The sequence below is a fragment of the Hyperoodon ampullatus genome, assembly GCF_949752795.1.
Source record: "Hyperoodon ampullatus genome assembly, chromosome: 14".
NCBI lineage: Eukaryota > Metazoa > Chordata > Mammalia > Artiodactyla > Ziphiidae > Hyperoodon > Hyperoodon ampullatus.
Window position 1 is genome coordinate 21026228 of NC_136927.1, and position 56339 is coordinate 21082566.

At 47.6% G+C, this 56339-nt stretch overlaps 1 protein-coding gene across 1 annotated transcript; it reads left to right on the forward strand.

The window, feature by feature from the left end:
- Nucleotides 1-17247: 17247 nt before the first annotated feature.
- BFSP1 (beaded filament structural protein 1) lies at nucleotides 17248-55475 on the forward strand (the record flags this gene model as incomplete). The annotated part of the gene is made up of 8 exons (XM_079718341.1): nucleotides 17248-17621; nucleotides 22775-22835; nucleotides 34986-35081; nucleotides 37477-37569; nucleotides 41112-41219; nucleotides 49744-49964; nucleotides 52509-52594; nucleotides 54346-55475. The coding sequence occupies 8 exons, from the start codon at nucleotides 17248-17250 to the stop codon at nucleotides 55473-55475; spliced, it is 2169 nt and encodes a 722-aa protein (XP_079574467.1).
- Between the last annotated feature and the right edge of the window lie 864 nt (nucleotides 55476-56339).

Below are 56339 nucleotides of genomic sequence, written 5' to 3' on the forward strand. Positions count from 1 at the left end.
CTAATTCAAGGATGTGAATTTGAAGAGGATCCCTTCAAGAGGCTAAGAAGGAGTAAAGAAATGGAAAACCCGGAAGCAAGTGGAATCTTGGAGCTAAGAAAAATGCTTCAAGAAAGGGCATGTGTGACATGGAAGCAACCTAAGTGTCCATCGACGGATGAATGAATAAAGAAGATGTGGTACATACATACAATGGAATATTACTCAGCCATAAAAAAGAATGAAATAATGCCCTTTGCAGCTACATGGGTGGACCTAGAGTAAGTCAGATGGAGAAAGACAAAAATCATTTGATATTGCTTATATGTGGAATCTAAAAAAAGGCTACAAATGAACTTATCTACAGATGTAGAAAACAAACTTCTGGTTACCAGGGGGTTAAGGGGAGGAAGGGGTAAATTGGGAGATCAGGATTGACACAAACACACCACTATATATAAAATCAATCACTAATAATGACCTACTGTATAGCACAGGGAACTCTACTCAATACTCTGTAATGGGCTATATGGGAAAAGAATCTAAAAAAGAGTGAATATATGTATACATATAACTGAATCACTTTGCTGTATACCTGAAACTAACACAACATTGTAAATCAACTATACTCCAAAAAAATTTTTAAAGAAAAAAAGAAAGAAAGGGCATGGGGTAAACAGACTCAAATGTTGATGAGGAGACCCGGGAAGGGAAAAGGGGTGTTGGACTAGGAACTCCAGGTGGAAGTTCAGAGTGTCTTTTGATGATTCCTGTTTTCTCTGTAAAGCAGCAGGCATGACCATCCATGGTGGTTAATTTTATGGGTCATCATGGCTTGGCTGCAGTGCCCAGTGTCTTGGTCAAACACTCCTTGAGGAGTTGATTGCTCTCCCTAATGTGAATGGACTGTGTCCAATCAACTAAAGGCTGTAACATCAAAACTGAGGTTTCCTGGAGAGGGATTTCGCCTCAAGGCTGTAACAGTAGAAATCCTGCCTGAATTGCCAGCGTGCTGACCTGCCCTGATGGATTTCAGACTCGAAGCTGCAAATCAACTCTTACCTGAATGCCAGCCTGCTCTACGGATTTCAGGCTTACCAGCCCCAACAGTGGCATAAGCCAGTTCCTCACTCTCAATTCATCTCTCTCTCTCTCTCTCTCCCGCTCTCACTCTCAATATATATATAATATTAGTTCTGTTTCTCTGGAAAGCCCAAACTGATACAGCATCCATTGAGAACATGTTCAGACATTTGTCCAATTATTTTCTTAGGCTGAATTCCTGTAAGTAAAGTTGCTAGGTCGAAATTCCTGAGCTCTCCAAAGAAATATGCAGTATGTTGTCAGTTTGCCTTCTAGAAATGTTACATTCCTAGGAATAGTGTATGGCTGTCCAGGTCCTGGACCCACATCAATGGTAGGTAGGTACTTAATAATCTTTTTAACCTTCACCAATTAGCTGGGAGGTACCACTTTCTCATTTTATATTTGCAGTATTTGATGAATAATGAGCTTGAACATCTTTTCATGTTTTTTGACCATGCAACTTCCTCCTTAACATTTCATATCAAACTCTATAATTATTTGCTTTAGAAACCTGGGCTGCTTATATACGGCTTTTTCTTTTCATTTGAAAATATCGCACATGGTCAGACTCTGTAACAGATAAAATTCTCAGCTGCTTTTGTTGTTTGTCCACTTTTCTATCGGATATTTGTCCTTTTGGATTGATTTGTGATCTTTATGTAGTACTTCGTCTTTTATCCAATATGCAAGCTTTCCCTCCATTTTTGGTTAACATCTAACATTGTTTGGGGGTTGTTGTTGCTGTTAGGTTTTTTTGTTTTGGGGGCTTTTTTTTGTAGCACAAAAAAGTCTATATAATATGTGGTCAAATCATTCAATCTTTTTCTCTGAGGCAGTTATTTATTTTGGAAATGTTGGCCATATATACGGACTTTCCTCTTTTCACATGAAAAAGACACAAATGATCAGATTATGTAACAGATAAATTTCTCAATTTAGGAATGGAGTTTATAGGTGTTAATTACCACTTTAGTATCTGAACCTCTGACTGGATGCATGGGAAAGTCTTAATACGTTATTTTTCCTAAAACCTTGAGTGGTTTCAGTTACTGGGGAGGCATGTTATTGCAGCTGTTAAAACTTTGTGATTTTTGGAAAAAGAGGGATTTTTTTCCTTTTGCTTGAAAACTTAGCTATTGCACAGCACTATGAAAAACATTAGATACATTTCTAGCTTCAGGTGGTAGGTACTGAGGAAGAAGTAAGTGATTCAAAGCAGAATTAGGGTTTAAACTCCATATATTATTCCCAGTGCTGTGTTGATTTGAGGGAAACTTACAAATTTTTTTGTTACATAATTTATTTCTTCTCTTAGCACCTCCATTAAAACCAGCATAGAATGAATACAGTTTTTTTGTTTTGTTTTGTTGCATTATTATCGCTGTAGGGTTGACCTGTTAAATATGTAGAGGAACTTCAGCTCATGTAATGATCAGAAAACAACAATGCAGGTTCTAGAAGCTCTACCAGTGCCCCTCCAGTGTCCCCTGAACACGTTCCTCTAACCCTGAAAGCTGCCCTCGGACCCGCCTTCAAACAGAGATGGACAGGGAGTTGGTGGATAAGAACCCAGCTTCCTCACCCCAGGTGGGATGTCTCTGTGGGGCATCCTGCTCTGTCTCCAAGAGGCCCCAGATGCAGTGAGCCCCAGTTGCCCATGATTCACTGCCTTCCCTTCCCGCCCCACATCTCCACCCATCTACTGCTATCTTGGATCCTCTCCCAAATACACTGCAGTCATCCCTCAGTATACACGGGATATTTGCTCCAGGACCCCTCCCCAAGTGCTCAAGTCCCTTCTATAAAATGGTGTGGTGTTTTCATGTAAGCTACGCACATCCTCCCTTACACTTTCAATCATCCCCAGATTACTTATAATACCTGTGTGTAAATGCTGTGTAATAGTGGTAAATACAATGTAAGTTGTTGCCTGAGCGTGGGCAAATTCAAGTTTTGCTTTTTGGAACTTTCTGGAATTTTTTTCCTTTTTTTTTTTTGGCCACACTGTGAGGCTTATGCGATCTTAGTTCCCAGACCAGGGATCAAACTTGCACCCTCAGCAGTGAAAACATGGAGTCCTAACCACTGGACTGCCAGGGAATCCCCCCGAATTTTCTTCTCCCAAATATTTTTTAAAATTATTATTATTTTTTTTAATAAATTTATTTTGGCTGTGTTGGGTCTTTGTTGCGGTGCGTGGGCTTCTCATTCCGGTGGCTTCTCTTGTTGTGGAGCAGGGGCTCTAGGCACGTGGGCTTCAATATGGCACATGGGCTTCAGTAGTTGCAGCACGTGGGCTCGGTAGTTGCAGTACACGGGCTTAGTTGCTCTGCGGCATGTCGGATCTTCCTGGACCAGGGCTTGAACCCATGTCCCCTGCATTGGCAGGCAGATTCTTAACCACTCTGCCACCAGGGAAGCCTTTTTAATTTTTTAATAAATTTATTTATTAAAAAAATTTTTTTAATTATTATTATTAAAAAAAATATTTATTTCTTTACTTGGCTGTGCTGGGTCTTAGCTGCAGCACACAGGATCTTCGTTGAAGAGTGTGGGCTCTTAGTTGCAGCATGTGGGCTCTTAGCTGTGGCATGCAGGATCTAGCTCCCTGACCAGGGATCAAACCAGGGCTGCCTGCATTGGGAGCACACAGCCTTACCACCGGACCACCAGGGAAGTCCCCCCAATTTTTTCCCCCCAATATTTTTAATCTGCGGTTGATGGAGCCCATGGATGCAGAGCGCCAATGATACTTGTAATTGATCCCTTGCCTCAGGGTCTGCTTCTGGGGACTCCAAGTCAACACAAGTGCTTAAAGTAAGTCAGGCTACAGGCAAAAAATAATGACTGATATTTATTAAGCACTGACCATTGTAAGCACATAATTTAACCCTAACAACATGTTTTGGGAACTAATATCATCCCTAGCTTATAGATGAAGCATGTGAGGCTGAGAGAGATCATCTCTTTGCTGAGATCACATAGCTAATGGGTCATGAAGGATTTAAACCTGGACTATTTAACTCAAGCATCCATGTTTTAATCTATATGTCCTATGATATGACACAGTGTATCAAGTTACTTCAAATAACTTCACTGGTACATATTCAATCAGCTTTGGGAGGGCATTTTGCTGATAGCTGAGCTGATATAATTTTTTGGTTTTTTTTAACAAACTATCAGCAATAATGTTGCCTAATTTGGATTGTCTGCACTCATCCAACTGAAATCCGAGTCACTGCAAGCAGCTTTTCTTTTTTCCAACCACATCAAGAAGTGTTCTCCTGGTTCTTCTAAAACATGTCTGTTTTTGCAGCTAACCACTGTTCCTGCTGTTTTTGTCAAAACTAGCTGCCGAGCTAACTATTTGTTGTATGATAAAGGTCTCCATTTATGCCCTAATAACCAACTGAATGGATCCAGGATTTTAGCTGGTTGTGTGAGGCGTGTTCATTACTGGTTTGAAAGACAACATTTCATGGGCTTTAGATGACCTTTATTTGAACTGAGTATTCTTCCAGTCCCTGATGTTATTAACTTTTTTTCTGTTTCAAGGCAAAATATTATGCTCTCCCCCTAGTCCCACTGCTGGTCTTCAGAAAGAGTAAAACAAATGTTTTGTGTTTTCTACAAAATGTTATCAAATTGTTTTCCAAGTTAGGTCATTGCAGCTGCAAAACTCTTGTTTGTAGAAAACTTAGCCAAAAACAACAGAGCCAATGGTCAGCTATTATTTCAGGGGGAAAAATAAATCTTGAGATCAGCTAGGGATTGCTATCTCCCTTTCCACTAAAATAAAGACCAATTCCTCCAGCTGGGTCTCAACTATTGTTGAGATAAATCTCTTTCTTCCTTTACAGAGCTACACTTTAATTTCCTGGCTGACTTCCCCAGTTTTTGAAATGGCTCCATAACATTTTGGGAGCTATGTTAACTTTATAAGGCAACTTATCATAAATTAATTTTCAGAAACTTCTTGAGCCAACTGGACATCAAAACAAGCCATTTTCTCAGGCTATATACCCTGATTCTAGTCTAATTTTTTTTTTTAAGCTGAGCATTTAAATTTAGGGTACCATTTTACATAACATACTTGGGAAGCCTGATTCTCTTCTTTGAGTTTGCAGAGTCTGAAGAAAAGACATCAAAAGTTTCTCTCCATCAACATCTGCCACTGGAGAGATGGATCTATATTATTTCACAGGTAATGCGATGGCAGTAGATGTTGAACACCTGACTTTCAAGGGGCAAATGTCCTGAACTGTGTTTATGGTGTTTGTCAATTCCTGTGGTGTAAATATTCCCACCTGGCTGATTTCAAGCTACCAGTGCGGTGTCAACCAGCTCCCCAAATTCCTGAAAATTTAACAGCTGGGTCTTATGAGGTCCTAAGAGGCAGCTGCAGAACAGCACTGCAAGTGACTCAGCAAACTAGTGCCCCAAATGCAGCCTTGGGAACATCGGCTTGTTAGCTCTGAGATGCCCTAGAATTGTTCTTAGCATCACACGGACATCACGTAGAAATCCTGGCAAAGCAGCATCTTCAGATCCAGTGTGTGTTACCCCCAAACTCAGGTTGCCTTGAAAAAATAATGTGGACTTCCCTGGTGGTGCAGTGGTTAGGAATCTGCCTGCTAAAGCAGGGGACACGGGTTTGAACCCTGGCCCGGGAAGATGCCACATGCCATTGAGCAACTAAGCCCATGCACCACAACTACTGAACCCGTGTACCACAACTACTGAAACCCACGTGCCTAGAGCCCATGCTCCACAACAAGAGGAGCCACCACAATGAGAAGACCGCGCACCTCAACAAAGAGTAGCCCCTGCTCGCTGCAACTAGAGAAAGCCTGCGCACAGCAGCCAAAAATAAATAAATAAATTTATTTTTTTAAAATTGTATATCCATGAAGGACAAGACATAAGTCTCTGGGTGTTACTTCAAGCTCTGGGCAACATCCCTCTACTCGAAGCAGCTAGATCATATCATTAAGGGTGGCCCCCTTGCCTTCCAGCTGTAGCTGCTACTTGTGACATACTTCAGGAAGCTGAGAAATATACCCCGGGGCAACTTACCGCTGTGTGTGTCCCTCACTATTTCCTTTCTTTACTGGAACAAAAAAGGGGGCTATTGGCTGACCTCTGGGAGAATGGGAAAGTACCAAGCCATTCTCTTGGACAATCCCAACGTAAGACTCCAGGTCACTTCAGCCCTCAATCCAGCCACATTGCTCCCGACTGAAGCCACACAATCCTCAGAGCACGACTGCCTGAACATCATGGACCCAGTGTGCTCTAGCAGACCAAGGCTTGGCCAGCCAGATTTGGAAGTGTTCACTGATGGGGAGCAGCTTCACGGACCAGGTAGGCGATGCTCTGGGTATGCAGTAATAACCCCAGAGAAGACTGCTGAGAGGAGAGCCTTGCCCCCGGGGAGCTCAGCCCAAAAGGCAGAAATCTTTGCTCTGACAAGAACTCTCTTTATTGCTGAAGGAATGTGGGTGAGTATATACACAGACTCCCGCTCTGCATTCTCCATGGTGCACGCTCATGGGGCAATCTGGAAAGAGAGGGGCCTCCTTACCTCAAATAATAAGGACATAAAACACACTTCTGAAATCCTGTCGCTGTTAGAAGCAGTTCAGAAGCCCTCACGAGAGGCCGTAATGCACCGCCCAGGCCACCAAAGAGGCGAAACTCAAAGGAAACCAATTAGCGGACCAAGCTGCAAAGAAGGCGATTATCAAGCCGTGAGAGGGTCACTTCTTCCTCAGCTCCATCTGTCAAAATACCCGCCGGTGTATTCAGAAGAGGACAAAGAAAGGGCTAAGGAGTGGGGATCCACCCTTGATCACACCTCGCCCGGCTGGAAATATAGTGCATGAAGAATTGTTTTGATCCCGAGGCTTGGACCCCGTCCTGAGGCTCATTCATAATAGTACCCATTACGGGAGAGATGCCACCTTACAATGGGTTCAGAAGTATAACATGGGGCCTAACCTACAGAGGGACATCCAACAAGTCACTCAGAACTGCATGATTTGTGCTAAAAGTAATGCAAAGACTGCTGCTAGACACAGCACCCCCCATGGCAACTCAGTACTGTATACAGGAACCTGCCCCACGGAGAACCTACTGGCAGGTAGATGAGCTGCAGGAAACTTCAGATACTTGTTAGTGTCTGTGGACACTTTTTCAGGATGGGTGGGAGCATGTTCCACCCAGACAATAAAAACCTCTGAAGTAGTGAAAGCTCTCCTTAAGGTAATTAGCCCCCGATTTGCATGGCCCAGCACCCTTCAAAGTGACCATGGGCCTGCTTTTCTCTGCACTATAACCTGACAGGTATCTAAAGCTCTGCATGTTGATTGGAAACTACATTCATCCTGGAGACCACAATCAACAGGAAAAACTGAGAAAATGAATCATACATTTAAAAAGAACATTGCTGGGAATTTCCTGGCAGTTCAGTGGATAACACTCCACGCTTCCACTGCAGCAGGCACGGGTTCCATCCCTGGTCGGGGAACTAAGATCCCGCGAGCCATGTGGTGCAGCCAAAAAAAAAAAAACCAGTAAAAAGATCATTGCTGGGCTTTCCCAGTGGTGCAGTGGTTGAGAGTCCACCTGCCGATGCAGGGGACACGGGTTCGTGCCCCGGTCTGGGAAGATCCCGCATGCCGCGGAGCGGCTGGGTCTGTGAGTCATGGCCTCTGAGCCTGCGTGTCCAGAGCCTGTGCTCCGCAACGGGAGAGGCCACAACAATGAGAGGCCCGCGTACCGCAAAAAAAAAAAAAAAAGAACATTGCTAAAATATGTCAAGAGACTAATTTAACTTGGGATAAAACCTTGCCAGTTGCCCTGCGACGGATCAGAGTGGCTCCCAGAGGCAAGCTTAAATTAAGCCCTTTTGAAATATTGTATGCTAGGCCATTCCAGGTGTCTGCCTGTGTGGGAGAATCTGTAGGACGTCTTAAAGGACCTGGCAGTTGCCAATCATGTTAAGACTCTAGCCGTATACTAACTTCTGTTCAAAAGTTTCCTTCCAGTAGGTCTGCCTACTCAACTGAGGTGCTCCTGCATCCCTTCTAGCACAGAGATGAGTTCTCCTCAAAACCTGGAGAGAACAAGGACCCAAACATCAACTTGCGGCTAAGCGGACAGGACCGTATGAGGTCCTGCTAAACACTCCCTCCTCTGTTAGGTTAGCCAGGATGTAAGGCCATGGATTCACCAGACCTGAGGAAAATTCGCTCCTCCAGAAACTGGACAGAAGAAAGAAAAGGGGACTTGGTTTTGTGAGCCATTAGAATATCTTAAGTTGCTGTTTCAAGCCAAGTCTCCTACCAGATAAGTAATGATGACTTTTGGTCTTCTCTTTTGTTTCACTACACTGGAGACAGCCACTCATTGGAAAGGACCAAGGCGGGGGAAATAATCCCCCTTTCTGAAATGTTTGGCAGGATATAAAGATAGCACAGAGCAGAGCATCCTGGGTATCCTTATACCAAGTGCTGGAATTTATGTTTATGTTCAAGTGCTTGTCTGAGTGTTGTGAAAGGGCCATAAAAAGGGGAGCCATGGTTGCCCAAACCTGGCAATACTTCCTGACCCAAGTTGATCAGTTCCATTCCACAATCACCCCCACATCACGCCCGTTCAGCAGAGCGGTTGTCACCCCTTTTCCTGCAAAATGGTGGAATGGACATTGACAGTGGGGAATTGTACCAGAGAGGAACAAACCTGACTCCATATTGAATCTATTCCTTTAGCTCTAACATTTGTGCTTTGTTGCCAGGGCTTAGTCATGCAGGCTTTGCACCTTTTGTAAAAGAATGTTGCCTATAGCCTGAAATACACAGGAGAGCCCATTCTCAAGGCTCTGACCTTTAAAGGTATTAACAGTTTTCCATTCATATTAGAATTTTATTTTATTTATTTATTTATTTTTTTAAGAATTTTAAAAGTTGCAGAAAAGAAAATAATTGTCTTGTTGGAGGTTTATAGGAACATTGTGACCAGACCTATCTGGACAGCTGCAAGAACAAATGATTCCGGCACCAAGAAGTGGGCAACAACCAGCCACATCCCCTCCCCATTTAGTATAAAAGCCTGAACTCAAACTGGCGTAGATGGTTCTTTGGAACATGAGGCAACCATCTTCTCTGGCTGCTGGCTTTCTGAATAAAGTCGCTATTCCTTGCCCTAACAGCTCATCTGTCAATTTATTGGCTGTTGTGCGGCAAGCAGTATGTGCTTGGACTCAGTAACACTATATGCCTTCCAAACAATGGCAATCTTCTGCAAACCAGATAATTAGAACTTTCATTAGAAAACTTTATGTGGAATTTAGGTCTGAGAGTTGAAAGTTAGGGCGTAAAATGTATAGTCTTAGTATCCCTGAGTGCAGAATCTGAAAATAGATGATAAAATAGCTTGGGATATCAGCTGTCCCAATTTCAGGTCAAAGCTGAGAAGTTGGTAAACTTCAGAAGATAGAACATCTTCTCTTGTGACATAGTTCAATTAGTTCCTCTTGATAGCAATAAGGAAGTAGATAAGGACCCATAAAAACAGTGGGTATACCAGATGTAGGTTTAAATCTGTGACTGTGTAGTTCTATTAGAAATGCTTTCATGGATGTTTGTGCCTAATTCCTTGCAATCCATTTCCTACTGGTAAAAACTGGGGTCTGGAACATCTTCCTTTTAGGCAAAATGAGCATGCTAGTTGGCCAACTGTGGCTCGATGATACATCAAACCACTTGACAATCTATTTCCAAAAGAAAAGTGGGTGGTTCAGATGTAGGCTGACCCAACTTGAGCATGGTAGTAGGTCTGTTTAATGATATCTTAAAGAGAAGCACAGAGCAGAAATATGAATAGCATGGCTAGAGTGAAAGCCACAAGAAATTATAACTGTGAGAGAGACTTCTCCAAACTTGGTCCTGAGGATGGCGCCTGCTGGGATCATGACTCATTGCTGCATCCCTGAGGTCACAGGCATGGCCACTTTTCATGCATAACCAGAGCAAGGATGAATGAGTAGGTATGACCTTGTCTCAACGACATTCCAAGGCTGTGCCCCATCGTCTGGTGCTCAGGGGAGGTGAGTCCAGATACATCTCAAAACCCCTTCATCACTAGTGTGTTAAACTCCTGCCTTGGTCATCAGTGAAATCCTGGTTGCCGAGACCATGATACCATCTGGTGAATCAAAGGAGCATTTTTGCATTTTCTTGCTATCATTAAGAAGCATCTACTCTCAGCAAAAATTTTCCAGAGGTGTTTGGGATTTTGGAGGGTAGCTTTTTCTTTTGTTATAATTTCAAACTTACAGAAAAGTTTCAGGAATAGTATAGGGTACTCCCATTATACCCTTTACCTAAATCCACCAATTATTTGCAATTTTCTCTACTTGCTTTATTATTCCATGTTTTATTTATTATTCACATTGATTTATATGTGTGCCTATTACATATGCATATATATTATTTATTTTCTGAACCACTGCAAGTAAGTTGGATATTGTGTCTAATCATCCCTTAAACCATCATGTGTTTCCTGAGAACAAGGTCATCTTCTCATATGCAATTGAACAATTATCAAAATTAGACATTTTAACACATAATATTGCTATCTATTCAAATTTCATCAATCATCACAATAATGTTCCAGGATAGCTTTTTTTGTTTGTTTTTTCTGGTCTAGAATCCTGTTCAGGATCATGCACTGCATTTAGTTGTTATGCCTTTTGTTGGTCCCATCAGTCAAAAACCACAAGGAATACGTCTGTCATCAAATTTGATATTTGCTTCAGTTACTGTATTGGGCCCTGAGAAAAGCAAGTGGATACTCAGTGCCCTCCTGGCTTTGATAGTGAGTGAATCTATGGCTTCACTTTCCAGAAGGCCTTCAGCGTCCACAGCGTGTGTGCAGTTGGAGAGAGAGCCTTGCTTTTGAGTGTGTTTCTTCCTTTGTGTCGCATCACTTACAGAGCAGCCAAGCCTGCTTTAGAGCTGATGGGGAGGCCAGTCTAAGGGAGCTGGCATTGGGGGTGGTCAGAGGTTTGCCCTTTCACTCTGGGGTTGCTGGCCACCTTACTCAACACGAGCCTTTCCAGAGTGACTCGCCTTTTGAGTTGATCCAGTTTGGTGGCAAGGCTTCAAGCTGTGCATCTGTGCACCCAGCTGCCCCCTCTGCCATCTGCAGTGGCCCTGGGGCCAGGAGGCACTCTTGGGGCAGCGTGGCCCTCTTGTGGCAGACATGTGTATGTCCTGGGAAAGGACGGACCCTAATAGGAGACCGTGCAGGATCAGAATGCTTGTGGCAGTCTACTAGATTGCTAGGGCTGCCACAACAAAGTTCCACAGACTGGGTGGCTCAAGCGATAGAAGTCTATTTTCTCACAATTCTGGAGGCTAGAAGTCCGAGATCAAGGTGTCATCAGGGTGGTTTATTCTGAGGCCTCTCTCCTTGGCTTGTAGACGGCTGTCTTTTCCTTGTGTCTTCGTGTGGTTTTCCCTTCTGCTCCCATCTGTGTCCTAATCTCCTCTTCTTATAAGGACACCAGTCATATTTCATTAGGACCAAACCACATGACTTCATTTTATCTTAGTTACCTCTTCAAAGGCCCTGTCTCCAAAATACAGCCACATTCTGAGGAACTGGGGGGTGAGGGCTGCAACATATGAATTTTAGAGGACACAATTCAGCCCATAATGAGCAGCCAGATGGTAGTGATTCCTGAGCTCAATTCCATCTTTTCAGAAAGCGGGTTAACTGGATTGTTCAAGGCCTCACAGCTAGTAGACGGCAGGGACCCCTCCACTACCCTTTATGTCTATAAAAAGCCCAGAGCAACTCAGAATGTATCTGAACTGAAAGGGAAGGCTTAAACCTCTAGAGTATGAAATTGACTAAAAGGCAAGCCATCTATGCCTATTTTTTCAGTGGACAAAAATTTTAAAGTGTCATGTATTGAAACAACTTGAAATGGAAATAAAAAGATGTGATGAACATAAAACCTGGCATATTACACTAATTTCTAATTATATGTATGTTGTTATATGGCTATAATCACTGTGCATCTGGTTTTTTGTTTTATCTGCTCCCCTTCATGTTTATTATAAACTCTTTCACTTATGTCATCACATATTCCACATGATTAAAATTGGTCAATGGTTATAGACCATTTTCTCCTATTGTTTTTGCACAGTTGACTAAACCATTTCCCCTCTGTCCCTCTCCCTCTCTTTGCTTTTATGTAGCTAGTTGGCTATAAGGTAAAGCAAGTAATAATTCTTAGATGTCTACACTGCAAAGTGCTTAATGTATAAGGTGATCACACTTTTCACAAATGTTTTTGAAAATAATCTCAAACTATGTAAGAATAGTACAAACAACACCCGCATACCTTTTACCCAGATTCACCTATGGTTATTATTATGCCCCATTTTCCTTCTCTTCCTCTTTCCATACATTTTAATGTTTATGTTTTTTTTTTTTTTTTTTTTTTTTTTTTGCGGTACACGGGCCTCTCACCGCTGTGGCCTCTCTCGTTGTGGAGCACAGGCTCCGGACGTGCAGGCTCAGCGGCCATGGCTCACGGGCCCAGCCGCTCCGCGGCATGTGGGATCTTCCCGGACCGGGGCACGAACCCGTGTCCCCTGCATCGGCAGGTGGACTCTCAACCACTGCGCCACCAGGGAAGCCCCAATGTTTATGTTTATGTATATATTTATGCATGTAATTTTAAAAAATCATTTGAGTGTAAGTTACATACATCATGCATTTTACCCCTAAATAGTTCAGAGGATATTTTCTTTTCTTTTTCTTTTTAAATATTTATTTATTTATTTGGCTGCATCAGGTCTTAGTTGCGGCACGCAGGATCTTTTGTTGCGGCACGCGGGCTTCTCTCTAGTTGTGGCACATGGGCTCCAGAGCGCGCAGGCTCAGTAGTTGTGGTGCGCGGGACTTAGCTGCCCTGCGGCACGTGGGATCTTAGTTTCCCGACCAGGGATCGAACCTGAGTCCCCTGGATTGGAAGGTAGATTCTTAACTACTGGATCACCAGGGAAGTCCCCAGAGGCTATTTTCTAAGAATAAAGATATTATTTTACTTAGCAGTGGCGTAGGCATAAACTTCAGTAAATTTAACATTGATACAGGTGTAATCTATTGTCCATCTTCCGATTTTGCCAAAGGATCTAGCGATGATCTTACAGCATCTTTTCTCCTCCAGCACAGGATCCAGTCTAGGATCAGTACTGCATCTGGATGTCACATCTTTAATCTGGAGTCTTTCCACATCTCTCTTTGTCTTTTATGATATTAACATTTTAAAGAACATTGTTCCCATCTATTTTTATTAATAATGTTCCTTATTTTGGGTTTGTCTGGATGTTTCCTTATATGGTTAGATTCAGGCTATGCATCCAGGGCCAGGATGAGATGTTTGTTGTGTCCTTCTCAGACAAACCACAATACTCTTGAGACTGGGTGCCACCTACACTTACACTGAGATAAAGGGTGTAAACGTGGATGGTCTCAGGTAAACTAGGAGGTATGGTGACCCTCGTTCTGTAAGTGATTATCCCCCTTCTACCAGTGCCCATACTGGGACCAGAAGGACTTGCTGGCCCACCTCCCACTGTCTGCAGCTGCCTCTCTTTCCCATCGGCTTCAACTGGCCATCATTCTACCCTTGGCTGTGCCTGGCAACTTGGTCTTGTTCAATTTCACTGGAGAATAACTTCCAGTCTCCTGTCATGATGGGGGTTGGGTGGTTGCCTGGCTGTGCAGGGTCGGGTAGGAGATCTGAAATTCTAACTGCTCCTGTGCAGACTCTCAGGCAACCCTCTTGTGTTTCAGCTCTACTGTAACAGAGAACAAACCTGACTCCATATTGAATCTATTCCTTTAGCTCTAACCTTTGTGCTCTCTTGCCAGGGCTTAGTCATGCAGGCTCCGCACCTTTTGTAAAAGAATGTTGCCTATAGCCTGAAATACACAGGAGAACCTATTCTCAAGGCTCTGACCTTTAAAGGTATAACACTTTTCCATTCATATAGAGATAAAAAGTTGCAGGTGGAGAATAATACTTCTTGAAGGTTTATAGGAGCATTGTGACCAGACCTACCTGGACAGCTGCAAGAACAGATTCCTGCACCAAGAGGATTGCAACAACCAGCCACCCTCCCTCCCCTTTTAGTATAAAAGAAGCCTGGGGCTTCCCTGGTGGCGCAGTGGTTGAGAGGCCGCCTGCCGATGCAGGGGACACGGGTTCGTGCCCCGGTCCAGGAAGATCCCACATGCCGCAGAGCGGCTGGGCCCGTGAGCCACGGCCGCTGAGCCTGCGCGTCCGCAGCCTGTGCTCTGCAACGGGAGAGGCCACAACAGTGAGAGGCCCGCGTAATGCAAAAAAAAAAAACAAAACAAAACAAAAAAAAAGAAGCCTGAATTCTAACTCGGGAAGATGGTTCTTTGGGACACGAGTCCACCATCTTCTCGGGCTGCTGGCTTTCTGAATAAAGTCGCTATTCATTCCCCCAATAACTCTCCTCTCCATTTATTGGCCTGTCGTGTGGCGAGCAGTACGAGCTTGGACTCGGTAATGCTACCCTTCACCTCCATCTTCTGCCATATCTGGTACATCCAATTCCTAAGATTTCTGAGGTTCTCTTGCATGAACCAGCTGTTTTCCTCTCCCATACCCCCGAGACACTTAGGTTTCTTAGCTTTCTCCACTGTGCTAAGTCAGTCTCCTGAAAATTTGTTGACATATCTTGTCCACTGTATTCTTTTCTTCCTTATTTTTGTGGAGTTTTAATCTAAAAACATTCTTTGCTGCCAGTTTTGGTGGGGCTTGGGGGAGGGAGTAGAGATCATGCCCATGTTCAATCCACTACCACTAACGGGAGGCCTTCGAACTTACCCTTGTGGGACCATTCTTGCCATGCCCGTCTCGATTTAGCCTCACCACGTTTGGGGAGCACAGGGCTCACACCTCGTTCATGCTGTTCTGCCTGGAATTCCAACTTCCCTACCTGCCCACACACCGCTCACTGCTGCTACCTTGATACAACCACAGAGTTTTATTACCATCTCTATTTTAGAACTTCTCCCAGATTTCCTTGTGTCTTCATTCATTGAGTAGGAATTTGTCTCCTGCCCCTTAAAGGTAGGGACTTGACCTTGTTCAATATTTAACTCTTCCAGAGGATGCTTTGTGAGTAGATATTTTCTAAGTGTTTGTTCCACTGGATTAAAAGGAAATAATATTTTTTCTTTTGTTATGTTCCTGGAAGTTTATATTTTTCTCAAACGGGATTTCTATGAGTGGTAGACTGGGTTGCTGGTCCCAATGCTTCACTCCATTGTGACAGAGTTCCACACCCACACCCTCGCCATGGCCTTCGGTGAGCCATGCCTCTTCCCTGCCTCTTGACTGAGGCAGTGGCTGTGGGCTTTGCTTTGACTAATGGGATGTTAGCGGATGCGATGCCAACAAGGGCTTGGGACAATCTTGTGTGCCTGGGCTTGCTCTCGTCCTTCTGTCACTGCTAGCTCTAGGAGGATGACAGACATTTGGAGCAGAGCTGCACCAGCTGATCAGAAGACCTGCAGCTTGCAGGAGAGCTAGCCAGCTGAGCTGCAGACCTGGGACAGAGTGATAAAAGACTTCTTGTCTGCTACTTAGTTTGGCGGCCATTTTGTTCTGTAGCAATAGCTGACTGATACGTGATGTCAGAGGGAATGAATGATTTTTTAAAATAACTTATTCTTGTCCTACGTTGGTTTTGCTCTCTAGGAAGCCTGAAACCAATTTACCATGCAATCAGCATGGTATATGTGTGCCATACCATAGAAAATACTCATTGGTGCTCCTTGATTTGATCATAAAATCTATTTTTAAATGGCTTAAGACAGCAAAATAGAATAATAACCACACCACCAGCACAACTTTGGCCCTTACATAGATTCATTCCAGACTGAATCCATTATTATAGTCCTTTTGGAGAAAAAAATAAATTCTGAGAAACCAAAAAAGTTCTGTGTAATTTTCTTGATCTTTGATAACTATGGCGTTAATTTGTAGTATACTATGTGCAATCCATAGAGTTAATTATATGGCACTGCTAATCCTTATTTTTATGAAAACAGGCTTTTGATAATGATTTTTAAAACTGGAGATAGGACAAAATATTTATATTTAGGAACATTCTCATCAGATGCTATTCATTTCTTTTAACACCCACAATTTACTTTTAAGTTTGTCAAAGCCTAGCTTTGTTATTTCCATAATACAAATTCAAAGGAAACATAGTGGCAAAAAAAAATTCCTTCACATTATGTAATTGAGAATTGGCCAATTTATCAAATCTTTAAGAATTTTTTCTTTGGTTCAAATAATCTATTATGCCAATGTCCTGATGGAGCTCTGCTTGTATCTCCTAGTCTGGAAAGGTTTTCAGAATCCATGAGAGTCAGGATAATATAATAAGGACAACTTTTCTGAGTTATTGTACAAAGAAGAGATTGGTTACAAACATGCACAAGTATCAGTAAGAACTTACTTGCAATACACCGCACAATTTACCCAGAGGTGCCATTTGATTTTGCATCCACGGTTAAGAACCCCTAATATAAGTAGGGGTCCTGAATGTCATGTTGCAATTACGAAAAAGAATCGCTTAAGTAATCAGAAAAGGAAATGGTATTGTTAAAAAGTTCTGGCATTGAGAGCTTGACTGAAAGAGAGAGAAGAGACAAAGCCAGGGGTCCTTGGGCTCTCCGTCTAGTCCAAGTTTAACAAGCTCCCTTGGGCTTCCTTCACAATTCCCAGTGGAAGCAGTCAAAAGAAAGGCATGCCTCTCCTGTCCTCCTGACCCTCCATTTACTCATAAAACAGCGGGCTTTAACAATCACGGAACAAAAACCACATTGCCCAATGTAACCTTTCAACCCCCAGAGCTGTATGGGCCGCTAATCCAGCGCACAAAAGCAGGCCGACCGCTCTTTTGTTCTCCCCCGAGGCTGGGCGCAGCGCTGAGCAACAGCTGGTCGGCTCTGGAACGTCCCAGCGGCGTGCCAGGGGCCTCCGATGTTTATTTAGCGCGCTGCTGTCTCGATAAGGGGCCTCCGGGAGCCGGCTGCACGCTCGCCCGCAGAGGAGTCATGTACCGGCGCAGCTACGTCTTCCAGGCCCGCAAGGAGCAGTATGAGCGCGCCGAGGAGGCAGCGCATGCCGCCGCGCCGGACAGCCTGGTGGAGGGCCGGGCGGCCGCGCCGAGCCTGGCGCAGCTTCAGGGGCTCGGCGAGCGTGTAGCCGCCCACGTCCAGCGGGCCCGGGCGCTCGAGCAGCGCCACGCCGTCCTGCGGAAGCAGCTGGACGCCTTCCAGCGCCTGGACGAGCTGGCCGGCCCCGAGGATGCCCTCGCCCGACACGTCGAGGGCAACCGCCAGCGCGCCCGGGATTTGGCTGCCGAGCGCACCCGGTTGGAGCGCCAGGGCGCAGAGGCGCAGCGCACCCTCTGCGAGTTCCAAAGCAAGTAAGCGCAGCCATGGGAGTAACGAACGGGCCGGGAGAGCGCTGCCCCCGGAGTTGGGAGGGCCGTCTCTGGGCCCAGGCGACCGGTGACTTCATCCCAGCAGAGGCACGCACGTGCTGCATCTCCCTAAGATAGGACTAGCTTCCATTTTGGTGGCACGTCACGGTTTGCATGAAATGGTGTAATTTGCAGTTAATGTCTTTTGGAGTCTAGATCTAAGTTACATGCAATGAAATGCACAGATTTTAAGTGTGTAGCTCAATGAGTTTGACGAATGTATTAATAGATACCCATGTAACTACTAAAACAAGCAAGATATTCCTCTACCCCAGAAAGTTACCTTCTGCCTTTTCCCAGCCTTTGGTTCCCTCTCCCCAGTCCCCCCAAGCAGAGGCACCCAGCGTTCTGATTTCTGTCACCATAGATTACTATTGCCTGTTCTGGAATCTTTTAGACATATTCTTACGTGTCTGGCTCCTTCTGCTCAGCACAGTGTTTTTGAGATGTGTCGATGTTATTTAATCCTCACAGCCTCATCCTGTTATAGACGGTACTGCACCTAGTTTACAGATGAGGAGACTGAGGTTCAGACAATGTAGAGATTGGGGGCAAGGTCACTCAGCTGGTGGATCGCTGCACTGGGACTGGAATTCAAGTCTTGAGCATGCTAAGTCTAACGGCCTTCACTGCATCACAGCGGACACCTGGACATTGCTTCAGCGTGTGCCTGCTAGTGTCTGGCCCCTCAAAGTGTGATCCATGGACCAGCAGCATTGCCATCACCCAGGATCTTGTTAAAAATGGAGACTCTTGGGCCCACCCCAGAGCTCCTGAATCAGACTCTGAAAAAGACCCCCAGGTGATTCGTCGTTTAAGTTAACAACCTTGAAGTTTCAGAGGTCCTGCTCCTGGGCAATGTCCCCCCTTTTGACAGACTGAATAATGTGTTAAAATCACCCAAAAAGCTATTCAAAGAAAAAAGATGCTCAGCAATTTGTCAGCATCTTTCCAGGTGATAAATGGGTGTGCGCTTTGACTCAGCTGGGCACTTCAGGGAATTTACCCTCTGATACTCACTCCAGGAGGTGTCAAAGGGCATGTCCACCAGGATATTCACTGCAGTGTGATCTGCAATAGCAAAGGCCTGGGACCAACCTGAAGGCCTGTTAATAGGAGTCAGGTTTAAAATTGTGCTTCATTCATGCAATGGAATACTATGCAATTGTGAAAAAATAGTGTGTTATTATCATCTATTTTAAAAAGACGGGAGTCAGAGTAGAGATTTTTTGCTTTTATAAGAAAAAAGAAGACACAAGCACACACACAAAGACCTAATAATACTGGTTACCTATGGGAATAAGGAAGTAGGAGCAGAGGTGAGAGGGAGACTTTTACCTTTTTCTGTCATTTAAAAAAGTCTCTAACCAGGGCTTCCCTGGTGGTGCAGTGGTTGCGAGTCCGCCTGCCAATGCAGGGGACGTGGGTTCGTGACCCGGTCCAGGAAAATCCCACATACCGCGGAGCGGCTGGGCGCGTGAGCCGTGGCCACTGAGCCTGCGCGTCTGGAGTGAGAGGCCCGTGTACTGCAAAAAAAAAAAAAAAGTCTCTAACCATGTAAGAGATTTATCTGTTTAAAAATTATATAAATTAATTAAAAAATACAGATGTGCAGGCCCCATCCTGGACCTCAAGTGGGGCCCAGGTTTTTTATATTAAATGAGCTCCACTGGTGATTGCAGTGAACAGCCAGGTTTGAGGACCTCTGGTCTAGGGTAGCCAGAGGGTTTTCTTCAAACGTGCTTTGTGTTTGAGTTCCACATTCTCAACCCCAGTCGTGGGCAGGGTATTCAGCATTGGATACTGAGCATATTTATCAGATCATAAGCATCGATTCCATTCCCATCAGTCCTTCTGTTTCTGGTTTTCATTTTTTTTTTTTTTTTTTTTGCCAAATTGCACATGTGGGATCTTATTTCCCCGACCAGGGATCGAACCCGTGCCCCCTGCAGTGGAAGCATGGAGTCTTAACCACTGGACCACCAGGGAAATCCCTGTTTCTGGTTTTGATCCACAGAAGTAGGTTTGCAGCTGGAAGAAGGCACCTGAAAATCCCTGTGACCCTTCAAGGGAAAACTGAGGCTTGCAGAGGGCCTGTGAGTGGCAGGACTTGAACTTGGGTTTCTCACCCTAGGCCCATACCCTTTCCAGAACACTGTGTCTTACAGAGAAGCTGTTCTTGGACTCCTGTGGAGTGAGGCCCAAAGGTAGGACTTATTCATACTAAGCTCATGTTCCCTAAAGAGAATGGAAGTGAATGCTGGTTGACACCCAGGGCAGTTCCATGGGTCATCAGAGTACTTGAGATCCCCAGATGGCCTTTACTGGTCCTTGGGCCACAGTCAGCTGTGATTTGGCTGGGCCAGCATGACTCCCAGGAGCCCTCGTTGGAGGAGTGACCATGTTGAGTCCTCCTGATTTTACTTGGCTCTGAGTTGTATGTTCTGAGTTGTATGTCCATCGTGGAGCCAACCCTTCAGGCTCTGTGATTTATTTGATAATTCTCGTTAATTTATTCCCTCCCATTGCCTCCTTGGGGAAGTTTTGATGTTTTAACTTGAGTAGTGGGACTTGAAAATCATTATAAAAATCATACCCATCTACATGCATGGGTACACACATCGAGTTTGGTTTAATTCCAGAGGTGAGGTGATGATTAGCCAGAACCAGGTGAAATTAATGCAGAAATAGGAAGGTATATGCAGCCTTGTTAGGCATGTTCTTGACCTGGATAGTTGAATAATTTCAAAATCAGGTCTTCAGCACATCAAACAAAGGCTAAATAAAATAAAAACTAAATACAAATAAAAACAAAACTACCAAAATACAGTGATGAATAGAGTCAATTATACAAATGCTGAAAACCAAAAATAATCCTGTAAAACAATCAGGTAATTGAAGCCAAAGTGTTTTTTTTCCACTTTATGAATTCACTTTTATATTCACTTCTATGAATATATGAATACATCATGAATTCTTACAATGAATTCTTTATAATGAAATCACTTGTCTGTAATAAAATATCTAGGCTTGTCTAAGCATGAAAATCACATTAATATGTTGTTTATTAAATATGTTTTTAAGCTACAGAAATTCTTGGATGTTTTTAGCAGGAAAAAGCAATGAGAAAATTAGATTTTGTTAACAGTTTTATTCTTAAAGCTAATTAAACATTAAAAAACATCATTTCTGGCTCCATTAGAGCCACACAGAAAAGAAACTGTTAAATGTGACATCCTGGTGTGAAAAGTAAAACTGATGCAAATATATTTTGCTTCCTGGTTATAGCTGAGCTACTTAGGTGGCTCTAGAACCGGGAGCACTTAGAACAGTGTTCCTATACCTCATGTTCTTCCCTGAGGTCAAGACTTTTAATTCTGAGGCATGGTTTCCCAGCACCTGTCACAGTATAAAGTCCTTGACTTGAACCCGTGGCATGGGTGTACAGGGACACAGAAAGCGATGTTTTGTGGGTTAGGCTGAGTGCTAATTAGGATTAGTTTCAACTACAAGTAAACTCCAAATTGACATTGGCTTATCCAAACAGAAGTGTGTTTCTTTCTTGTGTAAGGCCTGGACTAACAGTTTGTATGGCACCCTACAGTATTCAAGGCCCAGAAGGCTCTGTGTGGTCTTCAAGAAGGTGGCATCCATGTTTCAGGTGCAGGAGGAAGGGATGCAGAAGGACACACCTACACCATCTCGTACTGCAGATACCTGGAAGGGGCCACAGACCTGCTTACATCCCATTGGTCAGGACCACACTGAGCAGCAAGGAAGGCTGGGAAATGCAGTCTCTTTTCTAGGCAGCCCTGTGGCCACCAAACGTGACGGGCTCTAAGTCCTATTAGAATGGATATTGGGGGCAGCTTGCAGGGAACGAGGTGGGGGTTCATTTGGGAAGGGGCTTTCTCTTTTTCTTCAGGGGGTGAAATTCCCCCTAGAAGGAAACTCGTTCTGACCAGAATGATTTCTGGGGTCTCTCTGCTTCCTTGATCTTTACCATTTTTTAGAAGTCCAGGGAAGAAGTCGACTAGGAGAAAAAAATACACCTGCTCCTAGTATCTGCTGCTTTATTAATCTTGTGTATGTTTAACTTTGAGGGTGTCCCTGCTCTACCCAAGCAGCACGGTGTGGCTGTCAGGACACAGTTTTGTTGTCAGACTCACATCTGAGTCCTGCACCCCTCTCTTAGTTTGGAGTCCTTGAAGCCGAGCCTTAGAAAGTCGCTTATTTGGGAGGTGGCATCAGGGAGCACCAGTGCAGAGTGAGGAGGTTATAGGCAGGAAAGGAAGGAGCCAACACTGAGCGCATCACCCGGCAAGTTACCTGCATGGCCACCGGAGGCCACCTGCGGGGTGGGGAGCACACCTCAGTGATCCCAGCTGAGGGCCAGGGAGCCAGGCTGTGTACGTACCCACTCGCCCTGTCAGAGCTTGCAGGCTGCTCCCAGGGGCACTGACTCTCTGACCCGTCCAGGCTGCCCTGCCTGCCACCCCACAGGAGGCCCTTGCTCTGCAGGGCAAGGCCGCACAGATGCGGGTGAAGTGCCAGGAGCACCTGCGGAGGCCTCGGGCCAGTTTCTCAACCTCGGTTTCCTCATCTTTCCCGAGGGGGTAACAGGAACTGCTGTATTCCAGGGTTTCGTGAGGATTAAATGGCGTAATCCAGAAAAGCTGACACATGATGATAAATACAATAGTAGAGGGTATCCGGACCAGGTCAGGTTAGTGGTGTTTGATGTAATAGATCGTTAGGACAGCCTCCCAGTCTCTGTGCTGCCGCCGCACTTGGGGTACAGGTGTGCTGGGATCTGATTCCTGCGTCTTCGGGTGGCTGGGAGAGGGCACTGGGGGGCTGGGGCTGGGACTCCGGGCTGGGAGACTCCTGTCCATCTATGGTGCCACTGGCGGCACTTCCTGCGTGTGCCGAGACGTGCAGAAGTTTGGGAAGAAGTGGGCTCCAAAATGCAGCATCAGCTCCTGCTTCCCTTAACGAGAGGGGGTAGGACTCAGGTTAACTGAATGCTAGTTGTGTGACCACACGTGCCGGATCACGGAAGCTGCCCAACTATCCCTTCTGTGTCCCACCTGCAGGTATGAAAATGAGTGTGAGTGTCAGCTGCTGCTGAAAGACATGCTCAAACGGCTAAACAAGGTGAGCTGAGCCCGTCCTCGGGTTTGAGTAGATTCACGACCAGACTGAGCTAAATGGCTGAACGATTGTTTCACGCACTGCCTCTTTGTGTTCTTTCAGGATTCCCCGATTTCTTTTGCCGTCATTCTCCTTCTTTCTTAAAAAATTTATCTTAATGAGGTATAGTTGACTTACAATGTTGTGTTCATTTCTGCTGTACAGCAAAGTGATTCGGTTATGCACATATATACATTCTTTTTCATATTCTTTTCCATTATGCTTTATCCCAGGATACTGAATATAGTTCCCTGTGCTCTAAAGTAGGACCTTGTTGTTTATCCATCCTATAGACACTAGTTTGCATCTGCTAACCCCAAACTCCCCATCCATCCCTCCCCCACCACCCTTCCCCTTGGCAACCACAAGTCTGTTCTCTATGTCTGTGTGTCACTCTCCTTCTTGACTTTGTAATTTCAACTACATCTTTGTGAGTGAATGCACACACCCACACACACTCCTCTACCACAAGCTAAATGAGCTCGTGAGAGATCCCTAGACGGTTAAGCTCATTGGTTTGCTTGGCTATCAAAATGGGCCAGCGTTACAGAGACTGGCTGTTGTTTGCACCAAACTTAGGAGGAAACTTGCTCCGGGCAGTGGTTATTTGGATGCAATGCTACCTTATCCTGTTGGCTAAGAGTCTTGAGATTACTCCTCCCCAGGGAAAGTCTCAAGAGAATAGAGGACGAAATTTCCTTTTACCCTCAAGCTCCGCACTCTTTTTTTTGTTTGTTTGTTTTATTGCTATACGTGGGCCTCTCACTGTTGTGGCCTCTCCCATTGCGGAGCACAGGCTCCGGACGCGCAGGCTCAGCGGCCATGGTTCAGGGGCCCAGCTGTTTCGCTGCATGTGGGATCTTCCCAGACCGGGGCATGAACCCGTGTCCCCTGCATCGGCAGGCGGACTCTCAACCACTGCGCCACCAGGGAACCCCCAAGCTCCGCACTCTTGAAGCATGAAGAGTTGCCCTGTGCGAGGCACCAGGATTCTTAGCCTCTTGCTGGAGACCCACCTGCAGAGGTTGGGTGGAGTTGTTCTTTGCAGGGGCAGTTTCCTTCTTTGGATCCTCCATCACCATCCTAACTGATTGGATTTTCTGCTGTAGCCAGGAGAACTTGACTACCAGATAGCAGAATAACTGTGGACCACAGAGGCTGGGCAAAACCAGGGATGGCAAAGAGCTGTAAGCATTATCCTTTTCTGATTATTTCAGAGCTCAGATGTCAGAGGGGAAGGACCTATGGGAACTGGTTATTAGAAGGGTTGCTTGTTCAGGGTACCTGGCTGCCTTCCCCCTTCCCCGTTCCCCACCCCTAACCTCATTGCTGATAAAATCGATCACCCTTCCCTGCTGCACCCAGATGTGGCCTTAAGATTCTTCTCCACCTGGTTGCCGTATGATCCAGCAATCCCACTCCTGGGCATACATCCGGACAAAACTCTAATTCAAAAAGATACATGCACCCCAGTGTTCATAGCAGCCCTATTTACAATAACCAAGACATGGAAACAACCTAAGTGTCCATCGACAGATGAATGGATAGAGAAGATGTGGTATTTATATACAACAGAATACTACTCAGCTATAAAAAGAATGAAATAATGCCATTTGCAGCAACATGGATGGACCTAGTGATTATCATACTCAGTGAAGTAAGTCAGAAAGAGAAAGACAAATATCGTATGATATTGCTTATATGTGGAACCTAAAATATGACACAAATGAACCTATCTATGAAACAGAAACAGACTCACAGACATAGAGAACTGATTTGTGGTTGCCAAGGGGGAGGGGGGTGGTGGTGGAGGGATGGATTGGGCGTTTGGGGTTAGCAGATGCAAACTAGTGTATATAGGATGGATAAACAACAAGGTCCTACTGCAGAGCACAGGGAACTGTATTCAATATCCTGTGATAAACCATGAAAGAAAGTGAAAAAGAATGTATATATGTGTATAACTGAATCACTTTGCTGTACAGCAGAAATTAACGCAACGTTGTAAATGAACTATATTTCAATAAAATAAATGAAAAAAAAAAAGATTCTTCTCCACATGGAACCCCAGGCAACTTCAGACAGTCAGGGTTAGCTCAGGGTTAGCTCGGAGTGTTTGCCACTAATTTCCTGGCTTCGTCCAACGTCTGTTGTCTAGGATTATTCTACTAGTTGGTGGGAAAGTCAGAACTACACTCTAGGGACACTGAATTTTGCTTTGTGTATGTTACTGACTGTATGATATTTCTGCGACCATCTCTGTGTGAGCATCTAATGTATTGTCCAACTCGGGACACTGTGTGAAGGAGATGCTGTCAGTAATTACACAGGTTGACTGTTAGAAGCTGGACTGTCTCAGGCCAGTGGAACAGATGGGCACTCAGAAGTGAGCACAGAGATGGCGGGGAGGGTGTCCTGCAGGGGAGCCCTAAGCACACAGCTCATGACTGGCCATGTGCTGAGCTGGGTTGCAAGGACCCAAGGCCTGCTGGAAGTCTGAGTGGACTGGGGCCTTATTAGCATTTGACCTCACTCAGCTTTCAGCTGACACTTGTGGCTCACCCCCATTTGTGTTTTTAGTGGCGATTCCAGGCTGTCAGGTAGGGCCGCCGTCTTATCCATCGGCCGAGGCCTTCAGGAACAGGGGCACCTGACACCCTTCACCTTTGGGTGCCAGTTCAGCCCCTCCGCAGCACCACCTCATTGTGCTTTGTGACTATTTGTCCTCCCTGCAAGCAGGGCTCTCTCTGGACTGGGCCCTAAGGTTGTTGCTTACATGGTGCCATCCTGGGCATTCCTTGAAGAAGAGAGAGAAAGAACTTAGTCCTTCTTTTTACCTTTGATGGCAAGTGACACTGGATTTAAAAACAAGCTCAAATCTTCTGTTTGTTTGTTTGTTTGTTCTTCTCTCTTATTACAAAAGCAATGCCTATTCCCAGTAGAAAAATAAGACAGTAGAAAGAAAATGAAAAATAAGGGAAAGGCATTCCACCATTTCCCCCCATCATACTGTGATGTAGTGTGTGGACAATTGGGGTATGAGTCCCGTGAGAATGTTACGAAGGTTCTGGGGAAAGATGGGACCAAGCATGCGGGCGGGCGGGGTCAGCACAGCCATGGGCGTGGCTGTTCCCAGGTCCGGGGAAAGACACTTCTCCCCACAAGAACTGTGCCATCCAGAACAGGAGGGTAGCCTGCTAGCAAGACCCTTCACGCTGTTGCTCAGTATCTGTGAGGCTTCATCTCTCTGAGACTCAACTTCTTCATCTGGAAAATGGGAGCAATGCCAGTTCCCACCACCATAGGAGCAGGTATCTGTCTGCATGCCTGGTGAGAGTTAAATGACATAATAATGCACGTGACCTGCCTGTTACAGTTGTTATTACAGGTCACGTGATGTGATGGACGCCAGCTTAGTTTTCTTGGGAAGTGGCTGCATACCCCTGGTGGAGTGGGAGTGCATGGAGGAATAGCTTTTTAATAGCTGTGGATTTATTTTTATGACTACCTTTTCTCTATAGCAGGTGACATTAAAAAAAAAGTTTCTTTTTAAATGCATGTCAATAAACATGAATCAATTTGAAAAAAATACGGGGTGAGTAATAGTAGAAGATTTTGGATGTAGCAGAAATCAGAGACACAGGACGCAAATACAGTGAATCGGGAGGTCCCTGCACTAGCTCACGGGAGCCTCGGAACAGCCTTTTGGATTTTGTATATTTTACCCTCAGATAACCCGGTCCGATCGCCCCTCTGTCAGGGGGGATCTCACCCTTGCTGAGGCTAAACGACTTCAGAGACCCACAGCCCACCCGCGGCAGGTGTGGGCAGGAGTGAGGTGCTCTGTGTCCATGGCTCATTCTTTCCCTCCCAAGGACAGTCAGGGAACCGCTGTCTCTCAGGAGACAGACACAGAGCCGGAGTCTCTGGGTGAAGGCGGCCACTTCCCACTAGACGTTGGTGCCCTGTCCATCCCCCCAGGCCACCCTCAATGTCGCATAGAGATGCTAAGCCCACTGGCAGCTTCCTGCATCTATCTGGCTTGGGAACGTCTGCAGTTGCAGGGGGCACAGTCCAGAAGTGTGGGCATTAGCACCCTAGGGGCGACCCTCAGCCACTGGGGGACAGGAGGGGGTGGCTGAGTCCCTGGCTGGCCCACCCTTCATCCCGACAGTTCAGAGGTGAGTTTCCCAGTCTCCTGGGGGGTCCCCAGCAGGACTGAGCCCATTGCCCACAGTGGGAACCTGCTCATTCCACAACTTTATTGGCTTTGTTCTTTTCCCTGTGTCACTACCCCACCCCTTCCAGTGCTCCTGGGATTACCTCTCAAATAAGGGACTCTTTCCCAGTCCTTGCCTCGGGGTCTGCTTCTGAAAACTCAAATTAAGACAGCCCCTCAAGGGTCAGCCAGCTGGACCTTCAGGTTCTCTGTCCACTGAGATGGTCACTGGAGAAGAAGGAGGTGAAATGGTACAGTAGAATTCACATCTTGTTGGCTGTCGGTCATATCACTGATTTTAGTTGACAAAGCTTTGAATATGTACAGACATCACATCAACTGGGTTTTTACTGTCAACGCAGCCTAATGTCCATTTCCTTTGGTCCCTTTGGAAGGGATTGATCCCTGGGTGTGGCCGTGTGAAATGGGGTACACTAGGAATCTCTGACCCAGTCTTTGAGTCTGGCTTGGAAAATATCACAAAGTCTGGACAGGACTGGTTGCCACCATGTTCATAAAGCTGCCATCTATGTATACTGCCCAGGTAATTAAACCTCCAGAACAGAGTGCCTGTATTTTTAACAGCCAAATAAGTTAAGGCAAGCCACTCCTTGCTATGCACTTGGAAATGAAATGAATTCCTCAACATACTACTTACATACTTGGGCCAAAGTTATTCAGATTTTCAGCCTTTGGATGTGGTAAGCATTCCTGGTGACTTTTATTTTATCTTTGTCCATTAACTTTTTTTTGTTTTTTATTCTTAATTTTTTATTGAAGTATAGTTGATTCCCACTATTATATTAGTTTTAGGTGTACAACATAGTGATTCAGTATTTTTACAGATTATACTCCATTAAAAGTTATTAGAACTGATGACTTTTTTTAAAAAAAAGTATTTATTTTGGCTGAGCTAGGTCTTTAGTTGCGGCACGCAGGATCTTTAGTTGCAGCATGCGGGATCTAGTTCCCTGACCAGGGTTGAACCCGGGTCCCCTGCATCGGGAGCACAGAGTCTTAACCACTGGACCACCAGGGAAGTCCCTAGAACTGATGACTTTAAGATATTTGGGTTTGGCTAATCTCTAGGACTCATTATGTATATCGCCAATTTGAAAATGATGTAGGTGCTAGTCGAATGCTTTCACCGGAAAACAATTTTAGGAAATACCTAAAGCTGCCGTATGTGCTTTTCCTTGTAAGTCGTGTATCTTAAACGTGTCTGGAAAGGAGCAAGAGGCAGGGGAGTTCAGGGGGTGAAAGGATGGGGCACGAAGCTTTTGATTTCAGGGCTACAAGCCTTCATACACCCAGGAATTCCTCTGAGGCTGGAAATGAACTTCTGGAGAAGAGGAGAGCCATCTGGGGAAGAAGAGTTTAGGAGGAGGCTGGCGGTGGGCGGCTGGAAGAACAGAAGGCAGAGGAAGCGTGAGGAAGGATGCAGAGGGTGAGAGTGGAGTCAAGGAAGGCGAGGTGGTGGGAAGAGGGAGGGTGGGGAGTGGAGGGACGTGCCCAGCTCCTCCAGGTCAGCGTGAGCCCTGGAAGGAAAGCAGCTCTAACATTTTTGGAAAGGTTTTTTTTTTTTTTGCTGTACGTGGGCCTCTCACTGTTGTGGCCTCTCCCGCTGTGGAGCACAGGCTCCGGACGCGCAGGCCCAGCGGCCATGGCTCATGGGCCCAGTCGCTCCGCGGCATGCGGGATCCTCCCGGACCGGGGCACGAACCCGCATCCCCTGCACCGGCAGGCAGACTCTCAACCACTGCGCCACCAAGGAAGCCCTTGGAAAGGTTTTTGACGTCCAGGATTGAAGTAGGTGTTTTTTTATTTTTATTTATTATTATTATTATTTTGTGGTACGTGGGCCTCTCACTGTTGTGGCCTCTCCCATTGTGGAGCACAGGCTCCGGACACGCAGGCTCAGCGGCCATGGCTCACGGGCCCAGCCACTCCGCGGCATGTGGGATCTTCCCAGACCGGGGCACGAACCTGTGTCCCCTGCATCAGCAGGCGGACTCTCAACCACTGCGCCACCAGGGAAGCCTAGTAGGGCCTTTTTAAAATCAAACCCTAATTAACTAGAAATCTTAATGAATTTGAATACCCATTCTTTAGCAGTTGGTTTTTTTTTGGGTTTTGTTTATTTTTTTAGTTGGGCTGGATTTGGGGCTGCATGTGGATACAGACAGTTGGGTTTTTAATGGATTTCCAGCATCTCTGTGACTGGGTTGGCAAGGCTGATTTTTCAAGGGTATATAGGACTCTAGTTATTTCTTCAGTTACTTTCTCAAAAATCATCTAGGCCAGCGGTTCTGAAACTTCCTGTTCATCAGCATCACCTGGAGGGCATGTTAAAACACAGATTCCTGGGCCTGTACCCCAGAAATTCTGATCCGGTAGGTCTAGGATCCACCAGATTTTTTACATTTCTAATCATTTCCAGATGGTGTGGTCCAGGGACCACACTTTGAGAACCACTGGCCTAGATGAAAACATATACAGTATCAGGGCTGGAGTGTTTTCTAAAATTAGAATATTGGCCCAGAGTCTCGATTTGGAAAAATCTAGACGTTTCGGCTGGTGGAGCTTTTGAAAATGCAGCTGACAGCATCCAAAAGCATAATAAAAACACAAGCGTCTACACATTTCTGAGTTCTGGTGCAAACAAAAGAAAACACTTCCAAACGAATTCTTCTCCCCGTATCAGCAACTGCACATTCCAGCGGCAGCTACTAACCTCTGGGAGTTTTCCCGGGCAATTTATCAGATGATTGTCTTCAAACCAAGAGAATGTACTTGCAGAGCATCTGGTTACTCTCTCTTTCAAGGACGAATGTGGGCTGGCCTTTTACTATCACTCTTTTAAAGGTTGGCTGATGGGACCTAAGAGTGGTTGTTTGGCTTGACCCTGAGAGGGAGGTGGGGGACGGACAGCAAACACCTTGCAGGACAGGGTCAGGACTCGAACCTCAACTCCTGACTAGTAGAGGGAAGATCGTATTCCCATTATCTCCAGTTAACCTCTGTTAACTAGCTGAACGGCCCACTGGTACGATATCTCTCCATCTGTAAGGTGAGACTCCAGTTTCTGAGCTGTGTTTGTCAGAGTCCTCGGGTTCCATGGATTTGCTGAAGGGCCTCTGAGGGAAGAGTGTTGCCAGCCGATCAGCGTTCCTGTCCCCCCGTCATGTCCTTCAAGAAGCACATCTCTGCTTTCCTTCTGTATGTTGGCTTCCCTGGGATATTTTGTTTAAAGGATGACGCGTGGCTTTAAAAAGTGTGAGGACCAATGACCTTTAGGGTCCCTTCTATTTTTTTTTTAATTAATTAATTTGGTTGCACCGGGTCTTAGTTGCGGCTCGAGGGCTCCTTAGTTGTGGCATGTGAACTCTTAGTTGCGGCATGCATGTGGGATCTAGTTCCCCGACCACGGATCGAACCCAGGCTTCCTGCATTGGGAGCTTGGAGTCTTAACCACCGCACAACCAGGGAAGTCCCAGGGTCCCTTCTATTTCTAAAATCTTGAGTGTTCGATCCCTTTATAAGTAATAACACAAAAGGTCCTTGAAACCTCATTTTCAGTTCTTCACCTCCAGTAATTGTGTATCAATTGTGGATGACGTTTTGGTAAAAATTAAGATGTTTGAGAATTCCCTGCCCCATTCCATCCTCAGCAGTCTTGAGGGGCCGAGGGTGGGGAGAGTAGAAAAGCATCCCGAAGGTGAAGGTGAAGCGCAGGTCTCCACCCAGCACTGCCTTGTCTCTGACCCGGATTTAGCTACACCCACTCAGCAGTGTCCCATCCCCAGAGCTGAGAATCACTTTCACAAGGAACCACCGTGCCTCAAGGGGGTGGGGCTGATTTTCCTTCCCATCAGTGTAGTCCTAGTAGGATTGTCTGCAAGACGACAGTCATGTGACCATGTAGGCCAATCGCAGCTCTCTCTCAGAGATGTGACTCCTGGGGGCAGAGATGAATGCCCTTGGAGCTGGGTCATCCCAAGGGCAGTGCCGTGGACCCCAGCTGCTTAGATTGCTGGGACTGCCCTGGTTTCTGTCCTTCCCAAGGCCTGTAAATTACCCAGGATCCATCTGGTTCCTCAGCCCTTTCCCACCGCTGGAAAGACACCCAGGCTTTCTTTCCTGCACCATGTCTCTCATGAAGGGGCTTCCCCAGGCTTATGTGACAGTCCGGAGTAATTCAGAAAGCCATTCACCAGGACCTCCAAGGGGCCTCCCACCTGCCCTGGGGCGTTTGCACAAGAGCGTCAGTAATGCTCTGCTCTCCCGGGGGCTGGGGAGGGGGGAGTCGGGCAGCACAGGTCTTGAAACAAGGACAATACTGTTGTTTTCATTGTACTCTGAGTGACCATCCCTGTGACACAGGATTTGAGGACCCATCATTAAGCCCCCAGGATGGAAAACTCCTGAAGGCAGAGCGTATCAAAAGTCAGCGACTGGTTAACTCATTTATCAAAAGAATGAGCCCAGAAGCTAAAACAACCAAAGACGGATTTCACATTATTTTAGTTCAGAGCCCTGTACCTGGAGACATGCATCCCTTTTAATAATTTGGTTCATTCTTTTACTTCTGATTTAAAAATAATACTTCAGACCATGGGTGGGTCCCTTAAAGGGTGTGATATTCGCACATGCTGTTGCTTCTCTCGATGGGCAGTGGAGCTTGGACAGCGGAGGCCCAGATCCAGGGCTGAGAAGTGGGTGGCACCTCGGGGAAAGCATGCAGGAGAGTCCAGGGGCTGCGGGTGAGGAACCGGCTCTGGGTCTTGGGGTCCTTCCCTTCTTCCCTCCCCATCTGTTTGCCCAGTGTAGGCATCCCTGGTATCCATGAAGGGATTTCAGAGTCTTCAGGGGAAAGGATTTGGTAATCAGAAATTAGAGGCTGAAAGGGCTGTGGGATTCACCCTAGAGCAGGAGACACTGAGGAAAACAAGATGGTCCACGTGTCTAAAATCAGTCCTGTAGACCTTCCAGCGCAGGGGCCACTAGCCATGTGAGTCTGGGGCGGGGTCAAAATGCAGAGAATTCAAATCGATGTGATGTGTTGTAAGTGTGAAATACACACCAGATTTCAAAGACCTAGCCTGGAAAAAAGGAAAATATCTTATCAATAGCTTTTAAACTGTTGATGACATGATAAAATGATAAGATTTTGGGTATATTGGGTGAAATAAAATATATTGTTAAAATTAATTTCACCTGTTTCTTTTATTTGATGGGGCTACTAAGAAATTTAAAATTATGCCTGAGGGTTGGACAACCCTGTATTAGAATAATATTTAATTTAAAAAAATTTATTATTATTATTTTTTTGGCTGCATTGCGTTTTTGTTGCTGCACGCGGGCTTTCTCTAGTTGCGGCGAGCAGGGGCTACTCTTCATTGTAGTGCACAGGCTTTTCATTGCAGTGGCTTCTCTTGTTGTGGAGCATGGGCTCTAGGTGCGCGGGCTTCAGTAGTTGTGGTGCGTGGGCTCAGTAGTTGTGGCTCGTGGGCTTAGTTGCTCCGCAGCATATGGGATCTTCCCAGACCGGAGATTGAACCTGTGCCCCTGCATTGTCAGGTGGATTTTTAACCACTGTACCACCAGGGAAGTCCCAACTTATTTAATTTTTGCTTGCCTAAACCTACACAAAAGGCATGTGTGAAGGTACATTGCTAACGATTGCAAATTGACCAATCTGATCTAGCACCACTCTTAAGTTCTTTAAGATAAACTCTGAAGTTCTCTTGGGTAAATAAAATAGTTTCAGAGGTTTGAGTTGGGTGAGGGTTAGCCGATCCCTGACAATCTTGCTGAAGTTTCAGACCAAATTCACGTGAATGGATATTTATTAAATAAGCCTTTTTTCTGATGCAGTCTCCTAAGGTTCATACAGCCTCTTCTCCAGGCTCCATGAAGTCCCAGATCTCTGCTGTTTTAGGTGCTAAGGCAACACTTTGCATGAAAAGCTCATTCAAGGCAAGTGACACAATAGGGTCAGGATTCTGGTATCCTTGCTGTCAGCATCAGACAATCATATCTCCCTACACCAGCGGTCTTTTACAGGAACGATTATAAGGAATCAAGCGCCTTTCCTAAGAGTGCAGACCTAATGCCTCCCTGGAACCTAAACGCTATTAGTACCAGGATGGCGCATGTCTCAAAATATCTTGGCCTGTCCACATGCCTTGACTGTCTTAACTCTATTCATGCAGTGGTAGGGAGTATCTTAAATATTTTAGCAAACCACATTTCTACCTTTGTCAGTGAGAGCGCATTGCTAACGTTCATCATGCTTTTTAACAAGTTTAGGAAGTCAGTAAAAATTCACTTAGCCCTCATGTATTGGCAGGTGGGCATGGCAGAGGGAGCAAGGAACTTGGACCTGTAACATCTCTCTGAATTGTTGAAGTATTTAAGTCAGTTCCAGACATCACAGCACTATCTTATGAAGAGCACAAATACTTACTCATACCTATTTGGTTGATCCAAACAAGATCAATGAGATATGGGCTTCCCTGGTGGCGCAGTGGTTAAGAATCCACCTGCCAATGCAGGGGACATGGGTTTGAGCCCTGGTCCGGGAAGATCGCACATGCTGTGGAGCAACTAAGCCTGTGCACCACGACTACTGAGCCTGCACTCTAGAGCCCAAGAGCCACAACTACTGAAGCCCATGCGCCTAGAGCCCGTGCTCCGCAACAAGAGAAGCCCGCGCGCAGCAATGAAGACCCAACACAGCCAAAAATAATAAATAAATAAATAAATTTATTGAAAAAAAAATCAATGAGCTAAAAGTTGGTGAATTATCAGAAAGTTTGGTGAGAACATTCAATCTTCTGTCCTAAGTGTTATTTCCAACTTGAAAGGAACAAACACTATTCACCACAGCAATCGTGCTAAAACATGAATTTTATGTTGAAGATACATGGCCTCAAGATGTCAATAGTCCTTGGAGAAAACTATTAAAATTAAGGTTTCCTATCCCATAGGTTGTCTTTTCACTTCGTTGATGGTTTCTGTGCACAGCTTTTTTGAGTTTGATGTAGTCTCACTTGTTAATTTTTGATTTCGTTGCTTGTGCTTTAGGTGTCATGTCCAAAAAAATCATTGCCAACACCCATGTCAGGGAGCTTTTTTCCTGTTTTCTTCTTGGAGTTTTTGTTTCAGTATTAAATTATTTAAATATTTAATCCATTTAGAGTTCATTTTTGTGAATGGTAAGATAGGGGTCTAGCTTCATTCTATTGTATTTGTTTATTTTTAATTTTTTATTGGAGTATGGTTGATTTACAGTGTTGTGTTAGTCTAGCTTCATTCTAAAATAAAGGTTTCAGTGTTAAGGGAAAACTGTTTCTTAGTCTTAGAAACTCAACTCACTGATGATAGGATATAGAACAAATATAGATGTAACTTAAATTTTAAGGTTATCGGTATATAAATATACTCTTTCTCCCTGATCTTTCTAGATCAAGGCTTCTCAACCCTGGCACTATTGACACTTCGGACTGGAGAATTCTTTGTTGTGCGGGGTTGTCCTAAGTATTGTAGGATATTTAGCAGCATCGGTGGCTGCTACCCACTAGATGCCAGTAGTAACACCCCCCCGCCCGCCCTCCGCCCCCCGCCCCCCCAAGTGGTGACAATTAAAAAAGCCTTGAGATTGTGCCAAATGTCCCCTTGGGGGCAAAATCACTCTCGGCTGAGAACTACTATTCTAGACCAGGTCCAATGGGCTAGCCCAGTGCTTGGCTAGAAATGCAGAATCTCAGACGCCCTCACAGACCCACCAAACCAGTCTGCATTTTGGTAAGACCCCGGCCGATGTCACACCCACGCCCGTGCTCTCTGCCCCCCGGCCCCCGCGGCGCCTCAGAGTCGATGCCTCATTGCAGGAGGCAGATGAAGCCCTGCTGAGTAACCTGCGCCTTCAGATCGAAGCCCAGTTTCTGCAGGATGACATCAGTGCGGCCAAGGACAGGTACAAAAAGGTAACCATGACCCTTCTTAGCCCTTCCCCCCAGAAAACCAGTTCAGGGCACTCGTGGCTGAAAAAATGGGGTGGCTGGAGTGGGCTGCCCTGTGTGCGGTGCCCCGAACCAAGCGGGGCTGGGCTGATCGCTGGGCGGTACCTAGTGAGCCAGACCTGCGGGGCTGTGGGAGGGGTGGCAGTGTGTGTGTGTGTGTGTGTGTGTGTGCGCGCGTGGCGGGGGTATGTGTGTGTGTGTGGGGGGGGTTATGGATCGGGGGGGAGCCAATATCTGTGCAGGACGTCACAGTCCACAGAGTAATTGCACACAGATCCGTCTTGATTAAGCTGTAGCCTGTTGACTGGTTCAGCTCAGAAAATGGAGAAAATGCAAAAATCGTAATTTTTTAGCGCTGTCTCTGAGGGAACACATGGCACGCAGGGGCCTCCTCGCATGTAGCGCTGTGCTCTGCCCCCACCCCCACCAGCTTCTCACAGGCCTCAGGTTGGGGGGGCCTCGGTGTTCTGGAAAAGTCCAGTCCTGGAGCTGTGTAACCAAGGGCCAGTGGCCTAACCTCTCTGAGCTTCTTCATCTTCGAAATGCAAACGCCAGACTCTCTTTCCTGCACAGCCGTGTTATCTGAGCATAGACACCTGTGGGCCTGGCCATGACCCTCAGCCCTTGGGGCTGACCTCTCCAGGGGGCCTGGCCTCCCTCCAGCTGCAGTATCTGCGTCTCTGCCTCAGGACGGATGTGCACCAGGCAGCGGAGGGCAGGGCTGCCTCACAGGAAATGTCGGGGAGTTAATGCCCCGGGAGCAGCCTCAGCCAGGGACGGATGGAGTTGGTGGACACGTACCCCAGCTCCCTCTGCACCGGCTCCCAGAGAGCCTGCTAGGACTGGTGCCCACATGGGTAATTCACCTGATAACACAGTGTCTCACCTCCCTGCTCCACTGCTCATGTTTCCTGGCATCTTTGCCCAAGCAAACTATTTGCACCCAGATCCTTCCCCCAGGGTCTGTATCTTACTCAGCTGGGGCTGCTATAACAAGGTACCATGGACTGGGTGGCTTATGAGCAACAGAAATTCATTCCTCTCAGTTCTGGAGCCTGGAGCACCAAGATCAGCATGCCGGCAGGGTTGGGTTCTGGTGAGGACCCTCTTCCTGGCTTGCAGACGGCTGCCTTTTTGCCATGCACTCACCTGGCCTTTCCTAGATCCGTATCCATAGAGAGAGTGACCGCCTTTCTTATCAGGGCACTAATCCCACCCTGGGGGCCCCACCTTCATGCCCTCATCTAAATCTAATTGCTCCCCAAAGGTCCCACCTCCAAATACCATCCTGCTGGGGGTTAGGTCTTCAGCACATGAATTTTGGAGGGACACAACTTTCGATCTATAACTGTCTGCTTCTGGGGAAACCCACAGTGAGGCAACGTGAGGTAATATGGGTGAAGCACCTCGTACAACCTGGAACTTGGCAAGTGCTCAGGCAGCATCAGAGTCCCTTCCTTCCTCTGTGGGTGCCTGCTGCATTGTCTCACTGAATCCCAAAAAACAGACTCAAGAGACAGTGTCCTAGGTTCCCTGTCAGCAGAGCCTGAGGTGCGTATAGGTGGAGCGGGGGGCAGGAAGGCGCAGGGGAAGGGGCTGAGCTGGAGTCCAGACTCAGCCTGATCCCATGGGGGCTCTGAAGCATGAATCGCACCACAAGCTTGGTCCCACCTCGAGGCAAGAGGATTGGTCTTGTGTCCTGAGCCAGGAGTCACTGGTCTGGGTGGGGGATGGTGTGGCATTGGGGGCAGTTGCATAGCTTCCTGGCAGGATGACCACTGTGTGGCTGAGGGCAGTTCTGTGGAGGGGGCAGCTGTGCTACATTGTCAGCTCTCGTGCAGGGAGCAGGCCCAGGTGATCTGCTGGTGAAAGGGACCAGGCATTGCCTTCAGGTTGTTAATCCCTCTTTTGTGGAAGAAATGGAGGTTTAGGAGGTTTGAGTACCTTGCCTGAGACCACATGCAGCTAGTGAGTGAGGCAGTCCCGCCGGACTAGCCACAGCCTGTTCTCTGAAGCACCGCCTGAGCTGTAGTCAGCAAGGTCCTTTGTACCCTCCGGGGACTCTTTGTCCCCATCCCTGCTTTTCTGATAACCCTGCATCCAGGGCGCTATGGAGACAGCCACAAGGCAGCCACGGGACTGAAGGGAATGTGACATGAACTAAGCCTCGGTTTATTCATCGAGCCCAGTGTTCTCATGCAGATTAAAGGAGGCATAAAGCGTCCTCTGCACCCATCACAGTCTGTCCTATTTGTGGCGGTGGGACACATGAAGGCATTCATCCTGCGGGTCACCTGGTATGGGAGGGGAAAATCCGGGGAGCTCAAGTTTTCATGAGAATGCTTTTCTCTCCCAACAGAATCTTCTGGAGATTCAGACCTATGTCAGCATCCTGCAGCAGATCATCCAGACCACCCCGCAAGCAGCCGCCATAACCAGTGGCATGAGGGAGGTAAGAACAGGAGCCTGGGCGTCTGGGAAACCGCACGTGGGGATTTGTCCTGCAGCCCCGGGAGCCCAGAGACCCAGGGAGAGACGTCAGGTCACCCCCACAGCGGGTTCACATTCGAAGTGCACTCTTCTGCTCTTTCACACAGACGGTGAACGTGGGTATTTAGACATCTGAGGACATAAACTGTGCCCCTGCCCATCTTCTTAGGTATTTCTTCTTGAGGATTACGGGCTGTCCTTCCTTGTCTAGTTTATAAGAAACTTCCAGACTGTTTCCCAAACACTGTAGCACTGCTGCATCCCCACTGGCGACAGATGGGAGTTTCTGTTGCTTTGCTTCCTTGTCAACGCTGGGTATGTCGGGTTTTTATTTTGGTTTTGCCGTTTGCTACTCTAATAGGTATGTTGTGTATCTCTCTGTGCTTTTAACTTGCATCCCCTCAGGCCTTAATGATGTTGAGCATCTTTTCATGTGCCTATTTGCCATTTGTATAGCTTCTTTGTTGGACTATCTACCCAAGACTTTTGCCCCTATTTTTTTATTGGGTTGTTTGTTTTCTTATTCCCCTCATCAATTTGACCATAATTTTGAATACAGAGAACCTCAGACAATTAGTGACTCTATTTTCAAGGTCAGGCTCCGCTAGTCTGGGGCATGCAAACTCTTGGGAAAGGATAGAGGTGATTGAAACCGATTTTTAAAAAAACTGGGATTTGGATGTAAAACCTTATTCCCAATATAATGTTCCAAATCCCTTCCTCACTTAGCTCTCTAGCAGGGCAACAGGATATCGATATTTTTTCCCCTAATGTGGTTTATGGGATTTTGTGATGCATGATATGATATTGTAGAAATAAACTGAAAAGGATGCAAATTAAAACAAAAATGTCATGTGTCCTTTCTTCAGAGGAGTGTTACGTTGGGACAGGGTTTTGTAGACTGTTCAGCTGAGAAGACTCTGGGTTTTTCTGCAAGGGTGACTTAGGACAGAAGTCTACCCAGACCTACACCCTGGAGAACCAGTGGGCTAGGGTAGCTGACTGCTTGATGTTTGTTTGAACCTAATTTTTTATATCAAAGCTAAAGACATCCCCAAATTTGCTTTCAGAGACACTTTTGAACCCTGCCAAGTAACATCTAAGAGGCAGGAGAGTTACTTTTATTGGCCTTGATGGGGATATTCTTGTCCACATTGCCCACCAATGACCCCAACTGAACTGGGGATGCCGCTAAGGCCTAAAAAACAGCTTCTCCTAAAGCATACTTTTCTTTGTCCGAGACTTCTTTCCAGACACTTTATTTCTGTTTTGCAGACATTTTTCCTTTAATTCATAGGTGTTTGACATCAGAGCACACTTTTAAAATCACATCATCTGTTCCCTTGTAACCCTGTTCTTCTGAGTTGTACTAACGTAGAGCCGTCTAGACCTAGTTTGATCGTGTCAGTGATCATCAGAGACCCTCAGTGTCGTTGCCCGGGAGCTTGAGACAAATGCAGCCTCTGCAGCCCGACCCCCAGCAGACCCACTGTGTCAGAATCTGCATTTTAGCAAGATGCTCAGGGATTCGTGTGCACGTTAAAAAGCAGATTTAGAAAGAATCACATTCTTTATTAATCTCAGCTGAAAAACTCTACATACGAGCTAGGTGGTTGCTTTCAGGTTTGCTCCTTTGACTCTTGTTACTGTCCTAGAAAATGCCGGTTGAGTTTCCACAAAGGATATAATTAGCATTGCTTCCTAGGAGCATGGGGTTAATGTGTCCATAAAGTATAAAGTCAGTGTCCTGTAGCCAGAGGTCCCTGGGGCCACCTCTGTGGTCAAATCAAGCTGGGTTTATTATTCCCCACAGGAGGGGAGGGTGTACGCCGTGGATGGGGGCCTGTGCTGGCCTGGGTGCTGTCGGGGGGTGGGGGACTGGTCTTATGGTTGAAAAGCCCCCTAGTTTGTACCTTGGAGGCCGAGGTATGGGGTGAGGCTAAGGCCGTGCTTGGTAACTAAGCATCATCACTTGAGTTAGTGGTCATTTCTGTGGTTACACGGTGGTCGCTTGGTCTGAGCTCAGACACAGTTGCAGAGCCGGTCTTGTTTCTGTCTTGTTCCCCTGGGATCCCAGAGTGACATCTTTGGGTGTTGAGGTGGCATCGTCTGTAAGTTTATAAGGAAGGAGCATCATGCTGGGGGGGGGTTGGTTAGTGCCAGCTTCCAGCTGACAGCTGCCGGCTGTCTTCCTTCCTCTACAGTAAGTATCCAAGGGCCTCCTGTGTGCAAGGCACTGTGGGGGCACCTGTGGGTGGACATGGGGAGGATGTAGTATAAGTAGGAGCTGGGCAGTGAGGAGAGGCGGGGCCAGACAAGCAGGCTGGGCCCTGGCTGGGAGGTGGGTGAGGGATTTGCACTGTGTCTGTGTCCATGCTGAGGCTGCAGGTCTCGGTTGGCGTGTTTGCACATCCTCCATGTAGTGGTACCCAGAACGTGAGTCCCCTCTGCTCCCAGCTGTCCCCACGTCTGTGTCTTTGGGGCAGGGAGGCAGGAGCCGAGGCACAGAGAAGCAGGGAGGACAGAGACAGAGAGAGAAACAGACAGACAGACAGGGAGGGACACACAGAGAGACTGAGAGAAGGCACGTCTCCACTGAGAGACTCCGAAATAAACACACCATCCTTCAGCAGCTCTGTCCCCAGGCCCGCTCGTCCTCCCTCGCTCTCACTTTCTCTGTGTCTTGTTACTCCGGCCACTTTGCAGGAGGCTGCAGAGCAGGGGCACCTTCAGTGGGTGGCCGTGAACCTGCTGGGCTGTGACTCTGCCCGGCAGGGGGTGGGGGGAGGGTCTCCGTGTCAGAAGGTGCTGCTCTAGAGAGGCCAGGCTCTCAGGAAGGGGTTTAGATGTTTCTGAATAATGTGGAGAGGCTGGTGGGAAAAGGGCAGCTGCTCTGCAGAGTGTGGAGAGGTTGAGGATGGACCTCCTTCCAGAACATTCCGGGAGCACCGACAGGGCTTCCCCTGTCGCCATGGCCCCTGCTGTGTGCCGTGGGGATGGCTCAGCACAGTTGGTGTCTCTGGCTCAGGGCTCAGACTTAGAAAACAAAGCGAAAAGGCAGTGAGTGGCCATGGTGGGCCCGCCTGAGTCAGCTTGGCTGCTGTGACAAAATACCGTAGACCAGGTGGCTCAACCAACAGACACTTATTGCTTACAGTTCTGGAGGCTGGAAGTCCGAGGTCAGGGGGCTGGCAGATTTGGCCCCTGGGGAGGACCCCATCCCGGCTGGTAGACGCCACCCTCTCCCTGTCCTTTCCTTGCTGCCCGCATGGAGGAGGGGGCCCTGGTGTCTCGTCCTCTTCTAATAAGGCCACTAATCCCATCGTGGGGGCCCCACCCTCATGACCTCATCTAAACCAACCCTCCTGCCAAAGGTCCCACCTCCAGATGCCATGCATTGTGGGTTAGGGCCTCGGCCTGCGAACTTGGGGGGACGTAAACATGCAGAACACAGCGGCCCTCTCCTCCGAGTGTGAGCGTGCTGAGTCTGGCTTCTCTGTGCAGGCGAAGCTCTTGACGGAAAGGGAGGTGGCCACCCTGCAGAGCCAGCTGGAGGACGGCCAAGAGGTGCTCTGCCTCCTGCAGTCCCAGAGAGCCGAGCTGCAGGCCCAGGTATGCCCGTCCCTCCTGTCTGCTCCTCTCATTCAGGTGTCACGTGCCTGCAGAGGTGTGCACTCGAGCATCGAGCGCTGTGAATTCTACAAACTCAACACACCTGGGTCCTCAGCCCTCAGCGCCACAAACAGCATCCCCAGTGGGGTGACCAGCCGTCCACTTCCCGGGACGCCTTCCTGCCCAGACTGGAAAAGCCCTGGGCCAATGAGGGCAATGGGTCCCACTAATTCGTGGCCCCCAGAGGTCCCCCGCAGGCCCGCTTTGAGTCGCCGCCCCTCCCCCACCGAGGGTAAGCTATCCCCACTTCTGCATAACAGATCTGTTTTGCCCAGTTTAACCTTGTTTTTGAAAATAAGAAATGGACATACGTTGAGGTTTTTACCCTACGCTCGCATGAATCTGTGCTTCCTGTTTCTCTTCTCATGACCTAAACTCTCTTCTTTGGAATTTGACTGCAGCCCTAGAGAGAGTGGTTGTGTTGGGATTTGCTCCTGCTCAGAATTTGTCAGCGGAAACTTTGCATTTCTACCCCCACCCCTTTTCTTTTTTTGGTGAAGCTTAGTTTGCAAACGAGCAGAAAAGCTTTCTGCAAACTTTGCAGGAAAGCTCAGTTCTGTCTCTGTGGCCTTCCTTCGCGGTTAACGAGCTTCGTGGGTCACCCCACCCCCACCAACCCTGTGATTCCTCCAGTTTTCTTTCTCTCGTTACCGTACACCGGGCCATTCTGATGGGGACGTTGGGTTAGAATACGCTTCTTACGCTGTGTAACCACATTTCCCAAATCCAAAAGTAAATTGACGTTCGGTTTGACAAGTACACATAAGGGACAAGGGAACAAAAATTTTAAAATCTGCCCCTCTAGAAAACCTAGACCATTAAAGGCTATGTGTTACTTTGTCTCTATCTCACCAATGCCTGACAAGATCAAACCCTGCTGAAGCCACATGAGATGTGGTGCTTTTGGTGGGTACACAGTGTCCTCCAGATCTCAGGACTTGAGTCCAGAATCCTGATTCCTGCCCCACCCACCACCCGGCCCCTCCCTGTGCAGCAACTCAGGGGCCACGGAGAGCAAACGGGGGCCTGGGGATGGTCCCCCAAGGCAAAGACCCCAGCTCAGGAAAGCGAGTACTGCCCTTAAAACGTGTCCTGCTCTTGTTGACAAACTGCGGCTTGGGGACCAGACACACCGTTTTGGTGACTTGTTGAGTGTGTGGTTTCCTCTGAGGTCCTGAGAGGATGGAGGGAGGGTCAGGGTGTCTGTGTGTGTGTGTGATGTGTGTGCACGTTTTTATATGTGTGCATGTGTGCACGTGTGTATATGTATATATGTCTGTATGTAAGTGTATATGTATATGTGTGTGTATACGTGTATGTGTGTATGTGTGTGTATATATTTGTGCATTACTGTATGTATATATGTGTGTATGTAAGTGTATGCGTGTGTGTATGTAACTATGTGTGTACGTGTGTAATGTGTGTGCATGTTTTTATATGGGTGCATGTGTGCATGTAAGTATATGTGTGTATGTGTATATGTGTGTATGTAAGTGTATGCGTGTATGTGTGTGTATGTGTGTGTACGTGTGTGTGTGAATGAGTGTTTGGGGAAGTGGAAGCACACCCAGTCACGGTTCTAGACACCAGTGTTTTCCAAACCACCAGTTACAACCCATTACTGGGTTGTAAAATGAACTCAGCAGAATCGACTGGCTTGAGAAAAGAAGGAATTCACAACACTAGCCTAAGACCGAAGAGGAAATGACAGGGTGCATGGCGAGTAGAGGCAGGATTTATTTTGTGAAACCTTTGTTTTAAATATATCTGTGTGTTTAAGTAGATAGATTTGTGCAAATACACACATGTACTTATATCTTTGTATGATGTCGATGGTTTGTGATGTAAAATGTGGCTCTTCCAATGGCCACGGTGATGAGGTTGAAAACCTCTGCCCAGTCTCCTTCTCAGGAGATGAGGGAGCCCAGGCTGAGGTGGTGGCACATCAACCGGTGAAGCCCGGTTCCAGGCTTGGAAGAATGCTTGTCTCTCTGTGAACTCATATGCATTTATTGACTACAAAAGTAAGACGTTTCATAAAGGATTAGCCTAGTTTCTGAGAATATGAGATAAAGCTCTCTGCTTGGCCGCCGGTCCCCACCCATAGCTGCTGCAGAAAGACTGGCTTATCTAACTCTGAGGTCGTTGTCTCTCTAACTGGGGGGGCTTCACTGTCTCTTCTGTGCCATCCCCCCGCCAATCCCTTGCCCAGCAGTCTGGTGAAGCCTCTGGACCCTTTCTGAGAAAAATGTTAAAGGCGTTTAACTTCTGTCAGAGGTTTAGGACTATGGGAGGCTTAAGCTAAAGAGGCTCCTTTATTGTACTGTGGTTCTGCCCTTGTTTTTTGTTTATTTTTTGGGCGGTACACGGGCCTCTCACTGTTGTGGCCTCTCCCATTGTGGGGCACAGGCTCCGGACGCGCAGTCTCAGCGGCCATGGCTCATGGGCCCAGCCTCTCCGTGGCATGTGGGATCTTCGCGGACTGGGGCACGAACCCACGTCCCCTGCATCGGCAGGCGGACGCTCAACCACTGCGCCACCAGGGAAGCCCTGCCCTTGTTTTTTGAAGGTTCTCATTTATACCTGGGGTATCAGAAGAAACATTTCAACAAAGTGTCTTGTTGGAAATTAATAGCCCCAGCCATCATCTGATGACTTTATTTCTTATCCTATTCATAATTAAAAGTTACTAATTTGAAATTTTATATGTTTATTTTACATTCAAAGTCTTTGGTAAAGTCACATATTCAGGATGACTGAAATAATTCCAGAGGAGCTCTGTTGGAGTAGTTGTAGAGAAATGCATTTGAACTAATGTGGTATAAAACTGTAATAAAACAGAAATTTCATGTATTTGCCAAAATTCTGAGTTTGTAAAATTACCTTCATTTCTTTGGCATCACATACTTGCATTAATAATAGTAAAATAAGATATTGACATTTTCCATAAAAAAAGAAAAATGTCAAAGGCATAAAATAAAGTACATAGAATTAAAAGGAAACCAATTATATTGAAACAAAATATTATCTGCTGAATTAGTTATCAAAATATTGCCAAAGCATTTCCTCTATAATAACATATGTGCTTATAATAAATAGAACCTAGCAGGGGGTCTGATGAAACATGAGTCATATTAGTTTTCTCTTGCGGCCATAATAAATTTTCACAAAGGTCAGGGCCTAAAACAGCACTTCCTTGTGATCTTACGGTTCTGCAGGTTAGAAGTTGGGGCAGGCTTGGCTGGTTTCTCTGCTCTGGGGCTCACAACCCTGAAATGAAGGTGTCGGCCGGCCTGGGTCCCCTGTATCTGGAGGTTCTTGTTGGGTGGTGGGCCGAATCTGCTTCCTGTCCCATTCCTGTCATTGGCAGAATTCCCTTCTGTGTGCCGCTGGGACTAAGGACCCTATTTCTTTGCTGGCTGTCGGTCAGGATTTACTCCAGACGCCGTCCACCTTCCTTGGCATGTGGCCCCTCCATCTTCAAGGACAGCAATGGTGCTTCGAATCTTTCTCGTGCATCTAATCTCCCTGATTTCTGCTCTTAAGGGCCCGTGGAATTAGGAATAATCTAGAATAATCTCCCTGTTTTTTAAGGTCAGCTAAGTAATAAGTCCCTTTGCTGAATAACATAATATATTCATGGGCATACAGCTAAGGGGCAAAGGTCATGGGGCCGAAAGTCTGCCTAATTAGCTTGAATCAAAACACGCATGTGGCAGGACCCACCTGAGAGCTTCTGACTCAGTGAGTCTGGGGCGTGGCCCAAGAATTTTTATTTCTAAATTCCAGATGCTGCTGCTGGTCCAGGAACCACACTTTGAGAACATTGATGTAGGGGTGGGTCCCACGTTGGGCCAGAATATTCTACATCTCGGGCACCTGGGTTCCTGGCTCGGGCCCTCCATAGCCTTATTCACAAGATGTTCACGGCTGGCTTTTTGCTGACTTTAAAAGGCTGTCGTGGCTTCCCAGTGCAGTAGCTGAGCTGAGCGTTCCAGGGGAGACTCATCAGCCTAGCCCCTCAGCAGGGCCAGGGCCATGACTGGGGACATGATGGGGGCCAGGGGAGGGGGAGCTCCTTGCAGCCTGAGGGCTCCAGCCGGCAGGGCTGTGGCAGCTGGTTCTGCCTATGGTTAGGGCATCTGATGCTTCTGGAACCCTCCGTCGCAGGGTCCTCAGGGGGAGGTCCCTGAACCAGCAGCATCAGTGTTAGCATCACCTGGGGGCTTGTCAGAAATGCTCGTTCACGGGCCCGTCCCAGATCTACGGAACCAGGAGCTCCGGAGCGGGCCCAGCATCTCATTTAACAAGCCCTCCAGGTGGCTCCGCAGGCTCAAGTTTGAGAACGTTGGTCCACAGGTTGCCCAGGACCGCACCCATGATTGGAGCTGAATGTGGACCACACACGAGACCCCTGGGGATGGCACTTCTTCCAGGCGGACGAGAAGGGACAGGCGTTCTGCTTCTCGAAATTGCATTTGCTGAGTTTCTGTGACAGGAAAGTGAAAAAAGTCAGATTATTGGGAAAGTATACTCCTCCCAGGCGTCATTTCTCAGTAAAGTCCCTTAGCACCACCTGGTGGTAGGTTTTGGTAAGACAGCGTGTAATCGGCGAAGGACACTTGATTTCTTTTTCCTTTTTGAAATGACCTTGGATCCAAAGGAGTCTGGGTGCCTAAAGGGACTGAGGCAGGAGGTCACCTCTCCAAATGGGCTCACCGTGAGGCACTGGTGACCATGCTGTGCAGAGGCAAGCCCTGCAGCTGTGCTGAAACACATCTTTCAGCCGTTTCTGGCCAGCCCCACGCGAGGTCCGGGAACACTGAGCAGAGCCTGGCCTGGCTCCTGCTCCGGCCGCCCAAGCCCGGTGGGGAGATGGCTATCAGCTGGATCTAAGTGGTCCAAGCGGAAACACACAGTCACCTAGCGCAAGATGAAGTTCCGGCTGCCTAGAGGCCCACACCTTCCACCGGCCTCTTTCCACCCGCCAGGGCTGTCTGTGGGCTGCTCTCTCCCCCTTTCCTCTCTGGACCCCTCCTGCGGATCCTGGCACCGGCGCCTCTGCTCCCCACTTCTCTCTCTGCCAGTGGCTTTGCTTCTGCAGCACCTGGACCGGCCCCACCTCCTCCTGGAAGACTTCTGTGATGTCCCCAGCACCCTGGGCCTCTCCGTGGGCTCTGTGACACCTTGGGCTTGTTCCTGTGACCGAGCCGCCTCCCCCTCTGGGCTGTGGCTCCTGGAACGAGGGTTTCTTTCTTCCACAGTCAGGCTGGGGCTGGACGGCATCTGAAGCCCGTGCCGAGATCACTCCCATCAGAGACGTTGCGTTAGCCCCCTTTGAGATGCTGAAAGTGGGGCTTTTATTGGTTTTCCTGAACACCCCGCCCTCTGATGAATGGTTTAAATTATTGAGCTATAACACCAGGTGCTGCGGGCACAGCCCTTTCCTGCTCATGTGGGAGAAAGCTAAGCTTTGATGAAAGGCAGTTGTGATCAGCTTTCATGCCCTCCTGCTGCCCGGTTGACACTGGGATCGCTGGACCCCAGCCATGCCAACCTGTGACCCGCAGGCTTCGTTCTCAGGACTGCTCCGTGGAAATGGAGAGTCTTACGTGGGGATTCATCCGCTCCGGATGGCTTCTTGTCTCTGAGATTTGAGCCTCAAAGGGGTCCTTTGAATTTCTTACTTCATGGAAGCATTTCCTAGAATGTGTGAACAGCAGTGTGGGTAAGAGCATGTGGCCACACCAAGAATCAGAGGCTGTGCCTCAGTATTTGATGTCCCAGGAGACTGTTTGAATGGAGATAATTTTTAATGAGGAACAGAAACCTGGTCAAACTCGCTTGGTTTATTTTGAAATAACTTTAGACTTCTAAGAAGCTGCAAAAATAGCCCAGAGGTTTCTCGTACTCTCCACCCAGTTCCCTCAAATTCAACCTCTTAATAGCACAGCACCAAGGTTGGAACCAGGACATTGTCGAGCACGCCATCCTGGTAACAGATTTGCCTGAAATCTCACCTGTTACCCTGCTCACGTGTTTTCTGGTCCTGGATCCTGCTTGCATTCAGCTGTCCTGTCTCTTCAGCCTCCTCCAATCTGGGACAGTTCCTGCCCATCTCTGTTTCTCATGACCTTGATGGCCAGTCCTCCTGTGGGACGTCCCCCCATCTGGGCTTCCCTGATGCTTTCTTGGGGCTGAGCTGAGGCTCTGCGTTTGCAGCAGGAACACGACAGAAGTGATGGCTCCTTGGTGCCTCTCACCAGGAGCACCATGTAGCTGTGTCTTTGTACTGGGGGTGCGACTTGGGTCACCTGGGGTGGTGTCTCCAGCTTTCTCGACTGTAAAGATATTTTCCCCCAAAGGAGCAAGACGTAAAGGGGCTGATGACATTTGGGAACAGGGCGGGCGGCGGGAGCTTCTCACTCTTCCCTATTCCTCCCTCTTTTCTCTCTTTTGCCGGCTCTCTCATCTCTGTTGCCTTTGCGTTTTGGCTTCCTGTCTCTGTCTTTCTGAAGAATTGCCTTTCTCAGTTTCTCCACGCACTTTACGAAAGATTGTTGCTCCAGGGTGGCGGCCTCAGACCCCGGGCTTATGTGTCCCAGTGAGTCTAGAACCTACCACCAAGTCACTGCTATTTCTGAGATCCCTTCCCAGATGCCCCGGGGAGGAAGCACGTGACAGGCCAGCCTGAGTCCTGGTTCTGCGGCTCTGGTCAGTGGAGTGTGGTCACACTGCTGCCCGGACACTTCCTACGTGTGAGATGGGACAGTCGTCAGACATGGGGATGACACAGGCCAGCGGATGGCTTCCCAGAGTGTCTAGTGCGTGTACCTCTCCCTCTGTTCCTCCCTTCCTCCCTCCTTCCCTTCCCCCGCCACTTCCTGATGCAACAGATCCATTCCTGACAACCTTTGTCAGCTGAGTCTGCCGGTGTCCTCACTAGGGACGTCACTGTTCCACGGCCACCTCTGTACATAAAGTGAGGAATCAGGCTGTCGCAGGAATAATCACCCTCTACACGTCCAATGTGCTCGTTTAGCTGCACGTGTGAGGCATCTTGTGGTGGACATACGTGAGGTTGGATTCAGATACCTGTCTAGTCCCCCGTCACTCAAAAAGTGTGACCTGGAGAGCAGAGCCATGGGCATCCAGTGGGAGCCGCTTAGAAATGCAGCCCTCCCGGGCTTCCCTGGTGGTGCAGTGGTTAAGAATCCGCCTGCCAATGCAGGGGACATGGGTTCGAGCCCTGGTCCAGGAAGATCCCACATGCCACAGAGCAACTAAGCCCGTGTGCTACAACTACTGAGCCTGCGCTCTAGAGCCCGTGAGCCACAACTACTGAGCCTGTGAGCCACAACTACTGAAGCCCAGGTGCCTAGAACCTGTGCTCCACAACAAGAGAAGCCACCTCAATGAGAAGACTGCGCACCGCAAGGAAGAGTAGTCCCCGCTCGCCGCAACTAGAGAAAGCCCACATGCAGCAAAAAAGACCCAACGCAGCAAAAAAAAAAAAAAAAAAAAAAAAAAAAGATTAACTATCCTTTAAGGAAAAAAAAAAAAAGAAGAGAAATGCAGCCCCTTCGGCCCCACTGGACCTGCTAAGTCAGAATCTGAGATTAACAGTATCCTTGGAGGATTCAGATGCACGATGAAGTTTGAGAAGCACTCTTCCAGAAGTGGGTTTGGTTTGCTTGTTCTATTTTGCTTTTGAGAACCAGCCATGCCTATTAGATCTCTTCTCTTTGGGAAAATGAGGTTGTACTAAGCTTGTAAATCAGTACGCTGTGGCCCTTTAGGGGTTGTCACAGCTCTTACAGTGAATATGAGGCCACCTCTTTTTATTTTCCTACCTTAATTTTGATTTGTCCTGCATTAATATGTAATTAATGTTTCCCTGAAGTTATTTTATTTATACACATGTGCGATTGTGCACAAACACACACACACCCTTTAGCTACCAAAACATATATGTAACTCTACTGATCAGAAATCAGGAGAAAATTAAAGTGCCATAGTGATTGAATAAGATCAAGGAAACTTCCTCCCTTAATTATTTCAGTAAAAATAGCATCTTATCTATTTAGTACATGTTCTTTTTACTAATTTTTCAGCTGTCAGATTTATGGTAACTCAGTAAATTATGAATGTACTTTGTTTGAGTTGTACAGTTTATTCCATGGACGGTAGTTTTCGTTTCAGTTTCTGGGGTTGTCATCTTCCCACTGCCTTTGCGGGGTGGAGACTCTGCTAGGGCAGATTTCCGAGGGTGCTGAGGCAAGCGTAAGGAGAAGGGGTTCACATCCCTCTGTGGTTTAAGGGTTCCCTGCTGACAGAGAAACAGAGAAACAAACCCACAGAACAAATAAAACTGGATATGCCGCGTCCAGGGTCTCCCTGCCGGGTCTGTGTCTTAAGGGAGAGGGTGGGCTGGGTTTCATTACATCTGTGTCTTTGCCCACAGACGGCGGCCCTAGAACAGGCCATCAAAGATGCCCACGAGTGCTACGATGAAGAGATTCAGCTCTACAATGAGCAGATTGACACCCTGCGGAAGGAGATTGAGGAGGCCGAGAGGAACCTGGAGAGGTCATCCTACGACTGCCGGCAGCTGGTGGTTGCCCAGCAGACCCTGAGGAACGAGCTGGACCGGTATCACCGGATTATTGAGAATGAAGGCAACAGGTGGGGCCAGGGGTGGGCAGAGCCCGTGGGCACAGCGCCGGCCTCTCTGGCTGGCCACTTACTTCTTCCACAGATCTTTGCTGAGTGTTTCCTGTGTTCCTGTTCTAGGCAGTGGGGATGTGGCCAGGAAGGGAACCCCCAAATCTGTGACCTCGTAGAGCTTGAATATTAGTCGGGGAGACAGGATGAGTGGGTTTGTAGCAGAGGGTATGTGGCCTGTGACCTGTGCTCTGGAGTGAATCGCAGCGGGGAGAGGGCAGAGGAGGCGGGGGTGACGGGGGAAGTGTTTGAATGTCAAGCAGGGGGTCAGAAAGCCCCCACGGAGAAGGCTTCCTTCAACTCACAGGCCTCTGGGGACATGAGTGTCTTAACAGAGAGGATGATCAGGCATGGTTATTGAGGTGCTGCAGGTAAGGGGCCTGCACGGTACCTGGAGCTCAACCAGTGCTCAGTGTCGGTGTTATTACTGCTGCTGCCATCGTGACTCTGACCACCTGGTTGGGTCAGTAACGTGGCTGTTGACAGGCCGTCTGGTCTCCTCCACGTCATGGAGCTTTGACTTGAACTCCACTGGGAAGTAGATCTCTGTCTCCATCTCATCATCATTCACAGCTGCACCTGCATCGTCTACTGTCCATTTTCTAGATGTATTAATACATCTATATCGGGACTTCCCTGGTGGCACAGTGGTTAAGAATCCACCTGCCAAAGCAGGGGACATGGGTTCGATCCCTGGTCTGGGAAACTCCCACATGCTGCGGAGCAACTAAGCCCATGAGCCACAACTACTGAGCCCGCGTGGCACAACTACTGAAGCCTGCGTGCCTAGAGCCTGTGCTCCACAACAAGAGAAACCAGCACAATGAGAAGCCCGTGCACTGCAACGAAGAGTAGCACCGGCTTGCCGCAACTAGAGAAAGGCCACACGCAGCAACAAAGACCCAATGCAGCCAAAAATAAATAAATAAATGTATTTAAAAAATACATCTACATCACCTATGTGTACACCTATACCTACACGTATGTCTACATCTGTGTCCTCATCATCTGTATGTGTGTACATCTACACTGCATCTACATTATCTACCTCATCTGTAGCTACACCTACAACATCTCCATCTATACCTACACCTACACCTATCTCTACATCATCTACATTTATATCTATATCACCTACGCCTACATCTGCATTATCTGTATCCACATCTACATCATTTACATCTGTGTCCCCTACACATACACTTATATCTACATTATCTATAGCTACACCTACATCTTTATCACCTAAATCTACACCTACACCTATACTTCATCTATACCTAAGTCATCTGTATCTACATCATCATGTACATGCACATCTACAACGATGTCTCCATTATTTATAGCCACACCTACACGTACATCTATGGCTACATCAATGTCTGTATCTGTAGATATTCAGAGAACAGATTGAGGCCAGCCCCTTCCTATATGGACTCTGAATCTCTATTAAGTTGAGGTTCTTCAATTCAGTCTTGCTGATTTGGGGGGGTTTAGATTGGGTTAAAAGAGAAGCACCCAGACGCAGGAGCACTTCCTTCCCTCTCGCTGGGGCTCTGTCTTGGCTGTGAGTGCTCTAATGTGTAGGAGGAAAAGCAAGACTTTCTTTTGTTTTCTCTAGTTCTGGTCAATGTATTGTGCTGAACTCTATATTTATGTCACAGTGAATGCTTCATGCACACATATACAAAAATAAGTCTTGAACGGGTATTTAAGCGTCCTTGTGAAAATTTTTGTTTTGGAGGCAGGGTTTCATCAAAAGGTAACTGGATACCCCTTTTGCTGGTTTATATATAACTCTTAATTTTGATATAATTTCAAATTGATAGAAATGTTGCAGGCACAGAACAAGGAAATTCTGAATCCTCTTAGATTCACCAGCTATTTATGTTTTGTCTGAATTGCTTTATCTTTCTGCTGTCTCTGATTATATATAACTATTTTTTAAAAAAGACCAGTTGGGGTTTCCCTGGTGGCGCAGTGGTTGAGAGTCCGCCTGCCGATGCAGGGGACACGGGTTCGTGCCCCGGTCCGGGAAGATCCCACATGCCGCGGAGCAGCTGGGCCCGTGAGCCATGGCCACTGAGCCTGCGCGTCGGAGCCTGTGCTCTGCAACGGGAGAGGCCACAGCAGTGAGAGGCCTGCGTACCGCCAAAAAAAAAAAAAAAAAAAAAAAAAGACCAGTTGGAGATATTATACCCTGGTTGCCCTAAATACTTCAGCCTGGGCTGGCCATTCTCTTATTTAAAAAAAACTCCAAAACAAAAGAATTACAATTTTTTTTATAAGTGTGTTTCACAGCTTTGACTTGAGCTCAAAGAGATGATTATTCCTTTCCGTTGTCCTCCAGTGTGTAGCTGTGTTTGTGGCTCATGAGCAGTTGGATCTGGAGAAAGCCTTTTTCATTTTTGCTGGACATTAGAGCATCCCTCTTGCCCGCCCCCCATCTGTTTGGCTCAGTGAATTAAAGCTGGAGATCACCCTCTTTCTGGTTCTTTTTGCCAGGTTGAGCTCTGCCTTCATTGACACTCCCATCACTCTGTACACCGTGAGCCATGGAGCCTCCCTCAGCCCTCGACACAGTGGGAAAGGTGAGTCCCCAACCCTGGCTTCTGCGACTTTCTGTCCTGGGATAAAGGAAAAATCAAGCGGCTTTCTCCCTAAATTAGCATTCATACTCCCCGTCCATCTGGAAATTCAGTGCTTTTGTGTGAAGTCCCTTCTCTCCCTCACTGATGTCCTCCAACAGGTGCTGAGTGACTGAGTCAAAAAGTTTACAAGGAGAAAATCAGATGGGGGTTAGGCCCCCTCAGGAACGCTGTCCGTGAACACGAGGCATTTAACTGGGGAGAAAAAGTGCAGCTCAACATTTACTTTGGCAAGAAGTGAATACTGAATTGTATCTATTCACCGCCCCCCACCCCCAGTGAAATGAACTCTTTTATGCAGAGGTGCTTGATCTAGTGTCAGGAGCAGAGTAGGTGCTCAATTTTTGCTTGTTCTCTCTCCCATTCAAAACTGAGCAGAAATAGCCTGGTGGGCGAGCGCAGCTTCTGCCTTCAACATTTGGTCCTTTGAGGATGGTTTCACGCACCTGTGAGATGTCAGCTCACAGCTCAGTCTCCCCAGTCCTGAAGGAACAGAACAGTGCCTGGGAGAAGAGAAGCCTGTGCTTATACTGCCTTCAAATCCAGGGGTCTCAGAAAGCTCAGAGGGCTTTGCAGAGATGGGGTGCCAGAGTCAGAACGTTGCTGCCAGGGGAAGGGGTCCCCAGACACCCAGGGCCAGCTCCAGGGGTGGGTGGCTGTGTGCAGGGTGCTGGGCTTGATGCTGTACGGTCGCTGTCTGGATATTCTTCACAGTTTTGATTAGTGGGCCCTGAAATTCGGCAGCTGGTCCTGCAAGTAAGCCCTTCTCCACACCTGCTCCCAGCCACCTGCTTTGTCGTGTCCCCACTGCGTCCTCCCCATCATGGCTTCACGGCCTGCTCACTCTGCCACTGAGGGCCAGCCCCACGGGAGGCCCTTGCTCTGTGCAACTGAGTCCTCTGGTTAGCGAAGGGAGGGAGGGGCTGGAGAAGACTTCGGGATGAAAAAGCTTAAAAATCACTGTGAGCAAAGCTGGAAAGCCTCCTGGGTGAGGCAGGGTGAGATTTTGGGTTAAACTTTCAGTTTTTCCTCTTAGCTGATCTGAGGAAATGAATGTGGCCTCGGGCACAGGGGATTCCTGTTCTGAGTTTGAGAGCATCACTTCCTCTTATTGGCCAGGAGGAAGGGGATGCTGAGCAAGGGGTGGCTGTGTTCATCTGGCCTGGGTTGTGAGCGGGACAAGGGAGCTACTCCCCATGGCCGAGGCCATTCCGAACCCATCAGAGGCCCAGGCAGCTCTGCGTTGCCCCTTTGGGGAAGCCTGAGGCGAGAGTGCCCTGTGGACTGGGTTTCCACTGTCTGCTCTGTGGATCCCAGTGTCCCCTGTGAACTCGGGGGGCAGGGGGCTTGGTGGGCACAGAGTGTTACTGCAGGAGGATCACGGATCTCAGTCTGTTGTACCCAGTGTGATGGGAACTGTGGGCGCCTCCCTCCCCTCTGCAAACCCAGAGGGGCCGAGTGACTTGTCCAAAGTCACACAGTGGCCAGCAGAGCTGGGTCCTCAGTGTGGGCTGTGGATGCTTCAGACCCAGGGATCTTTCCCTGCTGCTTTTGATCATACGTAGTAAACCCCACCCCAGCGCTAGGCAGGGGGCTCCAAGATAATTAGTGTATTTTTCAACAAATACATTTTCTTCCTCTTTCATTGGTGATGATACTTGCCTCATTGTCCTTTTTTTTTTTTTTTTTAAAAGATCTCACCAGGGCTGTGCAGGATATAACAATAGCAAAACCAAGACAAAAAGGCCTCCCCAAGAACGTTCCAAGGAAAAAGGAGATTATAGCGAAAGACAAAGCAGATGAAAGTCTGGAAGAGGCACCACTGAGAGGTCCTGAAGACCCGAAGCCAGGGCAGGTGATAGTTAAAGAAGAGGGTGAATCTAAGCTTGAATCAGGGGATGGAGAAGCAAGTCCCCCGACCATGGACGGGGCTCCAGAGGATGTCCCAGACGGAGGGAAGATAAGCAAAGCCTTTGAAAAACTAGGCAAGATGGTCAAGGAGAGGGTGAAAGGCCCCAAAGAACCCGAGCCCCCTGCTGACCTGTACACCAAGGGGCGGTATGTGCTGGTCTCCGGAGATGCCAATTTCGTGGACCCAGGCTTCTGTTCCATCTCCGTCCCGGCCAAAGGGGGTGTGGTGGTTTCCAAGGGGGACGACTCTATGCATCCTGACAGCCACGTGGAGCCCTCTCCCCAGCAGCCGGAGCCCCCTCTGGAGGACGGAGAGGGGCCTCCCCAGGGGAAAGAAGATGGTCTGGAGGATGGACAGGAACCTGCCCAGGGGAAAGAAGATGGTCTGGAGGACGGACAGGGGCCTCCCCAGGGGAAAGAAGATGGTCTGGAGGATGGACAGGGGCCTCCCCAGGGGAAGGAAGATGGTCTGGAGGACGGACAGGGGCCTCCCCAGGGGAAAGAAGATGGACAACCGCCTACCCCGCACACTGTAGACAAGGGGGATGAGATGAATGCCGAAGAACTGAAGGGTCCCCAGGGGAAACAGGATGGCCAGAAGGAGGAGGAGGGGGCCAGGGAGCCCTGTCCCTCAGTCTCGCCTGGTCCAGAAGGGCCGTCTACACCCCAGTCTCAAGGGCCTCAGGTCACTCAGGATGGGTCCGACGGGCCTGGAGTTTGGAGCAGCAGCCTGCCGGCGAGAAGCCCTCCCAGGACGCTGGCCTATGAGAAGGTGGAGGTGATGGAATCCATTGAGAAGTTTTCCACCGACAGCATCCAGACATACGAAGAGACTGCTGTAATCGTGGAGACCATGATCGAAAAGACGAAGGCAAACAAGAAGCTGGAGGAGAAGTGCTCTTCCAATGCCTAGGCTTGAGGGGAGAAAGTGCCTTTGGGCCACTGTTGGGAAGTGCTTGGATATTTTAGGACAAACCATACCAGACTGAGGGTTCTTGTTTGTATTAGACCATAGTTGGCCTGTCTGGCTTGCCAGTGAAGCCTTAATTAAAGTGTTTTCTTTGCTTGCACATCCTTTGTCTAATTAACAGGGGCTTTGGGCTTTTAGGTGGGTTAGCCTCGCTCAGGGGTGCTCTGTTAACAGCCACCAAGCCATGCTCGTTTAGGAAAGAGACAAGCCCTTCATATGGGTCATTGAGAGACTCGTCAGAGGCTCAGAGTCTGGATTTCACATAGAAACGTATTAGATGATGGATTGGCTGGTTTTCTCTGCATTTCAAGCACAAACATTTGATCACATGAGGAGTGTTTTGTTAGAAGTAACACAATTAAAGGTGTCTGTCTTGGTTTGAGTTCCCCCAGAAGCTGATCTCGCAGCAAGGATTTGATATAGTTTCTGGGGGGTGTGGTCTCAGGAGGTGCCAGGAGGGCAGGGAGATGGCGGCAGGGACAGCAAGGAGATGGGCTACCAGATGGGTCAGTCCTGTGGACGGCTGGCGCTTGGCCCCCACCCCTGGGGGCTCTGGGAGATGGGGTAGAACATGCGCCTCCGAGTTACCCCGCCCAAGGGTGAGGGAGCTGGTGTATTGACCCACCAACGCCGGTCAGTCAGAAGGGAGCACTGCTCCCAGGGCGTTGACTTTGGGGACCAGGAAAGCCCTCGGCCGAGAAGTACAGGTGCAGGCGTTTGGACGTCAGGCATGGAAATACATGGAAATGATAAGGGTCACGGGATGTAAGTGGGGGACCATTGCCACCTGCCACAGAGTATGTGCTG